We start from the raw sequence: 72,089 nt of genomic DNA, 5'->3' as shown, positions 1-72,089 counted from the left end.
ACGCCCCCGGTGGGCGGCCCACCCAACCTTGTGCAAAGGGAGTCATCGCTGCCATCTAGGGGCCAAAACGAGTCATTAAACTAACTAGATCTGCTTGATACTTGATACACAGCTGCCCAAGGCTTTCCTCCACCCGTTTCCAAAAAAACCCCCAAAAAAAACCATAGTGAACGTCTTTTAACGTCCTCGGCGCCCCTCCGTAGGTTTTTAGTAAACGTTTTATAACGTTTATGGCGGTCAAAGAGATAATTTCTAAGTGGGTAAACTTCCAAAATTGCAGGGTGTTTAAATACTTATTTTCCTCACTGTATTTGTGATTGGTGCTTCGGAGTAACAGCATTTTTATTGCACCAAATCTTTAAGCCACATTTGAAATGTAAACAAAGTGCAAATATAGAGCGACTGTTTAAGTTGAGACACTTGAAATGGGGGAAAAAAAACTGTCCAGGTAGTGTTTTCCCCGCAAGGTATAATTGTAACATAACTGCTTAAAGCTTTTAATAAATAAATGGACAGAAACCTTCAGAAGTCATTGGCCCCTATACCTATTTGTGCTGTTACAAATTGCATGAGTCAAGAAAGTTAATTATTTTCTCCTGTGATCGATCCTCTTGTTTTTAGGGATGTAACGATATCCAAACATCATAATATGATATCATGATATGAGGGTCATGATACGATACGTATTACAATATTGTGGGGAGGTTGGAAATATATATTTTTTAAAAAGGTCACAATATTGTAAAAAAAAGAAAAAAAGAGTTCATACAACAAAAAAGCACAAAATTGTGCTTTTGTACATAACAATGTATATAAACAACCTACAATCTCTAATAACACTTACTATTGAGGCACTTACTTGATAATGCATGCACACATTGAGTTCCTCCACGTTAACTCGGTTCACAAGCATATTACGTTCCCCTTCATCTGACCATTAGCGTGGATTTTAATATAGAAGGGCCAAAACATCCCTCATGAAAATTAAACTGCACTAAAAACCTAGCCACCAGAGGGTGCTAGAACTGCACAATTTTAAACCAACTTAGTTTTTTTAACAGATGTGCTAATATTGTGACATGACGATGACGATATTGTGGCTGTGTTAATATCGTGATATCACAATATTGCCGTTATCGTTACATCCTGTCCTCCTCGTGTCTTTAGCCTGCACATTTTTGGCCATGTGTTAAAGCTGTAGTTTGTTTCCTCTTAACTTTAATGATAACGGTTTTCCTGCATAATTTGCAAAGAATTGTATTTTACATCATGTCTGTCCTCTTGCAAACAAACACCATCCGCACAAGAAAGGTAGCTCCAACTTTAGGCACTAAATCCACATGTACGCCCAATTGGACACAATGACATTTGATGTTACGGATTACGTAATCACATCCCTAGTGTCAATTTCACGATATTTAAAATTTCATCACCCCAAAATACACCGGTGATATCGTGAAGGTATGATATGGCACACCCCAATAAACTGTTCATCATGGATCACATCAAGCAAGTTTTGTCCTTGTAGGTGATGGAGCCAATGATGTGAGCATGATCCAGGTGGCAGATGTGGGCATTGGGATATCTGGTCAGGAAGGCATGCAGGTAATTACATGATTACTAGATATAACCCAAGTGTATTGTTTGAGATTTAAAAAGACAATGTTAAAATGTCACTCACTTTGTCAATGGAAATACACTTATAATAACCTCTTAATACACTCAATGATTACTTATATAATCCGTCATTCCATCACTGATGGACACCTGGTTTGCTAACAAATTACGAGAAACTTTAAAGGTCTCATATTATTCAACTTTTCCACATGCTAAAATAGTTCTCAAATGTGTAAAAGACATGTCGGTGACATGCATTCGTCAAAATTGACTTAGGATCAAAAAAAAATTGCTGTCCCTAATTCAACCCCCCAAATAGCGTTCAAAACATCCTGTTTTAGGGGTGTGTCACTTAAATGTAAATAGTGTAACCAGGCCACACCTAGGCCATATCCTTCTCTCTCAAAGGGGCTCCGTGAGTGGAAACAACTTTGCCGTGGCGTCCAGAAGCAGTGTGGTACAACCGTACCAATGTGAGCCAGACAGACATGTCTTTTAAACATTTGAGAACGATTTTAATATGTGGAAAAGTGGCATAACGTTTTACCGTAAGAAAATTAACAACGTTACTACAGAGACTATGTTGTAGCGTTAGTTTGCGATTGTTTAGGCAATAGTTATTTTGCCGTAATCTGCAACTCTCCTGCGAGCTGTGAATGCATGTAGACATTTACAAGCGGTTATGAATAACACAAATGTACACATTTAGGACACAGCGCGGTCGCAACGTGCAAGCCCTCTCGTCGAGACCACTTAGTGGCCGGTTACCATCACAAAGTCACGTCAACTAGGTGGCGAGTTGCCAGTCACGGCAAAATAACCACCGCGGATTGTATCTTTGCAAAACAATACGCAACCGCTTCATATTATCCAACCACCGTCTGCTTTATCATATCTGACCTCTTGTAACCAAACAACTTCCACACGACAAATGTAGCTCCCACTTTAGGCACTAAAAATACACCAGTAATATGGTAGAAGGTATGATATTTCATATCTAATTGAATGGATAGGAAGGATCTCTAAATCAAAATAAAATGTTAAACTTACATCTTTCACCTTTGCAGTTGTTTCACGCCGTTGGGATTGATTCATTATGTTTACACAAGTTGCAAATCCAGCTCTGAACAAGCAACCACTTTTTCCTGATCGTTGTTTCCCCTCTCCACGGAGTGTTTGCGAGCAAGGGGAAAATAAAAGGAGCAGCCAGCTTCTCGAATTTCTGTGGGTGTGACAAACCTTTACCAGAGGCGGTGCCACTAACCCGAGGGGGCGGCGTCGAGTGCACTTCCGTGTCTTATTGTCGTCACCAAGTTACGGAAGTTTAGTCTGCCCGTTTGAAACACACAATCTCGAAAGGAGGAGAAAGGTAAAGAAGTCGCAGACGGACTTTTTTCATACTCTGTTGGATTGTAGACAGGCCGGGGATGCATATTATTAATAGAAAACCCCACTAAAGTGCATTTTCATAGTATGAGACCATTAAAAAAATTATGGAGTAAGTACTGACGGAAGTGGGGTTTAGTCCGTCAGTGGAATCGTTACTAACCGGGTCAAGTACCAACAGACCTCTTAGTGAGTCACTGACTGACGGCCCATTTTGTTGATGATTGACGGACTGATGGAATGACCACCTCTGTCTGGCGGTCCTTAAGTTGTGGTGACGAAGTGATGACGGTCTGACGATGATGGAAGGATGCCCAGGGTGCTGATAAATGACAGACCAGCAAATTTCTAAATTGCCAACTTTTGTGTTTGCACTGCAGGCTGTGATGTCCAGTGACTTTGCCATTTCCAGGTTTAAGCACCTCCGTAAGCTGTTGCTGGTCCATGGCCACTGGTGTTTCTCTCGTCTTGCAAATATGATGTTATATTTTATTTACAAGAATGTGGTGAGTTTTTTATGTTATTTTTTTATTTTTTTACAAACAGACAAACTGTAGTTTCAATGGTGAAAGTTCAACCAGTTAGATAAATGTGAATGGGTAGCTCTTTTTTTCAACAAAATTTGTGTACAGAATGTTGTTTAATGTAGTCTGTGAATTTGTCAGGTGCAAATTTTGGGCATATTCATAATTTCATCGAGCTTTAACAACACTGGATAATAAATAACCCATCAAGAGAGCAAACAAAAACGAGTAAGAAAAATCCTTAAAGCGGGGGTTTAACAAATAATTTGCCTTGTCTTGCAGATGTTTGTAAACCTGTTGTTTTGGTATCAGTTCTTCTGTGGTTTCTCTGGGAGCCTCATGACCAACTCCTGGGTTCTTATCTTCTTCAACCTGTTCTTCACCTCTGTTCCTCCGCTCATTTACGGCATCCTGGACAAAGACATCCCTGCTGATCAACTGATGCAAGTGCCTGAGCTTTACCAAGCGGGGCATGCCTCTGAGGTATTCATTTAAACTAGGTCCAGTTTAGCTTATCACCAGACGTGGGAAGAGTAGCCAAAAAAATTACTCAAGAACGAGTATTGATACTTTACAATAATACTCAAGTAAAAGTAAATAAGTAGTCCTCCAAATAATTAGTTAAGAGTAAAAAAGTACTCAGTGAAAAAACTAAAGTACTGAGTAACTGGTAGTAACTTTTTTTTTTATTCCAATAAGAGCATGAACATCAAATAACATGAAAATAACTAAATACAATATTAATGCAAATTAAGATATTGTTGAATATGACTGACCGGGTAATCTTAAACAATAATAAAATATTCATGAAATAAATGACATTATTTTTTAAATCACATAAATTAGGCAAAATTGACTGCAAAAACAGCGCAATTGGTGGGTATAAAAAGTCTACATACCCCTGTTCAAATGCTAGATTTTTTAAAATAAAAAAAACATGAAACGAAGATAAATCATTTCAAAACTTTAGTCCTCCAAATAATTAGTTAACAGTAAAAAAAAGTACTCCGTAAAAAAACAAATTAAGTACTGAGTAACTTGTGAGTAACTTTTTTTTTAAATAAGAGCATGAACATCAAATAGAGCATGCTCGTTTGACAGTCATGACCATAAAGTAAGGCTATTGTTGGCCTAAGTACAGTCAAAACAAAAACATTGCAACTTACCGCAAGGTGGGCAATTATTTGCCCAAGTCAGAATTGGGCTGAAATTTCTACATTTGGGCAGTCATAGACAAGCAATTCAGGTGATCAGGTTGCCGAGCAACAATTCTTGCGCATGGCGCGCTACATGCCATCAAATAATAACAAAATATGACATTATGGTAACTGAGCACGAGGAAATACTCCTCGCAGGTGTAAAGACATTATTTTTTAGACTACACAAAACAACAGCTTTCTCCACTCACTTTGCACCAGCTTTAAAACGCGTTCAGTCATGAGCAGAGTATTCTGATTTTATTGTATTTATTAAGTACAGAATGCAAAGCACTTGCTCCTTCAAAGTATCCCGCACACATGTCATTGGTGATGAGTAGTATCATTTCTGGATCCAAAACACTTATTTAAATTCACGTTTAAAAACACTGCCAAATGTTAAACATGGGGATGATGTAAAACAGATTAAGATGAATTGACAGTTGTTGCTCAGTTGATTACACTTCATCCCAACTTTAATTTTGGATCAGGAATTATAGAGAGGAGGAGAAGTGGCAGGTTCAGGCAGCCTAGAACATTCAATAAACAAAACAAAAAAAAAGGTTTAAATTATTTTTGCACGCGAGGAGAACGGAAAGAGATGTGCCCAGTTACAGTCTCTTATCGTGCTCTGGACACACTTTGCCGTTCCTTCTCTTTTTATTGGATATTCACTAGTTACATAGCGGTTGCTGTTCTAAAGGGGGGGTACACAACAGCAACCTCAAAGTCGTGACGGATAGAAATCATCGAGCAGATAATAATAATAATGCAGACATGTTTTTCTTCAGCACTGAACGTTTCAAAGTCAAAGCTTCAACAGTTCAATCGCAAAATGTCCCAGTGGTCATCTTCATCCACAGTTTTTGTTTTTGAAGATGAAGGAGCATGAGTCATATTCCCTTTGGTTTTCTTCACAGAATAAATGCTTAGAAGAATAAATATGGGATACATTTATGTGCATTATTCTAGCAAGAAGTCACTATTGACTCGGTGAGACCATCCAACAATGTCGGCGAAACATTCCTGATTAGATCTTGTTACTTTATTCATTATGAGATGTCATAGAATGGAACAAATCGCGCAAACAATGTCGATCAGATCAGTTTAGTTGCTCTATCAATAGATCAGAGATGCAGCCTTGTAGGAGAAACTGAATCATGGCATATCACATTTCCTAACATCATTTTTGTTTCTTCTCAGGCCTCTGCTCCATTTGTCTTCTGGTTCACAGTCCTGGATGCCCTTTACCAAAGCCTTGTTTGCTTTTTTGTGCCTTATTTTGTAAGTATGCTACACTAAAATCAATCTTCCTGTTATTGAATGTCTCCTTAAGTCATCAGACTTCTAGTTGTGTTGCAAATGTTCACATATCAATAAAGCAGCCTTGCACACTCACATCCACAAAAACATGGAATACATTGCTCATTAGCTTCATTACATATATCGTGCCATCTACTTTTGCAAAATGACTACTCAAACATGAACACAAATTTCCTGAGACATTGATTTTTGTTTTTATCAGAGTATTGTGCTATAATTCATAATGTGTCATCATGTGTCTGTCAGGCTTATGTTGGTTCGGACATTGGAGAGCTGTCTTTTGGCTCACCAATCAACGCTTCAGCTCTCCTCGTCATCCTGCTTCACCAAGTCATCGAGAGTCATACTCTGGTCAGACACTCATACATTTAAAACTTGAAGCCCTTCATTGTGTTCATGCACATGATTTTCATTCATTATTGACTTCCTAGAAAGCCACAATCTGTGGTCATTAGGCTTTACACCGGACGATCAGTGAGTTTAGAAAAAAAAATCTGATCATAATATGTCTGTTTCAATCACTTGTGCCAACTTCCTGGCTCCACATTCTGCTCCTTTTTGGCTAATAGTGGAAGCTGACTGCATTACTTGTTTGTCTAGTTTTTATCTGCACAGGACGCGGCATGAAGCCATTTGGCTCCAGCACAGATTCGCTCCTATCGACGCAAACTGTAGTGGCTTTCTATGTAATCGTGTCGTGAGCATTGTTAGAGTAGACAATATTAAGTATTGTACTCTTTGCGTGTTCAATTAACTGAATGGTGAGATCCTGGTGAAGAAGTCCCTTTGCAAAGGTAAATAATTATCAGAAGCTTCTGAGGACAAAAGGCTGATGACACTGAAGCCGTGTTCTATCAGGTTGTCTGTCTCGTCCAACGTGGGGCATCAATACTTATTCAGAAAAGTGGGAGACTAGAAGTCTCCTCCCATCAGCCCACAACACACCCGGCCACAACTCAGCGAATACAAGAGAATCTGTTCCCATGGGTATAAATCAGATTAGAAAAAATACAATAATAATAAGCCTGACTCCCTTCCGACCAGTAGAGACCGGCCCTCCCATTTAGAGATAGCGAATGAATGTATGAACTCGTTGCCCTTCCTCATGAAAGTAACACAGACAAGAATACAATTCATTGAGCCTACACTGAGTCAACTAAATCCAAAACGGCTAAAATATAAATTAAAACTAAAAAACAATGTTAATAACTCATCAGCATCAATCAACTCACGTTTGGTATGACCGCAGTTTATCTCATTTAGCAAAAGCTTAGTCTGTCTAGCCTGCCCACTGGTGTCCAGTGGTGTGATTAAGCAATTTGATGATAAAGCTACCTTACCGGTAATTTAAAAAAATATATATATATACAATATCGCCGATACTGGTCCTGTATTTACATGGTATCGGATCGATACCAAAATTTGCAGAATCACACACCACTACCACTGGTTGCATCTTTGATTGGCTGAATGTGCATTGCCAGAAGTTCACGGAACTTATGCTGATTCCTGAAAGTTAGTTCGGATTATAGAGATGTTAAAATTTAATAAATAACACAAATATCTAGCTATTTCGTTTATTTAATGAAAATAACATGGTTTCTGACTTTTTAACCTATCAACACACACACACACAAACGTTATTACTTTGTGTTTGGATGGTTGAGGTCATGGAAGCAGAACTGAGCTTTCGGGCTCACATATTTTATACACACTGGCAACACAGAACAACTCCGGAGTGAACAATGATCGATCGTGCAAATTACGCAAAATGCAAAATACCATCTGATCTCGATCCACTTCTTCAGATCGGTGTAAAGTCTTATGGTCATTGTGTACTTTCTCATGTTTGTGAGCACTAAATTGTCTAATCGTCTGTGTTGTTTCGCAGACGTGGATTCATGTTTTTGTGTTGGTGGTCAGCGCGGGGTCATACTTTGGCTTTGTGATGATCTTCAGCGTTTTCTGTCTGACGTGCAGTCCTCCTACCAACCCTGTGGGTGTGGAGACGTTACAAATGTCCCAGCCTCTCTTTTACATTGTGTGCGTTCTCACTACTGTGACAGCACTGATGCCCAGGTATACAAAACACATTTGGTTTTTCTTTCTCTCCATTAAAAAATCATTGCATGATAATAACTTTATTTCAGGAATAAATTGCATTCCAACAACTGACAACAATAACAAATGAAACCTTTTATGGTGCTAACATTGTTGTTTTGCTTCCTCTGCAGGTTCCTGTTCTGTGCACTTCACAACACCAAGCACTTACCTGCTCTGAAGCTAACATCTCACAGGGAAGTAGAATTAGAGGTGTACCAAGGAAGAAGGCCGCACTGGAACTCAAACCTCCCGGTGGTTAACAAGCAGCCGGAGTGTGCTGGTGGCTTGTCACGCTCTGGCATGGAGCCCAGCACAGAATCAATAATATTTTGAGTGTAAAATATTCAAATAAAGGTTGTTTTATGCACAACTATCCCTATTTTCTCATTTGCTTTGCTTGTTGCCCAAAAGACAGATTTTCATTTTTGAACAGTGCAGTGTTTGAGCTCATCCAAAGCATTTTTTAACTTGAGGCTTTACCCTCCACCCATGTGATGTGCCATTAACTCATTTGCTCCCATTTTAAATGTTTTAAGTGTCACAAAGACGTATTTGTATGTTGTTGTTTTTTTCATGGTTTTTTTTTATGCAAGAGCAGGGGTGCCCACACTTTTTTGCCCCAAGATCTCCTTTTCAAATAGCCAACCTCCTGCGATGTACCTCTGTGACCGTAAATTTAAATTAGCACCGTACCGCACGCTACCTCAACCCCACCGCACCGCACAGAAGTCGCACCAACATTGAACCATATTTACAATTTCACATCGACCACATATGGATGAAATCTTGTGATCCTGATTTCATGACCAGCTTGCAAAGCTATTTCTGAATGGAGAACTTAGCCTCATTCATTTAACTGCAGTGTGAGCATCCCAGTCGAGTGAATGGGAACACACGACTAGGCGAGTGGTGTGAACTCGCGGTTTCTTTAAAACCACAATCATTACAAATTCATCCACAAGTACCTTTTAAATTGTAAATATTGTTCAGCCTTGCTGTAAAACATTATTATATTTATTGTATATACTGTATTTTTAGGACTTTGGCGCGAAGACCAGCAGGCGCCTCTTGCCTACTTGCGTAAAAATAAGGATTTGGCCGCGTGCCACGGCAATGCTTGATGCATTGCTGCCTGTGCGTGTCAGAAGAATTCAGATGCACAATAAAGTGACGGGATTGATGATGGGATGTCGCCTTTAAAAAAATAAAAATTAATTAAGGTCGCGTGTTGTCATGCTATCTACTAATACTACCTTAGTCGACCGCGATCGACGCATTGAGCACCCCTGTCCTAGAGCATACAGAAGGCTTTGATGCAGTTGAGGAAATGGTAGTTAATACAAAAAGGGTCAGCAGGTGACAACAGAGTATAAGAGATCAACCAGGGCCATGTTGAAAAAGGTTAATTTACCCACAGTTGTATACAGATTTGTGAATAATGATGAAACTTGGCTATATTCTAATGTTAATTGCTGCTAAACGGAAACAGATAGAAATTTACTTTTTTCCTGGTTGTCATAAAAGGGTGGGGAGTCAAATGTGGAAGGGGTTTGAATGGAAAGCTAAAATTAAATTAAAGGTTTGTTTAAGGGGGACAGGGGGGGGGGGGGGGTTAGTAATAAATGGAGGAATTGTGGTCTTGTGGGTGATCAAACCCACATCTTTTGGGACTGCCCCATCATACAAGGTTTCTGGACTGAAGTTAAAGTGGACCTAACGCAAGCTTTGCAGCAACAACCATCCTCTAGATGCCCTAATACTGTGTCAAAAGAATTGTTCGCGAAATTCTGCCTTATTGTAGAAATAGCCACAAGATGTCTACCGTGAGCCCAGCTTCAAACAGGTGGATTTTGGTGGGCGTGGCTAAGGCTCGCCTAATTCCAAGCGCTTCTGTTTACAAAATGAGTTTGGTGTGGCCCAGGCTCTCCTGTGCTACCTGCTTCGGTCTACACACTGTCTTTCATGTCTGCACCTGAAGAAATATTGATAGGCTACATTTTTTTTTGCTCTTCAGTTTCAATAGATGATCACCAAATGCCACCTTTATGTACAAAATGCCATTACAACAGGCATAATTAATTACATTATTCTCTGACTTGCCATCTCGGTAAACTCGGTTCAGCTTCCCAGACAGCCATCCTTCCACGGAGCCTGCCACCTTTTTCTTTTCAGGGCCCCTTAAAAGGAAAATTGGAAAATCTTAAAAGTGACCCTCCCCCTGGATCCTGTAATGTTTTTGTTATATTCTTAGATAATTTGTCCCATGACCAAAAGTATTTCCTTCATCTCCTAACGGCTGCAAGAAAAATGATAACGATTAACTGCCTAAAACCTGAACCACCCACAGTTGCACAATGGGTACAAAAAAATCAAACAGATGTACTGTCATGTTTTGGGTTTATTTTTTTAATTTTATTCTGGTTTTCTTTTGGTTCCATTGTGGTCTGTTTTGTTGTTTTCCTTGTCTCCCTTTGTCTCGTTATGTGTGATCTTGTCCACCTGTGCTTGTACTCGTGTCAGCCAATAAGTGCCCCAGCAATGTATGCCTTTTCCAGGTGTCTTTTGTTGTGTAATTATTTAGTGTGTATTTAGGCCCCGTCCACATGAAAGCCCGTTTCAATGTCTCCGCACAAGTTTCTTATCGTTTCGGCCTCTGGTCCACACGGTGGCGCCGTTTCGGAGCTTCAGAACACTTTTGGACCCGGGCCGCCAGAGTGGAAAGATTTCAAAACACTAAAAACGTATGTTCCAATGTGGACACCTTATGCGGGATACCCCTCCAGTTTGATGACATATGCTCCAATTCTCGAGTGACTGTGCACGAACCGCCAGTCTGTCAACAATGGCAGATAACCGCGTCGTAGTTGTTTTGCGCAACCTCCTTAGCTTTTACAGCTAAATATTTTGCGTGTTGTACTGGAATCACCCGCCATTGTCACTTCTCCTGTGTTCCTTTCACTGATCTGTATATACTTCTGGATAGCCGATAGCCCATACACACCCCATACAAGCCGTTGAAGCGACAGGGCGGCTATCTTACTCCTCCCATCTCGCAAACAGACTACTGTATAACCCAGGGGTCCCAACTGGCAGACCGGGGTCCAGCTCCGGACCCCGAGACCCTTTCATCCGGACCTCCAAGAATATGTACTGGTGGGAAATATTCAGTTTTACTAATAGATTCTTTTTTAATAGGCGCGCGCAAGGGCAGCTATGCTATCTGCGCAGCCAATAAAGTGTGTAGCAGCATGCCATTTCTGACTAAGCCCGGCACACACGAGGCGCCATCAGCGCTGCGCTATCGGTTCCCGGCATGGATGGCTCTTGATCGCCGATGGCGGTATTCTACGCACAGTACGTGCCATTAGCATAGCTGCTTAAAGTTGCGTTGATCACGTGTTTGGGATCATGTGACCAATCTGACCATTCACGATAGCTACCTTCAAGCCGAAGAGATACTGCTGTATGTTTTGCTACTACACCGGAAAAGAAGGCGACTGAGGGCTGCTTCTCATCAAATATGATGTAAGTCGTACATTAGAGCATCCAAAATGTGCGCACAGCGACTGTAAAAATGGCACAGGCTAAACATAAAAGCCACTGTATCTTACCGGGATGCTCTACCTGTGTTTTAAACTTTATTAAAGCAACCTTACCTTTCATTTCATTCATTTGCCTGTGACACAGAACTAGAACAGAAGTGGATTCAAGTGATTTGGCGAGAGGAAGGACCACATTTTATTATCAGAAAAGGGCAGCACACACATCTGCAGCAGGCATTTTACCTCAGAGGATTAGGTGTTGGGGCTAAAGTGTCAGCAGCCTGAAACCTGAGGCCGTTCCAAGACTTTTCCCTTGGAACAACTTTACCCCGTTTCCGACGAGGAAATCTGTGTTTGATCGATGCCGCAAACAAATTAGTCCTAATCGAAAACTTGGTCATCCAGTGCATTTGATACTGAGATTATGACACAGATACACAAACCCAAATCACATGTTACCATCATCATCATTCACCATCATTCAAAAAGTAAGGTATATCCTTACTATGAATTAGGCCAACAGAGTGAACAGTTAACATTGTACTTTTCGAATCACTGTGAAAAATGTTAAAAAATGTTTAAAAAGAAAAAAAAGTTCTCACGTCCTTTGCACTGGGAGGCAGACGTGCTAACCAGTCAGCCACCGTGCCACCTAAAACAACAAACCTAATCATGATATACACAAATCATAACAGGCCTTTTTATGTGTTATGGACAGAGAAGACTTGGAAAAGTCTTCTTGGTCATTACTAATGTAGCTTTGTCTTTTTAATGACCTTTTCCACAGCAAAATGGCTGACACCTTTATCACAAGATGACAATACTCTGAATTGAAACTTGAATTATAGTCCCTCAGAATTTTTCGATAACATCACAGACAAGAATAATTTAAAAAATGTTTAATGTCTTATCACATTAAAATTTGGACATAGTATGAACAATTTTGCTAAGTTCACTGATAATTTGGCATTACTTTACTGCTCAATGCACAAGAAGATACGTATCTTAACATTGTGAAATCTGAAGACTATCGACAGATTTTTCCAGAACTGGCAGAGGTCGCAAAGATCTTGCAGTAGGACACTTCCGCATACAGAAATGACTAAAATGTGTTTTTAAATGTGAAAAAGTTAAAACTGCGGCCATGAAAATTAATGAATGAATTTATTGATGTTTTTCATGTTAAGTTATTTGTTTGAAATCAATCAATCATGCTGTAAACAGATGGACACATTGAGCTGGTTTGTTTCAGGTCTGGTCTCAGACTATAAAAGTATTTCCTGTTAGGCGTGCCTCTCCGCTTTCACTTCTGCCTAGCTGACTGCCTCAAAATAAAAGTTAATGAGCAGAGAACGTTGCAGTGACTAAATCTTCTCAGCAAGATGAGTTTTTCTGGTCATACACCTCCTAAGGATAAGCGTGATGAGCTAGTAAATCTGGGGTAAGACTGCCTGAGATTGTTACCTCTCCAGCTATCACACTAAAGAATAATTAGCAACCAACTACTATAAACTGTTCATTGCACTGTTATTCAAAATTACTCATTGGAGTGTTTACATGAAATGATTGTTTGTGACTTTCACAATACTTGCACTAGATATTTTTATTGTCCAGCACAGCATAACAGCTGTGACCTGATGGTGCTTGTTTTGGTTATTGATTTGATTGCTACTATAGTTTTCAGTGGCATTTTGAGTGTCAGAATTACTTGCTGTGTATTTCAACTGAACGCAGCAGTTTACTAGAGCATTCTTTACAATTGTTAGAATATTTATTTACACTGAACTTAATTTCACCTCATCTATGGCACGTTTGGTCTGTGGAGAAAGAATTTACAGAAGTATCTCCTATAATTTGAATTGTGTCTGAGTTCCTGTTCTGTTCTGTATTCGAGGAAGGTGGGAAGTCGGACTTTTCCGAAATCATACCAGGAAGTATGGATGGTAACGCCCCTTTGAACCCGGTGTTGGTACCAGATGTAATCGGGCTGCCAGATCGTATCGGGGTCGCCTAACAAACACTTCACGCTACAGGATTGGCTGGAAATTATGCAGTTGACGTCAAACATTGGAAAGAAAATATTAAAGATGTAATTTAAATAAGAAAATGTACAGACCGAAATTGTAAAAACGTAAATAAACCTAAGAATATAAAAGCAAGATATATTGAATAAATAATCAAATAGATTGAATAAATTATATATACACAAATTAATTGCCTGAGATGTGACAAATATTGTCAGTTTAGATTGTTAACATGTTCCTATAATTATTAAGTTTTTGTGATGTACTGGTACAACATTCAAGTTTTCTCTGGTTTTATAGTCTTTTGTTATGGTCACACCTAAATATTTCACCTCATCTTTCACTGGAATTCAATATAAATCCGGTGGGTGATCATCATGTATTAACATCAACTCACTTTTTTTTTTTTTTATTTAAATATAACCCAGATGCTTTAGAAAATGCTTATTTTTAATTACCAAAGGAATGTGATCTGCTTTTTTCAAAAATATTGTTGTATCATCAGCTAATTGAGTTATTGTCAGATGACTACCCAATACATTTAAAGGTCTCATATTATTCAGCTTTTCAACATGTTAAAATAGTTCTCAAATGTGTAAAAGACATGTCTGTGACATGCATTCGTACATGCATTCGTCAAAATTGACTTTGGATCAAATATTTTATATCAAAAAACGCTCCATTCAAACCAGCCTGTTTTAGGGGTGTGTCACTTTTATGTAAATAGCTGCACCACGCCTGGGCCACACCCTTCTCTCTCTGACGTGCTAATTTTGTGAATGGAAACGACAGGTCATGGGAGCAGAAGAAAATAAAAATACAGACATGTCTTTTACACATTTGAGAACTATTTCAATATGTGGAAAAGTGGCATAACGTTTTACCATAAGAAAAAGTAGCATAACGTTACTACAGAGACTATGTTGTAGCATTAGTTTGTGATTGTTTAGGCAATGGTTATTTTGTTGTAATCGGCAAATATCCCGCAAGCGTTATTTTGCCGTAAATGCTTGTAGACATTAACAAGCGGTTATGAATAACACAAATGTGCACATTTAGGCCACTGCGCAGTCGCAATGTGCAAGCTGTCTCGTTGAGACCACTTAGGTGGCGGGTTGCCAGTCACGGCAAATTAACCACCGCGGATTGTATCTTGACAAACCAATACGCAACCGCTTCATATTATCCAACCACCGTCTGCTTTATCATATCTGACCTCTTGTAACCAAACAACCTCCACACGACAAATGTAGCTCCCACTTTAGGCACTAAAAATACACCAGTAATATGGTAGAAGGTGCACATCTCTTATTAGAAAGGATAGGAAGGAAGGCTAAATCAAAAATGTTAAACTTGCATCTTTTCCGTTTGCAGTCGCGTCACACTGTTGGGACCGATCGTGTTGCAAATCCAGCTCTGAACAGGCTTTCACTAACAAAACACTCCTTTGAGAAATGATGTCGGTACACGTCCTTCAAAAATATAATTAATCCACTGTCTTCTCAAAGACTTGGGATGAAAGAAGCAACCACTTTTTCCTGGTAATTGTTTCCCCTCTCCACGGAGCATTTGCGAGCAGGGAGAGAAAAAGAAAGAAGCAGCCAGCTTCTCGAATTTCAGTGGGCGTGATAAACCTTACAGAGGTGGTGCCACTAACCCGAGGGGGTTGGGTCGAGTGCACTTCCATGTCTTTTTGACGTCACTAAGTCACGGAAGTTTAATCTGCCCGTTTGAAGCAAACATTTTAGAAAGGAGGAGAAAGCTAAAGAAGTCGCGGACGGACTTTTTTCATACCTGGTTGGATTCTAGACAGGGGATGCATATTATTGATAGAAACCCCCCACTAAACGTCATTTTCATACTATGGGACCTTTAAAGGCTTGATATCAGGGCTGTTTAAAAAATGCTATTGCCCCGTTTAACCTCAAACCTCCCCGTTGTTACTGTAGGAAGAGAAATCGAACTATTAATACCCTTGTACATCATACTAATTGCCTTTAAAGTATTCCAGGGATTTTATTATCATTGAATGTTCAACTGAATCGAAAGCTTTATAAAAATCTAAAAATAACACAAAACCATTATCTTCATTATCTTTTGTAATCTATTAAATCAAGAACCAACCTAATATTATGTTGTATTGATCTGTCCCTAATAAATCCAGATTGTGTTTCACTTACAATCTATCCAATACAAGATTTTAACCGATTAGCAAAAATATGGGCCAACAATTTATAGTCAACATTCAGCAAAGTTATTGGTCTAAGATTATCAATATATCTTTTATCCCTACCAGGTTTAGGTAACAACGTAATAACTTCTTGTTTCATGGTTGGTATTAAATCATTCCTTTCAATGGTTTCTTTCAAGGCATTAAATAATAGTTCTTTTATCTCTTCCCAGAAAAACTTATAGAAATTTGAGGTCAAACCATCTTGGCAAGGTGATCTCCCTACTGACATCTGCTTTGTAGCTGCTTCTATTTCTCCCATTTGAATCTCAGAATCACATAATGTTTTGAATGTCAATTCAATTTTAGGAATATTATGTTTTATACTCTCCAAAAAGGATAATGAATCAACCCTTTTGTGCACTGATGAGTATAATTTCGAATAGATATTATTTTTGTATTTTGTATTAGAGCATTCTATATCATTAATCATTAAGACATCAATTGTATTTTTAACTTTTCTTCTCTTTTCAAGCCCGAAAAAATAATCTCTCCTTGTTCTATCCATTTCGCCCTAGATCTAACATAAGCCCCTTAAGCCTTTTGAATATACAAATGATTGATTTTGGTTTGTAACTCCAACCTTTTTGTCTACTTGCCACCTGATAACGCAACATTTCTACAACATTCGTTTATATCTTGAAATAATTTCACTTCAAGATCTCTTTGCTGTTGTCTGGATTTGCCACATTTGATCTGCTGACAAGTCTCTAACTTTTTATTTAAAATATTCCCATTTTCTACAATAAGTTTCTAGTTTTGCATCATTTGTAATTTCTGCCAATAAGACCTTACTTTGTGTACAAAATCCTCTTCATCCAATAATTCTGCATTACATTTCCAATAACCTTCCTTGAATGTTGAATTACTTCCTGCTTTCAAAGTAATATTAATAACACAATGGTCCGTAAGAGGGGCAGCAGATATTGACACACTTTTTACCATGTCCACCACTTCAGGAGACACTGGTCTATTCTGGATCTTGAACGCCCATTCGTTTTTATCCAAGAAATTTGTTTACTGTTTAGATTTAATTCTCTCCAAATGTCCATTAAATAATTCCCATCCATAAAATGCTTTAGAATTATATTATAATGATGATCATTATACATTATACATCTATCTACCCATTCATCTGGTGCCAAATGAAAATCCCCACCAATTAAAATAAATTATATTCCAAAGAGCAATATTTTCAGAAATAGATTCCAGTAACATTCTATTTTGACCAGCATTGTTATACCCATAGACATTTACTAAAATTGCGAATACTCCTAGGTCAATAACCACAACTTTTCAATGACCGTCTTTATCTATTTTGGATACAACAATTTTGCGAGGAAATCTATTAAAACAAATAGCCCCTCCACCGGATCTGTTACTTCCATAACAAAAAATAATATTTTCCTCCCACTGGTTTTTCCAAAATAATGTATCTTCCTCACGAATGGGTTTTCAAACCTTTGCAAAACAAAAAGATAGCCTTGCGTTTTACATTGTCCTTAAGACCTCTCACATTCAAAGCCAAAAAAGAAAGTTCTGATTTTAGAATAAACATAAAAAACAAATAAACACTTCCCATGGGCTCATCACCTTTGGGAGGGGCCAAAGGGATCGGGTGCGCAGTGAGCTGGGTGGCAGCCAAAGACGGGGGCCTTGGCGGTCCGACCCCCGGCTACTAAAGCTAGCTCTGGGGACATGGAATGTCACCTCTTTGGCAGGGAAGGAGCCCGAGCTGGAGCCCGAGAAGTACCGACTAGATAGTCGGACTTGCCTCCACACACAGCTTGGATTCTGGTACCAATCCTCTCGTGAGGGGCTGGACTCTCTTCCACTCTGAAGTTGCCCACTGTGAGAGGCGCAGAGCAGGTGTGGGCATTCTTATTGCCCCACGGCTAGGCGCCTGTACGTTGGAGTTTACCCCGGTGAACGAGAGGGTAGCCTCCTTCGGGTGGGGGGACGGGTCCTGACTGTAGTTTGTGCTTATGCACCAAACAGCAGCTCAGAGTACCCACCCTTTCTGGAGTCCTCGGAGAGTGTGCTGGAAAGCGCTCCCTCTGGGGACTCCCTCGTTCTGCTGGGGGACTTCAACGCTCACGTGGGCAATGACGGAGAGACCTGGAGGGGCATGATTGGGAAGAACAGTCCCCTGATCAGAACCTGAACGGTGTTTTGTTATTGGACTTCTGTGCTCGCCACGGCCTGTCCATAACGAACACCATGTTTAAACACAATGGTGTCCATATGTGCACTTGGCACCAGGACACCCTAGACCGTAGTTCGATGATCGACTTTGTAGTCGTGTCATCTTATTAGCGTCCGCATGTGTTGTTGAAGAGAGGGGCGGAGCTGTCAACTGATTACCACCTGGTGGTGTGTTGGCTCCGATGGCGGGGTAAGATGCTGGTCCAACCTGGCAGACCCCAAACTTATTGTGAGGGTCTGCTGGGAACGTTTGGCAGAATCCCCTGTCAGAAAGAGTTTCAACACCCACCTCCGGCAGAACTTCTCCCTTGTCCCGAGGGAGGCAGGGGACATGTTCCGCGGCTCCATTGTCGAGGCGGCTGATCGGAGCTGTGGCCGTCATGGCGGCAATCCTCGAACCCACTGGTGGACACCAGAGGTAAGGGATGCCGTCAAGCTGAAGAAGGAGTCCTATTGGGCCTTTTTGGTCTGTGAAACTCCGGAGGCAGCTGACAGGTACCGGCTGGACAAGCGGAATGCAGCTTCGGCGGTCGCTGAGGCAATGGGACATGGGAGCAGTTCGGTGAGGCCATGGAAAACGACTTCCAGACGGCTTTGAAGAAATTCTGGTCCACCATCCGGCGTCTCAGGAGAGGAAACCAGTGCGCCATTAACTCTGTGTATAATGGAGATGGCGTGCTGCTGACCTTGACTCAGGACATGGTGAATCGGTGGGGAGAATACTTCGAAGACCTCCTCAATTCCACCGACACGTCTTCCTTCGAGGAAGCAGGGTCTGAGGACTCTGAGGTGATGCTCCCTTATCTCTGGGGTCGAAGACACTGAGGTGGTTGGAAAGCTCCTCGGTGGCAAGATGAGACCTAAAAAGGACTCCCTCGTTCTGATGTTGTGGGGCTGTTGTGGTTGACACGCCTCTACAACATCGCGTGGACATCGGGGACAGTGCCTATGGATTGGCAGACCGGGGTGGTGGGCCCCCTTTTTTAAGAAAGGGGACTGGAGGGTGTGTTCCAACTATAGAGGGATCACACTCCTCAGCCTCCCTGGTAAGGTCTATTCAGGGGTGCTGGAGAGAAGGTTCCATCGGGAAGTCGAATCTCGGATTCAGGTGGAGCAGTGTGGTTTTCGTCCCGGCCATGGAACAGTGGACTAGCTCTACACCCTCGGCAGGGTCCTCAAGGGTGCATGAGAGTTCGCCCAACCAGTCCACATGTGCTTTGTGGACTTGGAGAAGACGTTTGACCGTGTACCTCGGGGAGTCCTGTGGGGGGTGCTTCAGGAGTACGGGGTACAGAGCCTCCTGATACGGGCTATTCAGCCCCTATACGACCGATGTCAGAGTTTGGTCCGCATTGCCGGCAGTAAGTCAAATTAATTCCCAGTGAGGGTTGGACTCCGCCAACGTTGCCCTTTGTCAGCACCTCGAAATCTGAGACCATTGTCCTCAGTTGGAAAAGGGTGGAGTGCCCGCTCCGGGTCGGGGATGAGATCCTGCCCCAAGTGGAGGAGTTCAAGTAACTTGGGTTCACAAGTGAGGGTAGGTTGGAGCGGGAGATCGACAGGCGGATCGGTGCAGCGTCTGCAGTGATGCAGACTGTATCGGTCCTTTGTGATAAAGAAGGAGCTGAGCCGAAAGACAAAGCTCTCGATTTCTCGAGTTCCTACCCTCACCTTTGGTCACGAGCTGTGGGTCGTGACCGAAAGAACAAAATCCCGGATACAAGCGGACGAAATGAGTTTCCTCTGCAGGATATCTGGGCTCTCCCTTAGAGATAGGGTGAGAAGCTCGGTCATCCGGGAGGGACTCGAGCCGCTACTCCTCCGCCTTAAGAGGAACCAGTTGAGGTGGCTCGGGCATCTGGTTCGGATGCCTTCTGGACTCCTCCCTGGAGAGGTGTTCCGGGCATGTCCCACCGACGGGAGGCCCCAGGGACAACCCAGGACACGCTGGAGAGACTATGTCTCTCGGCTGGCTTGGGAACGCCATGGGATCCTGTCGGAGGAGCTGGTTGAAGTGGCCGGGGAGAGGGATGTCTGGGCTTCCCTGCTAAAGCTGCTGCCCCCGCGACCTGACCCCGGATATGCGGTAGATAATGAATGGATGGATACAAAACAAACAAACTCAAACTTCTGTATAAAGAACTCTTACTAACAAAATACCACCTACCGGAACAACAATCGACATTCCTCTGAAAAATCCAACAAACAAAAAAAACCTCTCCTTGAACTTTCTATAAATTACTAACATGGGTTACATTCGTCTTGTTCAGTTTTTCTGTTCTATCCGTTTCCCTTTGATGAAACCGGATGGTCCTCGGAAGTATGCCTTCATTCCAGCTTTCCTTGCATCTTGAATCTGCGGCCATAACGCCTTCCTTCCCAGCTTGTCTGCCACGGGTATATCTTCACAGAAACAAACTCCAGCCTCCTTGCATACAGTGGATTCCTTCGTCATCTTCCATATCCCATCTCTGTGTTGTCGCTTGACAAATTGGATGATCACCTGGCGTGTTCTCCTCTCCTCTCTCCTTTCTAGCCTGTCCACCACATCGTCCATCTGCTTCTCCCACGTGGGTGCAATCCACTTTAGTAGATCTATTACCTTCTCTCTTGTATTCTCATTTTCCATTTCTTACATACCTCTTGTTTTCAAATTCCATTGCCTGCTGTTGCTGTCATGTTCACCAACTCTTTTAACTTTAAATGTTGTGTTCTCTTTTTCCAAATCCACCACTTTCGCTTCCAGTTTAGTCACTTTACTTTTACAGTCATTACGTTCCGCAGCATTAAACTCCAGTACTTTGGCTAGACTACCAATCATCGTGCTGTTAGCTTTGATCTGCGACATAATGTTTTCCATTCGGTCTTCTTGCTTGTCAAACCTTGAGTTTAACATGTTAACAGCTTTTAGTATAGTCTCCAACAAATAATCTTAATTCGGCTTCCCCCATTTACGACTGACAGAGGACTTAGTCAGCGTGCTTACCTGAGAATCTTCAACTTCGTCGAAACTCCGTTTATCCATTCCACCTCCGGCAACTTCCATTGAATAGCTGTGGTCCACCGCTATCCTGTCATTAGCCATGATGCTGGCTGGAACAGTGGCATTTTTTTTACAGTACAATTTTCTTCCTTGTTCTTCGGGTCTGTTCTCTGCTTAGGAACATTTCTTGCCGTAACCCCGTCTATTGTGAGGGGAAATAGTCATCAATTACTAAATTTGAGGAACTTGACCGAGAGCGCTACGTCTGCTCTGACCGCCATCTTGCCGGAACTCCCCGCCCGATCACATCTGATGCCAATACCGGAAATCGGATTTACAAAGTCAAGAAAAAAAAAAACTATCTTGACTTCACCCACTGGTTTAAATGATGTAACTCGACAATGGCGAACCCGGTAGAGCAGTCTTCTCAAACCAAGCTACCGGCCGCTGGGTATAGCTCGCGGACAGATTTATTCACTATATTGTTGTATTTTTATTGTTTCATAAAACCTTTGCTTCAGGTCTCTGTGATTAACCTGCAAAAACTGTGTCTCATAACTAGGAAATTGCTCTTCAAATGAAGTCATTGATTAGTAAAACAATTACGCAAAGACAAAGAGTTATTTTGAGCCTTGTGTACTACCTGTAATATCTCTTCATGGACCACTAACTTAGATGTATTTTATTGTAGATGGTACCACTATGATCTGTCCCGTCATGCTGCTGAGGCCCTTCTCTTGTCCAATGGAAGTGATGGATGTTACCTCCTGAGAAACAGTAATGAGGGGCCAAGCTGTTTTGCCTTGTCTGTAAGGTCAGTTTAAACGAACAGACACTAGTCAGGTTTCCATCCAATTGTTTCAAATTTTTTAAGCAAATTTACTGAAAATGCGCAAAACGGACATGCGTTTCCATCTGTTCTTCTTTTGCAAACATTGAGTGGACTCTGCCACTGTAAGTAATTTAAAAGAAGACCAGGAAGTGACTGCGCTGTGCGAAGACGTCGTATGAGTTTTCTTTTGTAATTTTTGATAAACTGTAGCGTTCCGTTGCTGTTTTCCATCAAAAATAGCATTATTATTCGCTTCTTTAACTAATTCCAAAAAGATTTATGTTTCGTTCCACCCCCTCCCAAACATACCTTAGTTTATCGTCCGACATTTCTTTGGGACTACAAACATACGTGTGATGTAATATCCGATCAAAACGTGCGACGTGTATGTCTTGCCAGGGGTTATTCGCAAAACCTGTTTCCATAGCCAAAATCTGCATTTAAATTTTTTCCATACGCTTCAAAATCCACTCCTTCTAAGCGTAAAAACTTTTTTGAGAATTTTGGGTATTTTTTCGAAATTTATAGCGCTTCCATTCAATTTTATTTTCGCATTTCTTGACAATTCAAATAAAAATGGATGGATGGAAACACAACTACTGTACTGACATCCCTGACTTCCACACAATCTGGAGGATGCAGGAGACAAACAGAAAGATATAAAAAGATGACCTCTTTTCTAACTCTTAGAAAGACCTTTGTGTCAGATTAGTGAATTAGATGAGTGAAAATTCCCAAATTAATATTATGTTTCCAATCCAACCTGCAGGGCGAAGGATTCAGTCAAGCATTTTCATGTGACACGCAAAGAGAATGGCTATGTGTTTGGGTTTAACACATTTGCAACCCTTCAGGACTTCATTAACCACTTCGCCAATCAGCCTCTGGTGGGCAGCGAAACAGGTACAGCAAGCACAGTTTTAGCTCAGCACAGTCACTATATGATTGTACGGTGTGAAGATTTAACTCAAAGTAAAACGTGTAAGGTCAAACGATTATCTGCATCATCTGCACAACTATCATTTTATTGTAATTACTGCACTACTAATCACTTTATCTTTGCTTGATGACTGTGCGCATCATTTGCACAGCTGTCATTGGTCAGTAATGGTACCCTTACATTATGTAAAGACTCTGTACTTATGTGTCACGTCTTTGTATGTCATAGTTACTGCAATACTAGTGTAGCTCATACTCAGAGGTGGGTAGTAATGAGTTACATTTACTCCGTTACATTTACTTGAGTAACTTTTTGAAAAAAAAATTATGCTATATTGGGCTACACTAGAGTCGTTACCCGCCGCCCCATTCATACATTAGATTTCACTTAAGCGCTCGCTTGACTTACTATGTGGGAGTAGTTCTGCGGACACATTGCTTATATACAGGAAATGCGGTTGAAGGCTGGCAGGCATGATGAGAACCCAAAAAAGTCAACTGAAAGATGACGTCTTGGTGCTTTTGCTTTAAAAAAAATGCCACCTATGGTCGTTAGACTGGGTGGCAGCGCCGAGCGAGTTACGCTAGTTAGTTGTGAATGGATTGTGCATGCTTGAGCTAACATGTCTACTTGCACTGTTGTTCGAGCTCAAAAAGTTATTATTTTTATTTTATGATTTGAAGATGCCAGCATTTGCACATAATTTTATGTTTTTGTCTGTCTGATGACATTGTTTCTAAAAATAAATCAGACTTCATGTTCAAGCACTTACTCAGTACTTGAGTATTTTTTTCAGTGAATACTTTTTTACTTGTACTGTACTTGAATGATTTTTTTGATGACTACATTTTACTTTGACTTGAGTAATATTATTTTGAAGTAACGCTACTCTTACTTAAGTACAATTTTTGGCTACTCTACCCACCTCGACATACTTCTGGAGACAGTGTGTTTTTTACATACTGTAGGCCTACTTGGCCAAAAAATATGATTGTGATTCTGAAGAGAACTGACAATGAGACTTTCTAGTGTTAATTTTATCTGCCATTTTTTTATTTTGTCTTCGTTTTATCTCAGTTTCAATTGCTCTTGTTAGTTAGTTAGTTTGTTTTTTTAAATTTAGTCAACCTGTTTTTATTTAGTCAAGTTTCTATGAGTGGAGGATTTGAGTTATTTTGTCCAAGAAAAACTTTATTTGTCTTGTTTTATTCAACAAAAACTCGAGCAACAACGCTGCGTTCAGACTGCAGGCATATCTGACTCCAATCGGATTCTTCCTCAAATTCGATTTTTAGGGCTGACTGTCCAGACTGTTTTTAGCAAGTGTCTAAATCCGATCTGGCCTTGTTCAGACTGAGCTACATTATTGACCCATCTGACAGGTTGCTGTAGCAACGACGTCGACGGCGGCGCCCAGGGCGTGTAGTGTTTGACGTCATTGTGTTTACGCTGTTTACTGCTCCATACTTCCTGTTCCTCGCAAGCGCGTTAAGCGGTTTTCTTTTCTTTTATTGATATTTATATAAACACAAATCTTCAGAAGTCAGTGGCAAATTGCATGAGTCAAGAAAGTCCATTATTTTCTCCTGTGTGATTGTTCCGTGTGTTGTAGAGGCAAAAAAACTGTTTAGGCATCGTAGGCAAGTGTGTTGTTCAAAAAAAATTTTTTTGCCTGCGATTGCTTAGGCAATGGTTATTTTGACGTAACCGGCTAGTCTCCTCTCTCAAACAGAGGAGCGAGAAATTCTTGGGCTGTCGTTGAATACCGTGATTGTTTGTAGACATTTACAAGCGGTTATGAATAACACAAGTGTGCGTGTTTAGGCCGCTGCAAGGCCGCAACGTGCATGCCATCTCGTAGAGAGCATGTAGCTTAACGGCCGGCATCACAAAGTCACATCAACTAGGTGGGGAGTTGTCGGTCACGGTAAAATAACCAACGCGGATTGTTTATTTAGGCCAAACAATATGCAACCACTTCGGTATTATTCAACCACCGTCTGCTTTTTTGGGGGGGGTCATAAGGAGTGCGTCTAATTAAGGGTGCTCCAACTATGCTTGGTTAAAACTTTTATTTCCTTTTACGCCGAACAACTCAAGCTGTTTCCATGTCCTCCTCACGTGTCTTTAGCCTGCGCATCCTCTTTCCTCCACAATTTGCAAACAATTGTATTTTTTCATTATATCTGACCTCTTGTAACCAAACAACCTCCACACGACAAAGGTAGTTCCCACTTGGCCGCTGCTCACACTCTCTGACATTGTTGTTATGCAGCAGCGAATGACACGTGTACGTCCAGATGAACACGATGACCCATGATGTTACGGATTTTGTCATCACATCCCTCCAGTGTAAATTTTGCGATTTTGCAAGTTTTTATAACCCAAAAAAATACACTGGTAATATCATAGAAGGTATTATATGGAACACCCCCAAAGGCTACTATCATTTAGGAGAAGGTAGTTCATCAAAATCACTCCAACCACCCACACAGCCCTAAATAATTCAGTTGGGACTCAATTTACAAAGAATGCCTGATTTTCATCAATTAATTATCCGTATCCACTTTTGTCCATTATCAGGTTTACCTGTTAGACATTTATTAAACACTACACAAAAAGGAGAGAAGACACTCAGTTTTTGTTAGACAGCTCGCGAGGAGAAAAGAGGAAATGCCTCATACAATTCACTACTGTACCTCTCCTCATCTTCTCTTTTTATAGTTTTCCATGCCCCTAGTTACATGGGTGTTCCAACTCTCAGGGGTATGGGCACAAGCATAGTTGGAACACAGTGTAATTGTTTGTCAATGTGTGTGTGCATGTGAGTGGTGAGCACATGTGTGGTCAAGTTTGCAATCATTTCTTAACAGACAACAGGCCCGTCATAGCTGACTGTCTCAATACAATTTGCTGGGTTAGACGTTCTTGTTCTTGTAGTTATCATGAGTCATCTCTTGTTAATCAGCTGCCCTAATCCAGCCAAGCTATGTCAATGTGAGTGTGGTAGCAGAGCAAAACATTCTTCATTGCAGCAAATAGTAAAGTGCTTATTCATGTGATAACTTATTGTACAATTTTCCCAGCATCCATTTTCAGTTATTTCAGTCACTATAGACATGTTTTCCTTTCTTTAATATAAAAGTACCAACAATTTTGTTGATATGTATAATATACAAACCCCTTTTTCATTTGCATCATAGGTTTTGGGAACAGACAGAATTAGTAACAACTACAACTGCCTCAGACCACTGTACAACGTGCTCACCATTATTGAGAAAGAGCATGCAAGTACTTGTACTTGTGCAAACGTGACCTCACACAATGTTTGCCGATGTGATAAGTACATGACAATTCAAAAAGGTTCTTCTGGTTTTGGGCAAATTATGATACATTTCTCATTATTAACATTCACATTTCATCACATTAATTGGAATTGCCATATGAAATAAGTTTCTATTGCTCATCACAATTAGAACAAAGTGAAGATATAGTTGAATTATTCTTTTTGACATGGATGCTCTTCTTTCTCATCATCTCTCCATTTCTTAGGGACTCTCATTGTTCTCAAATATCCATACCCATGGAGAGTGGAAGAGCCATCCATCTATGAATCTGTGCGGGTTCACACAGCTCTGCAGACTGGCCGCACAGAAAATGATCTTGTGGCAAATGCTCCCTCGGTATGACACACAAAACCTTTAATATGATAAGTAATGAAAGTAATGATTAAACTTTATGACAACCGAGGTGTTCCGATCATTAAAAGAAAGATCGGCTGCTTACTGTTGCCTACGTACCTAACCTAATAGTAGTTAATTTGCGAGCTAGCCGGTTAGCTTGAGGGCTAATAGCCGCTAATTCGCGAGCTAACAGTTAGCTTGCGGTTTAACCATTCACCTGTACGCTAACTCCCAAATAGCTGCTATTTCGCGAGCTGTTAGCTCGTGACCGTTCACCCACACTCTAACCCCGGGATAACTCCCAATATCCGCAAAAAAATGGCTATTGGGTTAGCCCGCTAGCTAACCTAATAGCCCACTAATTGCTCCTTATTGGCTGTTAGCACTGCACTAGCAACCAATCAGATGGTGCTGTGGGTTCGGGCCAATGCTGCAATGAGTCAACAGCCGCTGACTCAAAGCAGACAGAGGAGAATAGCGCCCGCCAGAGCAAAAATAAACGTTTTTAATATCAAAACAAAAAAAAGAGGCCGATGCCGATATTCATTAAAATGCTAGATATCGGCGCCGATTATCGGCCGAGCCGATTATCGGTCTATTCCCAAAAATTGCAGAAAAATATATATAAAAAAGAGAGGCAACAAAAATTAGGCAGTCTCTCGCATTGTCAGCCCATGGTTGATGAGAAGATCAAGTAAGGTTGCTTTGATTTAATTTAAAAGTTGCTGTCTTTGGCCATGAACTCCTCTACCAGCTCTACCCCTACCTTTCACTCTTCCTCCCCCTTCTCTTTCTCCCCCCTCATTGTCACCCTCTCTTCCTCTCTCTGCCACATCTTCCAATGTTGATGTAAAAAAAAAAAAGGTGCTCACCTGTGGTCTTTTCATAGTGCTTACTTCCTGATTGTAGTGGTAAGAATTAAACATTGATGTGTTTGGCCAGGCGGCTCATATATTGGCCAATTGGCTAATGTATTGTCATTTTGAATGGCAGTGTTTTGAAATGGTAAACATGTGACCTTATGTCAGATTGCTGTGTTTTATACAGTGAACCGTGTTCAGTGCATTTAAAAAGTGCCCATTTGAATTGCAAAATGTGTGTAAAGCAGAAAATGTGTTTAGAGTTTTGGAGACTTGAGAAGAGGTTTTGCTCTTCTCAAGTCTCCAAAACTAAATAATTGTGCTTTGCATGTCATTTGAGTGTTTTAGCAATCGGGAAAAAAACTGTAATAGTTCAAATTGGAGAACATTCTTCAGATTGTTCACATGCACAGAAATATTTGAAGATACACACATGCTGTTGAAACTTTTCAACAATTTAAATGTACTTTTTTTCCCCACCAACAAATCAGTGCAACATATGCACAGCCGATATGTCTACATTGGAGTGAACAAATATATTCATGCCAAACAGTAAACTGGAGAAGAAAATTGCAGGAAAAATATGTATAAAAAAAGAGGTAACAAAAATTAGGCTACCTCTCGCATTGTCAGCCCATGGTTGATGACATTATCATGCTCTGATTTCATTTGAAAGTTGTTGTCTTCTTTGGCCATGAACTCCTCTACCACTACCTCTCACTCTTCACCCCCCTCTCATTCTCACCCTCGCTCTTTCTCTTCATCTCTCTGCCACGTCGTGCATTGTTGTAATAAAAAAAAAGTGTTGACCTATAGTTCTTACTTCCTGAATGAGGTGGTAACAATTAACCATTGAGGCCAGATATATTGGCTAATTAGCTAATGTAGTGTCATTTTGATTGACAGTGTTTTGAAATGGCAAACATGTGACCTTATGTCAGATTGTTGTGTGTTGTTTGCCCATACCTCCTTACAAAACAGCTTCTGCTCAGCCAATCCTTGCCCACCTCTGCTCTAAATGGCCTGCAAAGACCCTGAGCACAGGTTGTGGAATCTTTCCATAGAACAACAATCAGCCGAATACTGCACAAGTCTGGCCTGTATTGAAGGGTGGCAAGAAGAAAGCCATTCCTAAAAGTGAGCCACAAGAAGTCAAGTCTGCAGTTTGCCAGGAGCCATGTAGGAGACACCGCTGACAAGTGGAAGAAGTTGCTCTGGTCAGATGAGACCAAAATGTAACTTTTTGGCCTACATTTCACCATCCCCAATGTCAAACATGGTGGTGGGAACATTATGCTCTGGGGGCGCTTCGCTTCTGCAGGGACAGGGAGCGCGAGTTGAAGGGAAGATGGTGCCAAATACAGGGCAATCTTGTAAGAGAACCTGTTGGTGTCTGCAATAGACCTGAGATTGGGACGAAGGCTCAATCCGAAGCATACAGCTAAAGCGACAATGGAATGGTAAAAAAAAAGAAGAAAAAAAAGAGGCATCAATATGCTAGTGGTTCAGTCAAAGTCCTGATCCAAATCCAATAGAAAATCTATCCTAAAATCGTAAGATTGCGGTTCACTCTCCATCTAATCTAGGTGAGCTGGTGGTGTTTTGCAAGGAAGAATGGGCAAATATTTCAGTTTCCTGATGTGCAAAACTGATAGAGACATACACCAAAAGACTTGCAGCTGTAATTGCAGCAAAAGAGGGTTCGACAAACTACTAATTCAGGGGGGACGAATACTTTTGCACAACCTACTTTTCAGTTTTTTGTTGATGTTGTTAACTCTTTGACCGCAAAAAACGTTTAATAACGTTTAGTAAAATCCAAATGAGTGCCGCCAAAAACGTTAAAAGACGTTAACTATGTTTTTTTTGGGAAACGGGTGGAGGAAAGCCTTGGCCAGCTGTGCTGAAAGTATCAAGCAGATCGAGTTAGTATAATGATTTTTATGGGCACTAGATGGCAGCGATGACTCTCTTTCGACAAGATCGGGTAGGAGTCAGTAGAAGACGTGAGGCGGAGCTAGAGTGTTGAGGGGAGAATGGCTGAGGAAGCGAAAATGGCGACCGGTTGCAAGCAGCTCACGCTTGAGCATTTTTTTCAAAGACGAAAAGCATCATCCAATGCTAAAGAGCACATTGATGATGATGATGGTGACTCCGAGGTTGACGCCGAAGTTGGAAGCGTTGACGCGGCGGCTTCGATCACGTCGTAAAGCCTTACCGGCTAGCAATGCTAACGCCGGAAAACGTGGTGCACAACCGAGCACTTCTGCAAAGGCGGACGTTCAATCGGACGATGAAGAGTACCCTGAGTCCAATGCATATTCATTGGAGGAGTGGGTACAGTTTGATCACGGAGAAGACACTGGTTCTGGACTACGATGCCATCATGAATGGAGTGGATAAGATGGATCAGAACATCTCTTACTACCCGGTATAGGAACTGAAGGACATGAGGAAGCCAGACGTAACACCAGGTCACCGTATCATGATCCTGAGAGTAGACTTGATGACAACATGGCCAAACACACACTGCAGTATATATCTGCTACTCCCCGGAAAAAAAGGCCGGCAAGAAAGTGTAGGGTCTGCACGCGAAGGGGCAATCGCAGTGAAACTAATCTGTGGTGCAAATCCTGCTGCGTCCCCTTGCACGCAGGGGAGTTTTACACAATATACCACACAAAAAGAAAAACTGTGTAGTTGAAACATCCACACAATTGTAAATAGTACCACAGTTGCACACATTTGTAAATAGTTTGCCCAATTGTTTTGTCAAAGTGTTACACTGTTGAATGTAAATAAACGTATTTTGCTATCTAAAAACACTTTTTCATTGTTGGTGGTAGTGTTTTACAGAAGTAAAGCACTGTTTAGGTGTTTGTGGCATCATTCATGGAAAAAAAAAAGGTGTCAAATTCACTAGAGTGCATGAAATAATATCGTTTCACAAAAAGCTTGAGTTCTCCGTATTTTGGTCCAAAACAGAGCATTTTGGTGAAACTAACCTATTTTCTATTGTTGATTACTGAAAAACTGAATAAGGTAGAAACAAACTTTTTTTTCCAATGAAAGATGAGAGTTCAATCTTTCATTTGGTAGTATCTGTGTTTCCATAGTCCGAACACAAAATCTTCTGTGGACCTTGAAAGATCAGTCAAAATTCTTAAATCAGCTGGCACCCACATGTTCTCTTTTCTGAAAATGCTTGGCAGTCAAAGAGTTAAACAAGTTTGAAATTAGATATACATTTTGTTTCACTTCACGATTGTGTGCTACTTTGTGTTTAACTTTCACATGAAATTCCAGTGAAATGATGATTTAGCAGCTGATGAAATCCATACAAGTATGGATGATGATCAGGAAGAGGAAGAAGAGGAGGATTAAAATCCAGTTATATTTTGTCATAGTTCAATTTTATGGTTAAATGCACTTTACTATTACTCAATTTGGCTACACAGCATGTTAATCTATTGTTAAGAAATGTTCACAAGTCATTTTTATTCCTTGTCAGGATGTTATTTTTTTTTAATCTTCTATTTGGTTCCCGGATTTTGTGTGATCGTGTTTAATGTTGCGCCTTGATACCTTGGTCCACCTGGGGGCATGACATTATTCACTTTTTATGTAATTCACTTCAGATAGTATAGGACTACATAACCCATGTTTAAAATATTGTTTACGATTTTTTTTAGATGCAGAAAAATAGCTTAATCCCATTTGGAATGGTAATTCTGGAATTTTCCGCTTTTTTCCGATTTAGGGTACAGTGGAATACTTTGGTCATAGCTCCTCTAATACTCCAGATAGAAAGCTCATCTTGAACTTAAATTGAAGGTTATAAATGTTGAAAGTGTTTAATATACATTTGAAGAAATTAGATGTACAATAAAAGGTTTGAAATGGATCCCTTTTAATAGTAATTTGTCAGGCGGGGAGACATTTTTTGGTATTTTAGAGTATGTTGAAGGTGATATTTGAGAATTAAATACAGGAAGCCCATGATTATTTTCCTGCTAGTTCCCCCATACCACTGAGGGGGTCTGTATCATTTTTACTGGCACTGAGCAACTTTGGATGATGGAAGGAACACTGCCACACAAAAAACTACAAATGTGCTGACTGCTTTATCACATATGACACTTCCCCCTTTCCCCATTTGTTACAAAGACGGAAGTCAATTTGAATGTCGATGCAAGAGTACTGCTTTCCTGGCAGAAGTTGCAAAACAACTGAAACGTTTTGTCTGAGGAGACAAAAAAAAAGAAGGTAAGCTACCCATATAAAAGGACAGTCAAAGATCAATATTGGCCCGAATTTCACTCGCATCAATATTGGCCCGAATTTTACTCGCGTGAGCTAAAAAAATTACACAATGTGCTTGTCTTCATGGGAAATGTGGTCTTCCTTCAGGCATAACATTACCGCTTTTGTCCATATAGTGCCGCCATAATCAACATAAAATAAAAGTTTCTTAGTGTTGCTGTAATTCATTATGTGATGGGGATTTCATTGAAATGTGGGTGCAATTAATTCACCACTCAAACTCAGTTTTTTGGAGCTTGTTTCATTTTTGCTTACTGGTGGTTTGTATCTCATTGTGTGAAGGCTGTAACCTTCACACATATGTTATTTCAATCCTTTAATAATATTATTCATCCCACTTTTTTGATATACATCTACTTTCACATTATTCATCTGATTTACGTCATTCCAATTTCATTCACGCCATGCTAGGGTGTTTTTTTTTTAATTCCAAATAATCACAGTTTACCCACAATTCCCCATTTTGCACCCCAAAATTCCCCATTGATTGTCAATGGCAGACACATGGATCTTTGAAAGTACAAATTGATCAATCTCGTACTTTATGTGGGAATGTTTGTATGTATTCTTTACCCACACTTTTGTTTGAGATAAATGAGCCCCCTGAAAAAGTCATGGAATAAAATTTTTTTGAGTGGTAACCCAGTCAGAGCTTCCTCCAATGGATCCCACTAGTTTTCAATGGTAGCCATCTACTAACCATTTTTTCTTACCAGTAATGCATGTCTTTCATTATAGAGCCAAGTTATACTTGATGTTTGCAGAAACACCGATGTTAGGTTAGAATAGCAAAGGCTACGGTTAGGTGGGACCTGTCTCTGCAGCTGGCATTGGTAGATGGTGGTTTTGGCGTCCGTGGTCCCCAATGGTTAATGCTGTGATGGCCTCGGCGCCCAATGAAATTGCCCCGTCCAACAGCGGTGATCTTGGTCTTGGTTGTGAGTGAGATGCTGGTGGTATGCTCCCACTTGGTCGCCTCCATGTTACACTGTTCGAATGTGTAGTCGAACTCGATGTCCTGGCAGAGTCGGTTTGTGATGAAGCTTTTCAACATAATCTCTGGGGGATACTCCACCGTGTTGGTGTAATTGGTGTAGTAGCGCACGTACATCAGTTCGTCCTCCTGAATGTCTGTGTTGATGGTCAAGAACATGTAGTTCTTGTCGTAGATGTACTCATAGTTTCCATATGGCAAGTGAAAAACATTGTTCTGAATCGTGCCCAGGCTGTACATGTTCTTGCCAACATATTTGTCGCTGTACATGCAGGTCTTGATTGTATTCCTCACCACTGAATGACTGGTGGTTGCCTGCCACTCTAGTCGCTCAAAATTGAACTTGTTAACCAGTAAGGAAAAGTCGTATGCTGAGATTCGCCCAACAGGCAGTGTGTTTACTCAATGCTAAAAATTACAAACATTATGTGAACACATCAGCGAAAAACATTAGTCTTGAGCCAACGTGTGATCCTGAAAATGAGAAAGCTTGAATAATTTCTGAGAAGTTGGCGTTAGCAACTTACCTTCAAAACCAATGATGTAAGAACAAACGCAACATTTAAATCGTTTCTCCATCAGGCTCTGTGGAGTTGAAGTCGCTAAACGAACAGTTCAGCTCACATCATTTACTGAGACTTTGGGAAGCTCCAGTAGGCAGCGACTAAACTCAGATGACACAGTCATCTTCACATTAACAGTGCGCTCCGGTAGTCTCCCCCCCAACCGGAAGCTCCGGTGCCTTATGACATCGAATGCGGAAAAATCCTTTATACCAAAAAATGGCCTGACTGTAACTCCAAGTAATGGGAAATTGGGAATGACCACATTAACAGACTCAAAACATCAAACACAATTAAGCTATTTAAGTTTAAAGAAAAAAACATCTATAGAGATCCGGACGTTGACATTCACATGTCCCAAAATGGGCATTTGTGAAGCCATTTTGGATTTTGGCAGCATAGAAAACGCGTCTGCCGCTTTGAGTAAAAGGCAAAAGCCGCACTTTAACAATGATTGACAGCTGTTGTGGACCAGCTGCCACAACGAGAAGAAAAACAAATCCGTAGCCAATGTTGCACTCTGTACATGGTGGCTGAATCAGCAGATGCTAACTGTTACCACACTTAAAAGTGGGGGAAATCATCTGTTTTGTTCCTTTGTGCTGCTACGGTTTAATAGATATTACACTTTTGAATTTAATAACTGACCAACACCATAAAGAAGACTTCTTACGGCATAAATGACAGCAGCCGCGGCCGAATTAGCAGCTGCTTAGTTGCTAACGTACCTCAATAACAAGACTTGCATGAAACTGCTAACTTCTATGGCATTTTGACCGCTCATAAAGGGGAAATAAATCCGGATTGTCCAAACTTGTAAAGTCTTTGTATGATCAGATTTGAAAGCACTCACCGGCAAGAGAGAAAAGAATTACACGTAGCAGCGTTACAGAGTTGAGGGAAAAAAAAGCCCTCCTGGCACTTCATCGGCAATCCAACATGTCCACTTCGTGCATGTATATCATGTCCTTTTCATCAAAGTGACTGTCAATGCTCTTGAGCGGAAAGTTTACGGATAAACGCTAGCTATAGCCTTCCTCGCCGTTCTAGTCCATTAACGCTACACCGCTACTTTCCTACCGCAGGAGGGCGTGTTCAGAGAAATAGTCACGTAACGTCCGGATCTCTATTGAATAGCAAGTGTTAGAGTAGACAATATTAAGTATTGTACTCTTTGCGTGTTCAATTAACTGAATGGTGAGATTCTGTTGAAGGAGTTCCTTTGCAAAGATTTTAATTACCAGAAGCTTCTGGTCCACATTGACAAATTCATCCAAGCGATGTCTCTGTTCTGATGTGGCTCCCTCTCTCCAGCTCACATCGTTATTTATTCACAAAAAGGGTTCAGATAAAGGTCAGCCCACAACACACCTGGTTACAACTAAATTAATACAAGAAAATCCCTCTCTCCTCCCTTCTGCAAGTTCAGCAAATTCCCATAGCTACAAATCAGATTAAAAAGAAACAATCACACATCGGCCCGTCTCCTTCGGAAGAGACAGATACCAGACCCATACACTCCCTTATTTTCTCAGGAGTGTGAGACACATAAAAATGCTATTCATTTAGCCATACTGAGTTAACTAATTATAAACGGCTAAAATATAATTTAAAACTAAAAAACAATGTTAATAACTTAACACAAGTTTGACCTGAGTTTTCTTTTTAAAAGTCAATTGTTGTGTTTCCAGCTTGGTACGAAGGAAGGCTATCTACTGAAACAAGGGGCAATTGTGAAGGTATGGGCAGCAGACAGATTCTAGACATGTCTTATTTACACATGTAGTAATTTAATGTTGTTTCATATAACGAATATTTTGTTTCCAGAGCTGGAAGCAAAGATGGTTCACACTAAGCAGAAATGAACTGAAGTACTTTAAAGATCAAATGGTTAGCTTACGTTCTACTTCATTAAATGGTTTGCAATTGTACACCTACAGCACGGTGTAAGCTTGATTGTTTCTTGATTGTTGCAGTATGAGGCGCCCATTCGAACACTTGACCTGAAGGCATGCTCTGCTGTCCAGTTTGACTACTCTCAAGAAAGAATCAACTGTTTTTGGTAAGGGATAACTTAATTGTTGATTGTTGAATCGGTAATCGTTGAGTGGCTAAGTCCATGGATAGTTTCTGCCTGTATTTAATTTGTAACCTGGCAATAGCCAGATTGATAATTATGATTCACTCAAGGGAGTTCTTCACATTATCAATCTGGGACTGCACCACGGTGATCTGCTCAGAAAGGCAGGGCATTTTGTGCTCTAGGTCTAAACCAGCGCCATGGCTCAATGATGTCACAGGTGCAGCGAGGCAGGAGTGTCGAAAAGCAGAGCGCAAGTGGAAGAAAGATAGGGTTGAAGTGTTGTATCAAATTTTGTCCGATACCTGGCAAGTTATCAAAAAATTCTTCAAGCTGAAAAATCGAAATATCTTTCAAATGTAGTGTCTCGAAATCTGAACAAGCTTAGGGTCCATTTTAAAACCATAGGGTCGGTACTGAACCCTCCCCAATCCACTTTTTTGGAGTCTTTGTGTAAGACCTGTGAGCCATTTTTGATTTTCCTTAGTGAAAAAGTGACGGCTATCAGGGCCAACATTTTTGTCCCTCTTCTTAATTCTGTAACAGACACTCGATGCTCCACAGTAATGCATCAGTTCAAATCTGTGTCTTTGTCATTTCTCACAAATATTGTAAATAGGGATTGACCGATAATCTGCGCCGATATTCAGCATTTTATGAATAGTGGCATCGGCCTCTTTTTTTGTTTTGATGGCCGATATATATTAAAAACTGTTATTTTTGCTCCTATGGACTCTTTTCTCCTCCGTCTGCTCTGAGTCAGCGGCTGTTGACTCCCTGCAGCATTGGCCCGCCCACAGCACCATCTGATTGGTTGCTCGTGTAGTGCTAGCAGTCAATAAACAGCAATTAGCGGCTATTAGCCCGCGAGCTAACGGCTAGCTTGCGGATTAACGGCTATTAGGTTAGCCGCAGGCTTTTTAGCGGCTATTTCGGAGTTATCCTAGGGTTAGCGTGTGAGTGAACAGTTAGCCCACGAGCTATCAGCTTGCAATTAGCATCTATTTGGAAGTTAGCGTGCGGGTGAATGGTTAGCCCGTGAGCTAACAGTTAGCTCGCGAATTAGCGCTATTAGCCCGCGAGCTAAACGGCTAGCTCGCAAAAATAAATGGCTATTAGGTTAGCCCGTGAGCTAACTGTTAGCTCGCGAATTAGTGGCTTTTTGGGAGTTGGCATTATAGTTGGTGCAAAAGCATTTAGCATTTTGCAAATCACAAAAGCTGTTTAATAAGCATTTGCTTGAAAGCATTTAAGCAGTCAAGTGCTGGAGTTTTTATCATCATTTTATTATTAAAAATTTTGACACCAACTTTTTTTTTTCCTGCAAATGTATATCGGCTTCAAATATCGGTTATCGGCCTCCTTGATTACTGTTAATCGGTATCGACCCTGATAAAAGCATATCAGTCTATCTCTAATTGCAAATAAGGTTAAACCTTCATCCTGTGCGAAGGATCCTCTTTCCCCCTGCCTTTTTAACGAGGTTTGGACAACAATTGGCCCTAATGTTCAGATAATTATCAATATCAGCCTCATGTCAGGGATTATGCCTAGTTGTTGTAAGGAAGCTGTGGTTGAGCCTTTGCTTTAAAAAAATAAAATAAAATCCAGCCTTGACTCCTCTCTTCTGTCTAATTATCGGCCAATCTCGAAGCTACCATTTTTATCCAAGGTCTTAGAGAAAACTGCTTTTGTTCAATTGCAAGCATTTTTAGATGCACATAACATTTGGGATGTTTTCCAATCAGGCTATAAAGCACTGCACAGCACAGAATCTGCACTTTTAAATGGTTTTAATTATCTATTTTTAATGACTGATTCTGGGGACTCTGACATTTTAGTGCTTTTAGACCTGACTGCTGTTTTTGGCACTGCCAACCACACAATTCGTTTGGGTCGCTTAGAACACTGTGCGGGTGTCAGGGGGACTGCTCTGGAGTGGTTTAGGACTTACCTGTCGGGGAGGTCTTTTTCATTCAGGCAAGGAGACTCCTTTTCGTCTACAGCCTCCCTTCATTGTCCCCAGGGTTCTGTTTTTGCGCCTGTGTTGTTTGCACTTTATATTCTATCCCTCAGCCAAATCTTTCAAAAAGCATGTCCCCTACCATTTTTATGCGATGACTGACAACTTTACATGCCACTCCGGAAAAGTGTAAATAGCCCCCTGACGTACCAAGTGGCACACACGCCATTGATATTACCAGATTTATGTCTAATCAACTACACACTGTTGGGCATAATGAAAAGCACTCTCATCTTTAGTTGCTTTGCCAGACTAAAATAGTTCAAATTGTATTGTAGTCATTGCAGCGTATGCACAGCCAATTTGTTTACAATAGGAGTGAACAAATCTATGCTCACGAAACAGTAAACTGAAGAAGAAATTTGCTGAAAAAATATATATAAAAAAGAGAGGCAACAAAAATTAGGCAGTCTCTCGCATTGTCAGCCCATGGTTGATGAAAGATGATCAATTAAGGTTGCTTTGATTTCATTTGAAAGTTGTTGTCTTTTTTGGCCATGAACTCTTCTACCAGCTCTACCCCTACCTTTCACGCTTCCTCCTCCTCTCATTCTCACCCTCGCTCTTCGTCTTCCTCTCTCTGCCACGTCTTCCATTGTTGTTAGAAAAAAGTGCTCATCTGTGGTCTTTTTATAGTGCTTACTTCCTGATTGAGATGTTTGGCCAGGCGGCACATATATTGGCCAGTTATCTCATGTAGTGTCATTTTGAATGGCAGTGTTTAAATGGCAAACATGTGACCTTATGTCAGATTGTTGTGTCTTATGCAGAGAACCGTGTTTAGTGCATTTTAAAAGTTCCATTTTGAATTGCAAAATGTGTGTAAAGCAGAAAATGTGTTTAGAGATTTGGAGACTTGAGAAGAGGTTTTGCTCTTTGTGTGTCAGTTTAAATAATTGTGCTATGCATGTCATTTTAGTGTTTTAGCAAATGGAAAAAAAACTGTAATATGAAAAGAAAAATGCACTGTGCTGTCACCCATGTCTTTTGCGTTAAACAATTCTGCCATCTACTGGCAGAAAAACAGTAAATATTTTTCATTTTAACTTTAAATAACTATGAGTTACTATGAAATGACTGTATCAATGAACTAAAATAAGCAACCATATTTGTATTAGGTAAACATTTTTCTACTTTTATGGTAAGAATATGAAAAACTAGGAGAATTTTTTTTACATTTTATTTTATTGTACATTTAGAACAGATATAAAATGTCTGATTAATATTAATTAATTAATTATTATTAATTAAGTTGATTAATAAAGTCATGCGACTAACACATCTTATATATATACATTCAATGTGTATGTATCAGGGCTGTCAAAGTTAAAGTGTTAACTAATTAATTAATCACAAAAAAATATTGCATTAATCATTTATTAACGCAGATTAATCACACTATTAATTTCGACCGCATATGATCCTTTAGCTGACAGCGGATGGTTACGTTAAAGGTGGCACAGGTTGTGTTTGAGCAATAAACATAACTACATGCAGTGGATCAAAACATGTTGAAGACATCTTCATAACATTAAATGTCAAAATAATTACCACACAACAGGTGCTCTTTAAATTTGGCGATCAAAAATTTTTGACAAAAAAAGCCTTTTTGATTAAGTGATTAATCGTGATTAATCAAAATTGTACGATGTCATTAACCTGATTAAAAATGTAATCGTTTAACAGCTCTATATTATATTATATATATATATATATATATATATATATATATATATATATATATATATATATATATATATATATATATATATATGCAGCTCCACAGCAAGGACATGTGATCGCAAGAATCCCTTGCTGCTGATTGGGGCCTGCTCATTGGCTCTGTTGTCGCCGGCCGCCAGGCCTGTTCGCTCACTTGCTAGCTTTGCCGCCGCTCGCTGGTCCTGCTCGCGGGCTTCACCGCTGTCACTCGCCGGACCTGCTTGTTGGCTTTCACCGGCGCCGCTCGCCGGGCTCACTGGCTTCACCGCCGATGCTGCTCGCCGGGCTTACAAACAAGTAGTTTCCTTATAAACAAGTAAAACAACAACAAGACATCTGATTAAAATTATAGCGCTGGTGGAGTGAAGGACAAAAGGTCATAACTGGGGAACATACAGAGGGGCGTATCCTGTCCCTGGGGTTTGGCATGAAGATAAATGAGGAGCTGCTGAAGGTCCATCCAGATCCATCACAATCCACGAATGATGACAAAAAAAGTTTCATTTTAATGGTATCAGAGAAACATAATCTTAAATACGAATTTATTTTCAGCATCTGAATGAAAGATTCATTTAAGTAATAGCTCTTGAGCTAGCTAGCCAGAGATGGCAAATCCAGGTCCAGAAAGTAAAAACCTGCCACAGTTTGGCTTTAGCCCCTTGTGCTACCTAGTTAGCTCCCTAGCAGGTAAAGAAGCACCCGGGAGCTAGCTAGGAAGCTAGCAAGCTAGCACATGGGGCTAAAGCCAAACTGTGGCAGGGTTTCTACTTTCTGGAGCTGGATTTGCCACCTCTGTAGCTAGCTCTCGAGTTTCTTGCCAGGCAGAAAAGCACAACTATGTGCCATGGGCGTCTTGCCAAATTACAACATTGCAAATTATGACCTTCCTGTTCTTATTACATTACCACAGTCTTGTGTTTCCAGAGAGAACATTTTATCTCTGTGCAAAGACTGGTGTGGAGGCAGATGAATGGATCAAGATTCTCAGATGGAAATTGGTGAGCTTTCTATGCTTCTTGTTACTAACTGTGCTGTTGTGAGGCATCACATTTAAACTAAAAGTCACAGTACTCCAAGGCCACCCCTAGTGCAGTACACTGACTAATACATGCAGACTAAATAATAATAATAATAAAAAATCCAACTGCACTTTATGAGCATTTAGTTGTATTGTAGGGGAAGTTGCAAACAGTAGTTCATGAATAAGTTTACAGAAGTTCCGGTGTCTGATGGAGCATTTGTGCTACAAATCAGCACAAAAATTTGAAAAGTAATGTCATGCAATATTGCCTCTTGACTTACATAATTTGAAACATGTTGCTTTATGAAACACTTAAAGGGATACTTGATTCATTGAGCAATATTCAGCAGCAAAAATTTAATATTTTATCCAGAATGAATTTGGTAACTTCATTATTTTATATGTACAATTAATATTGTAAAATACTATTTTTTCCACTTTCTGTCCACTGAAGATGACATAACCTGTGCTGAGGAAGTGGGCAATGACCAATCATGGGTCAATTTGCTGACCAAACCCAGAAAACAGGTGAGCCATGTTTGGTCATTACCTACTTCCTCAGCACAGATTATGTCATCTTCAGTCGAGAGCACGTGGAAAAATTTGTTTTTAAAGTTATGTATTTGTACAAGAATAATAAAAAGTTATTAAATTCATTCTGGACAAAAATTGCTGAAAATGTCTCAATGACTCAAGTATCACTTTAACCTCAAATGGTAAAATTAATGTAATTTTTCCCCCCAGTCACAGGCACAAAAAGGTCAATGAGAGTGAACAGACTGGAACATCACTGGAGAACACGCCAAATTGAAGGAGGGACACTGTGCCTTCATTCTGATGCCAATGTGTCGTATTTTGTAAGATGGTGGGCGGATTGATCCAAATATATAGATTTTACCGATACCAAATCATTATCTATCAGGTAGATACTGGCACTATAATATCGATCTAGTAGTTTAGTTTCAGTTTGGCTCTTTTTTGCAGTGCTGCAGTTTGGTCAAACAGATAACAGGTATGTCACCGCACACTCCACTTCTGTCCGTCAGAGCAGGCACAGGCAGCCTTACTCCCGTTCTCCCTCCTCCCCTCCTCCTCTCCTGTGTTTCGATCGTGTGCCGTCACGTGACTTAGTATCTTGTCTTTGTAGTAGATACACACATACAGTATTGTACTTGAAAAGTAATTGGTTTTGTATGTTGTTTTATATTTGTTGCATGATAATATTTAACATCTTGTTTGTTTAGGTTGAAAAAATCCACAAAAGAAGTGCAATGAAGGCAGAATTTTTTGTTTGATAAATAATTTGTTTAAATTTGTTTTCAAAACCACAAAAGAAGTGCAATGAATGCATAATTTTTTGTTTGATAAATAATTTGTTTAAATTTGTTTTCCTAGATCACCACTGTGTACACTTTGTTTAAGAAAGTAAATAAATAAATACACGAAATTGTTACATTTGTAATGTTTCTGTGGGGAGAAAACATTGATAAAGTATTTTCTATTTATCAACAAACTTTGTCTCAATTTTGTCCTTTGTTTAAAAAGGAAACACAAAAACACAAAATTTATTGTGATTAAGCAATTAGATGATACAGCTACATTAATTCAATTTAATTATATATATATATATATATATATATATATATATATATATATATATATATATATATATATATATATATATATATATATATATATATATATATATATATATATATATGTATATATATATAACTGGGGCATACAGTTATATATATATATGTATATATATATATATATGTATATATATATATATATATATATATATATGTATGTATATATATATTATATATATATATATATATGTATGTATATATATATATATATATATATATATATGTATGTATATATATATATATATATATATATATATATATGTATGTATATATATATATGTATGTATATATATATATATATATATATATATATATATGTATGTATATATATATATATATATGTATATATATATATATATATATATATATATATGTATGTATATATATATATATATGTATATATATATGTATATATATATATATATATATATATATGTATATATGTATATATATATATATATATGTATATATGTATATATATATATATATATATATATATATATATATATATATATATATATATATATATATATATATATATAGGCAAATCAACCCCCGAAACCAGTTAGTAGTACTTCCTGTGTTACACTGAAATCAGTCTGGATGTTCTTTACCCATTTTACTCAAGTAGCCCTGGATGCAGAGTGCAGTTCGAGGTGTGTCTCCACGTCGGGTGGACTTAAACGTTTGACTCCGCCCACACGGATTAAAAAAAAAAGGTTTAAACAATTTTTGCTACCAACAAAATTTGCAGATTTAATGATGCGCCGTCTCATGACTCTCCGGGGCGGAGCAAGCTAAATGGTTTGAGGAAGAGGCCGAAGTGCAGTACTACATGTCGCCAGCAGATAGCGCATCCCTGGACGGCTGAGGTTAGTATTTGGGTTTTGGTCAGTTCTCCGCTCAGCTTGCTAGATGGCCTTCTTCTGATTATGATTGGCTAACAGTAATGTCAATCTTTTCTCGGTCTCTCCTTTGGTCTCTTGAGGCCTCCCTGATTTTATGTTTTTTGGATTTGTTGGGGTCTGGATGTTTCTTGGGCTGGGGAGGAGTTCTGGGGGGGGGTGTCTGGTCGGTGCTGGATTTCACCTTCCTTGGTTTTCTTCGGTCCCCTCGGGTCTCCTGGTGTTCGGTTTAGGTGAACGGTATGAGATTTTTTTCTAATAGGTTTTCTGGTGAGCTAACAAATACACGCACGCACGCACGCACGCACGCACGCACGCACATACACATACTCACCCACACACACAAAAAAAAAAAAAATATATATATATATATATATATATATATATATATATATATATATATATATATATGTATATATGTATATATATATATATATGTATTAAAAAAAAAAAAAAAAAAAAAAAAGAGCAATGATGATGACATTTCCGAATGAACAATACTGAGCTCTTTAAAAAAAAAAAGTAATGTCAATCTCATTTTGGTGGCTGTCGCTATATTCTACTTGCTCTAACGATTCGAAGGAGGTCTCAACCATGGAAATCGACCAATCCATCGCAGAGCTATGAGTTAGCCCTGGATGCAGTGCCCAGTTCGAGGCGTGCCGCCACGTCGGGTGGACCTAAACGTTTGACTCCGCCCACACGGATTTTCGCCCTCGAAACGCCTTCTTTCTTTCTTTGTTGTTAAACGTAACCCTAACCATAGCCCTACCACATCACGATTACAGTATTGTTTGAACACTTTATTGAACAACGAAAATTAAAAACTGACTAAAACCCAAATACTACCCTCAACCAAGTGCCGCTATATATTATATACTAATGTAACGAATATTGCCTGTCACCCTAAATGTTTTCCTTTTATTTGCCTTTTTAAACATTTACCCCTGGGGAATGTGTGTGCGTGTTTGAATCCTGTGTTTTCAGTTCAAAAAGGACTCTTTGAAGTTCGCTCCAGGAGGGACTGGATTTCGGTTTACAACCCACAGGAAACACATAGCTCAGCGCCTACAGACCATCTTTTCTCAGTGGACCAAGTCTGCTTCACGCGCACGGAAGGGGAGGGACTACTGCCACCCCTTTGGACATAGTTTAAAAGCCAGCGCGCGAAGGAACTTCACTCTTCTTCTCTTCCCCTCTTCCCCTCTCCTCTGGCCCCATGAACTTCTCCTGGCCATCACTCGAAACATGGTCACCGAACACGCTGAGAGCGACCGCGCGGCTTCTTTCTTTGAGCCCCGGACTTGAGCCACAACGCGCGCTCCAAAGCACGCATCAAGCACGGACTCGCAACCAAACTGCGCGTTCCAAAATGCGCGTGTCTGCTCCTGCCGAGAGCCGACCCACCTACCCTCCACTCTCTGAATCACGCAGCGCCCCGCCGACCTGGTCCCACGACGGCTGTTAGGCACCGTGCCGCTGCGTGCCAGCGACCCCTTTCTGCTGCAGCCGTGCGCCCGAGACGCCCCGCAGCGCCCAAACCAACTGACTACGGCCTCACAACCGCGCGTGCACCTCGCCACCAACCGGAGACCTGCAGCGGCCTCTCAGTCGTGTGCCCATCAGCGAGAGACTCCAGTGCAGCACGTGCGCGTGCGCCGACCGCCCAGATCGCCTCCAACGGAGTTTTCTTCAACTGAGGCTCAACGCTCGTCGAGTCCCTCTCTCTCCCGTGCATCTGAAGCAGTCCGTGAGTGCACCTTCATTGCAATCTGACCATATACTACTGGTGCAAAGTTCTATTCAAATATAAAAGGATTGACAGATCAAGACGCTTCCATCTATATTCCCTATCTACGTTTTTTTTCATTCCCTTTTTATCTTAGTTCGTTAGGTTGCATGTATTCTTTTTATCTTTGATTCACTTTTTTTTAAAATTCCGTTCCATTAATAGGTTAGGCTGTGACTGATATATGTGTGTGTTTACTCAATGCATTTGTTGTCTAGAAATTCAATTTCTGCCGAATCCTTTGTGTTTACTGAGTGGATTAGTAATTCTCTTATTAAAGCAAAGAACTCCATGATTAACTAAAGTAGCAACTTCAGATTATGAATACTTGATAATAGGATTTTTATCGTTTATTTTGCTCCTACAAAGAGCAAAGTCAACGTGGTACCCCAGAGGTTGCTGAAGAAATTACAACTCCCCGCAGTACCGTCTAAATTTCTCATAAGCCATTACGGCAACCCAAATAATCGCTACACTAATTATTTTGTGTTAATCAAATGTTCTTTATTAAACGTGAAAAAAATGCCGGAAAAAACAAGCAAAATTAGTAAACTGGTGAACAGTAGGTAAGCTGACCGTCATAAAAATTATTTTTGACAACTGTTAGCCGTTAAGATGATTTAATAGCCATTAACGAACAAAAAAACAGGCCGACCGGAGTATGCCCCGCGTCAAAGTTGCTTCCAGATGTTTTTACGACTGGCACCTGCGATTCAATAAAGCTGCTATTGTTCCAAGGCTCATCTCATGTTCAAGTTCAGCTCATACTGTAAGGTTTTAAGCACACTCTAGTGACATCAATATGTCAATAAGAAGGTGTTAATACCAATAGAAACCAACAATGTCGAGATGTGATACCCCTGGGCCAATGAAGTACAGGGGATGGACCTTGAATTTGGGTTATATAAACAAATGCACTTCATCGTTCTGTAGCTCTACTACATGTATAAATGGAGTGCTCTCATGTCTGCGTCTTTGTCAATAAAACCGTAGAGTTCAGCTTGAATCTCGGCCAGGACTTTGTCATTTTAATTTGATCCTGAGTACTTAGTTTTTTGCAACATGATTTCGCAGAATCTTGCCCTGGACATGGACTAATGGACTAAGTGGGACCATCTTTTTTATACGATCACGGCTGGAGAGGACAAAGAATCCTCTATCTTCACAAAAGCGGGTGATGATGTTCCCATCCCTGGGACATTTACTTGCGCTGCGTGCTGGGGACATGTAGTACTGCACTTTGGCCTCTTCCTCAAGCCCCGGCTGACTGACGGTTGAGTGTTTGTAATTTTTGGTGCTTCATAATGTGTTTAAAAAATCAACAACCTTTATGTCATAAGACGCCGCATCATTAAATCTTCAAATTTTGTTGGATTTTATTTTTTTTCACCATTTTGAAAAATCCATGTGGGCGGAGTCAATCGTTTAAGTCCACCCAAAGTGTAGGCACACATCAAACTGCACTCTGCATCCAGGGCTACTTGGAAATATCGGCATCCTAAAAATAAGATAAGATACAGACATGTGTAACAGCATGCTGCTTCACAGCGAGGTCTGACGCATGACGCACGACTGCAGTTCGTTCTAGTGTGTTTTCAATATATTCTTGCTTGTTTATTAACGAATAATAGCAAGTAAACAACCACAAAGGCGTTATTCTGCAGCAGAAGCCCTCCAAATAATTACGGAGGACGACGGGGGCCTTATTTGTCCACAGGACTCATCATGGGGTGAGGAGATTTTAGTCCTCGCACAAAACAGCAGCGATGACTCTGATTACGCCATTCCACCATCGGAAAGGTATGGATTGTCTTAAAAATAATATTTTTATCGATTTATTGGTGTCAAATTTTCAATCTATCCCGTGCAGCTTTGTCAGGCCAAAATGTTGGCATAGTTACATTTGTCTAATTGTATACTGAACTGTTTTCTGTATTATTCAAAATGTTTATGCAGTCAAACTGCAGTGACACTATTCTGAGCACATAGTTGGACATTTGAGTGCTGAATTTTTTTTTTGCACACTGTGAAAAAGTGTGTGCGTGTGTGTGTGTGCGTGTGTGTGTGTGTGCGTGCGCACGTGCGTATGTGCGTGCAATAATGAACAATGCACATTTGAGTTTACAGTCATGAGGATTACAAGCCATCCGCCAGCCTTCCAGGACCTTCCAAGTAGGGCTGGCAATATAAATGCTATATTCAATATAAGGTAGAGATTTTGACTTTGATTTTGTCTTACCGCGGTAGCACATGTTGATGACGTCACCGCATAGCGCATGTTGCGTAGTAGAGCTGTGCGATCGATACTTGAGACTTTGGTATCGATCAATACCAAGTAAATACTGGTGCCATTATCACCGATACCAAGTACTTTTAGAGTCATAAAATATTATGGTATTTTAATTTGTCCTATTATATAACTTTCTTGGGGTAAATTAGACTTCCTTGTTAGGTTCCTAACTATGCCATAATGTAATATCCTCAACGGGAACATACCAGGGCTGTTATTTAAATTTGCAATGTAGTAATAATCTTCATATTCTTAGTCCCTGTCACTCTTCTGCACTCAAAGAAATATCAGCCACCAAAGTTCCTTTCGTCTAGCCACATTACACAAACAATACTTACATGTTGTGCTACACTAATACCTTGCTCAACTAGTAGTTGGAAAAGATCAAACGTAGCAGAATATGACTTATTGACATGTCATTGACTGTAAAAATAATGATTTGTTACCGCCAGTGCGCCCACCGCTGTCATTGGCAGGCCGGCATGTGCTACAAAAGGATTGCGCGAGGGACCCATGAGAAACCAAATAAATAAATAAATGTAAAATATGTTTACTACTGTTCTGGTATCGATCCGATACTGATACTCACGTTAGTATTGATTCTAGGGGTGTTAAAAAAATAATAATTCGGCAATATTACAGCGCGCAATTCTCGAATGGATTCGATATGCAGCCGAATCGATGTTTAAACTAGTTTTGTTCCGATACAGTTTTTGGCTCCCGATACCGATACCCAGTTTTGCAGTATTGGCCGATGCCGATACCGTACCGATAACTAGGTTGTTTTGTTTTGTTCAACATGAAAAAACTGCCCTGCCATTGGTTCAGAGCATTCACGGGCCAATAGGCTATCTTGTTTTGTTTGTTTTATTCATTTTTTCCTTTTGGACACATTATTACAGGTTACATCGATCACATAATATCATTTGCAACATTGAGATCCGAAAGAAGGGCTGATGGGTAGAAGCCATGGCTTCTTAGTAAATCGTCAGCATCGATTCTTGCTATACGCATCAGTCATATACATTGATTATGTCATTGATTCATATCGTTATCAATCCCAGACTTCAGTCTGCACACTCCTCGCTCAGTTCATCTTGAGTAATGTCTGTGTGTAAGTTGCAGCTAGTACCGAACATTTGGAATTGGTAAATCGGTTCCCGGCCGCCACCAACAGGCCCACCCAACCAGGCAAGCAGCCAAGGCGAGCGCATGCTCGTTCACCAGTAGCGTCTTCGCTGACCTTGAATCAGCGTTCACACGTTGTGGCTTCCAGAAGAGTAGATCGGCTTGCATTCTGCCCATTGTGTCCACAGCAATGTTCACTCCATGCTGGTCAGTTCAGCCACCACTGTTGCCAGCATCCGATGATGCTTAGATCTTGATACTCCTGAGCGCTCACCAAGGCCAGCCCACCCGGCGGAGTAGCCCCAGCTAGACGCATCCCGGAACCATGTTTACCAACCCCATTGTAACTATTTACAGCAGATACATTGCAGCCACAATACAACCTTATTACGACAGCCTTGCATGTCCAAATGTCCAAACAGAAATAGAGCCAGACAATGTTTACATTCTTACAGGAACAGCAATACATGTTATCAATGCAGGTGTATAAAGGCAGTGTCATCAAGTAATCATATACTAGATTTACATTATTCAGCTTAATGTTCTTTTACATTTCAAGTATTTCGGTGACCATTTCTTTAAGTTTTGCAAGAGAAGATTTTATCTCCTCAATTTTGTCAGCTCTTTTTCCGCCAGGCATATTGCCACAATGTAGTTAAAAATCCCAATGTCAACAAAATAGTTAGAAGTTACGAGCGAGTGCAGGTACAGATGCATCCTTCCTCGACAGATGCGTCCTTGGTTGACGTATTTGTAATTGAGTAATATAAAAATAAGATTTGTTTTGTGTATTATTACTTTGGCTCTTTTTTTATTAGTTTTTTGCTGAAGTTGCTGAACTGTACGTTGGTTAAAAAAAGAGTATTTGACTGCGTATTACACTCACACAGTTAATCAGGTCATTAATATAATGTAGGTAATGTCATGTTATGAAAATTAGTAATCTTGTTGGAAATATAATAGCAAATAATGAGGCATTGATAGCATGAAAACTGAGGTAATGGGAACTGTGCTTATGGATGCTAAGGCGATGGGGATTAATTCAATTGTGCTTATGAGTACTGATAGTTGTTGAATGGTTAACAAATCTGATTGTTGGTGTACGCCATTAGCGCACAACAAACACTTCACTTTGCAATGCAAATGGCATGAATTTTCTAAGTAACGCGTCATTCCATTAGTGTTGCCAAACGGGGATAACCTTCTTCTTCTTTTTTTTAGCAGCCTCCATGATAAAAATAAGTGAATGAATAAAAAATATAATTATTAATATTAATATTATTAATTTTAAAAAAGTGTGTTATGGGCAAATTTGCGACGCTCAAAACACCCACCTCCACTTCCTGAACCCATGAAGTGACAAACATCATCGTTGACGTCATTTGCCCGGAATAAATCACGCGTCGAAACATGCTTTAGAAATTTCTTGCTGGATTACCCGACACACGCTCTGAAGCTCATTACTAGTTTGTTCAGTCGGTGTTTGGTGCATTGCCAATGTTACGTGCGGTAGGTTGCAGGGGCGCAACGACCTACTTTCCGAGGGCTATGCAGACACATTTTGTTTTTTTTACATTTTGCCAATCATTTACCTTATGAGGTTTTGGCCCGATACCAGTAATATTACAGCAGGTGATCAGCTTAAAGGGAAATAGCATTTTTTTTCTCATGTAATCGCTAATTATATTACATAGGTTGCATTTAACCTTACAGGAAGCTGACATGTTTTGCCACCATCTTTTCCGAAAAGAGAAGAATTTTGCAAAAATAGTCAATAGAAGTGTGGTTCTTTGAGGCACTATAGTGTGTGTGTGTGTGTGTGTGCTTCAAAATGCATACCCTGCCAATTTAGATTGTTGCATTCTAGTTGTTGCATTCACCACTAGATGGCACTAAATTCTACACATTGTCTCTTAAATAAAAAAAAGAAAAAGAAAAAGATACATACAGTAATAACAAGTAACAGCAGCAGCACCCAGTACTCAACACATTCTCTGTAGTGGAAATATGAAATTCTGAGATTTGAAGAACAGTTTGTACTACAGTCAGTAACAGTGGTTTTTAACCCTGGTCCTTTGGGACCCCTATCCAGCCTGTTTTCATGTCTCCCTCAGCCAACACTGGTGAGGATCGTTATCAGACTTCTCCAGAGCTTGCTGATTAGCTGATCATTAAAATAACCTGTGTTGGCTGAGGGAGACATGGAAATAGGCTGGCTAGTGGTCCTGAGGACCTGGGTTGAGAACCAAGACTATATGTTACCACTTTAATATTACTTGTTGTGTCTTTGCACCAAGGTTATTTTAGTTAACAAAAACTAAAACAAACAGGCCCAGCGAAACATACTCTGTCTCTGCCAAGCTTGAAGAATCGTAGGGTGGTGCCGACAGGCGCTCTGAGGCCAAAACAAAAAGGGCCCTTCGCCAGCCAGCAGAGCGACTGCAGAAAGATTGAACACCTCAATCCTGGAGCCGTGAAGGCTGTTCCCATCTTGATGAACTCTCTCCTCAACTGAACTTTTTTTAAATCCCTTCTTCAACGAACTGGCTTGCCGAACCTCCAACCCAGGGATACGTCTCTGTGTTCTGTTAAGTGCAACTTTGCAGACATTAACCATATTGTACAAATTGCTGCTTCCAATTGGGTCAAGCAATTAGGTTAACTTTTTGTCCCATGTTTTGCTTGATTAGGATATTGTATCACCTCGTTTAGGAGCGTTTCTCTTGATTGTTCTTATCTTTGATTATTTTGTATCATTTTTCGTTCTTGTTTCTATTCCCTCTCACAGTAGTTAGAGTTTTGCTGCTTTTAAGTTCCCCAGTAGATTTTCCCAAGTAGATTAGAAAATAAACGTGCAAAAAATAAATAAATAAATAAATAAACGTGCACAAAATCAAAACCTGATTGCATATTGTGTGTGTGTTTTATCAGTTTATATTAACCTCTAAGCTAGAAAAAGAACTCACAAATTGTTAAAGGGTTCAACTTACATTTTAATTACTGATTTAACGAGGTTATTATCTGTTATCCTAATAAAATGATCAAAAACTGATGTGGTGCTCTGAAGGCTAGCTCAAAATTAATTTAAATATTAAATGTAAGTCTCCTACAATCAATGAAGCAATTAAGTAGTAATTTGATAATTAATAGTTATTAGTTTAATAATTAATTGACACAATTTCCCCTACACTCCCATTATCATTCCTTTCCTTCTGCTGTAATATAGTGTTGATGTGCAATGTATTAAAATCATAGACATATCCTGTCATTGCAAAAATTGCACATTCCATTAGTTTTTTTTCTTTTCATAATTCTTGTGTAAAACAACATTTGTCATTTAAAAAAAAATCTCTAGGTACTGTTTTATTTACTTCCTTTGCTGTGAAGGGATACGTTTCAAAATAATAAAAACTTGTGTGTGTAATGTGAAAAATCTGAATGAAGGTGAATATATAAATGTTTTTCTTATGCACAAAATTATTTATTTACAAACACACACAAGTGAAAAAGAGAGAGACTAATTCTGAAAAGAATACAATTTAATCAAAACTATATACAGTGCATTTAAACAACAACATGTTACATTAGTCTGCGGACCTGGAAACTGTCCCCTTGGGTTCGGAAATGTGTCCCTTCTTTTCCAGACACAACAACATGGTATTACTACGCTATTTCCTTCGCCCAGGCAGCCATGCTGCCAGAGCACAAACTGGCGATAGGCTGTATGCCGGTTTTGTCTTTGCTCCACTCCAGGCTCTTGCGCATCTTCTATTGCAGAGATGTCATTCCAGGCAGCCCTTGCCATTCGCAATAACCCTTCGTCCAGTATGTAAAGCTCCATGTTGCTGACACAGTTCTCAGGGGTTTGCCCACAGCACTCTTTCCTGGTCTGTGTTCATTCCCTGACAGTTTGTGCATGAGCACCAATGTAGGTCCCCTCCACCTGGCACTCTGAGACGATCAGGCTCCCAGCAGGTATAAAATGTTAAACATTAGGCCAGGTAGTCTAGTAAGGACCATTTATAGGAGCTCATCCCTCTGATTATGATCCAGTGCTTGTATTTTGGCCTGCATTTCCATGTTTCTGCGTTCGTGCAGATCTTGAACTCTCTGGTAGGTGTCCACCGGTGTCCTACTTCTTCCTCTTCCTCTGCGTCTACCAACCTCCTGCCTCTGCCAATACTTTTGTGTGGGGGCTCAAACTCAGAAGAGGTGGAGGTAGTGTCCGGTGTCCGGGACAGTACATTCCTGATAAAACAACACACAGAATTGTTATGTTAAAAATGTAATAATTTAGTCTTTGGCTTTCACTAAAAGCCAACATGAAATCATGTATGTCCTGCATCATGTAATGTCACTGTCATTTTTGAATTAGTGAAAGAGTTTACTTAATTACAAAATTACATTGACAATAATAGACTAGCATAGAGTAATTTTAGTAATAAATGTAAGCTACTAAGGAATTTAATTCTCCATAAAGAATCTAATAATAGAAGTATAACAGTAGAGGAAACAATACAATGTGAATATGAAGAATACTAGTAGTAGTAGTACTGAGAGACTGAACTGTATATTCCTGCAAATTTTGTAGGATTGGTATTCAAGCAATGAGGATCTGTATGTGTCTCTACTATGAATTTATTGAACATAACGTTTTATTTATCTGATTCAAGGCTCTAAACCTGTGAGTGCGTCAGTCGATGATGAGTCAGGTGTGGGGCAGGGACACGATGGGAGAATAGATTTCATCACCTCATAGCTATTTATCCTTCACACAGCCACTGTAAACAGAAATGTAATTCAGTCCGACTGTGGGCGACTGGGACATCCAGATTTCATGACATTATGCGCTGGTCCTCATAGGAAATGTGCTCTTCATTCAAGGAAAAACAATACTGTTTTTGTCCATTTGGTGCCGCCATAATCAATGAAAACAAAATCTTGCTTAGTACTGCTTTAATATTGAGGTTGTGGAACTATGTAAGTAAAATGCTTCTGTTGCGTTGTAGAAAAAACCTTATAGCATGATAAAAACACATATATGTTAAACAATTATAATACAACGGATAGCGTGTTATCTTGTCCACAAAGCTCTCACAAAAAAGTAGCAGCAGCTGATTTCCCTCCATCCTGTCGAAATGTGTCACAAGAAATGACGACATGGCTTTTCAGTCGCCATCTTACAACATCATCGTGCTTATTTAACTTTCAGCTTCTTACCGCTTCTTGCTGGACAGGAGGGGTACAGCAGTTTGTTGTTGTATACTACAGTATACGTCATCAAACTCATATTATATCTAATATGATGTGGAGATAAAAACTATACATTTCCTGTGGAACTTTTACAACAAATAACTCCCATTATCCAGAACTCAAAGATCCTGTCACCTTCGGAGCGTGCAGGCTGTGCTCTCACAGGTTTTGTTTTGCTGCTGCAGCCTGACCGTTGGGTGGCGGAATGGCTATTCACACACCTGTTCCTCATTGAGATTAATCAGCATGCCTATTAAGAGGCAGCTGAGGAAAGAGCCCGTGTTGGACTATTCACTTGCTCTCCTTCATAACCCAAGCATAGTTTTGACTATTGTTTATTATTTTTCTCCTGCCTGTGTGCAAGAGTCTTCTGTTCATCTTTGTATTGTTGTGAGCTTTGTTAAATACATTTTTGTGAAACTTGATTTGCTGTCCGCTTTTCTGGTATCCACGGCAAAACCTGCCAGATCCTGGGCTTGTTGGTGGAGAACAGGCTATACTGTGCAGAAGAACAGAAACTTTTGTGCTGGTGGGAAATGAAAATACTAACCTTAGATGGGAAGTTGAATCCTAAATGTTCTTTATAATATAATTTCTTGTATGCGCTCCTACTAGCCAAAACACGGCGTTCTGATTAATATTGTTTGCTCATATGATTTATGAGCAAAATCCACCTGTTTTTATCCATTGCAGGGGGCAGCCATTTTGCTACTTGCTGTTGACTGAAAATGACACCACAGTTGTTTAGGGCTCAGGTAACACTCAATCACGGCTCAGCTGTTTTCTGAAGCTCTGAAGTCTCTAAATTGACATTTATGTCTACTAAAATATGTATTTTTGTCAGTAACTTGAGAAACTCAGTGACATACACCTGATTATGTGAAAACACATCATGTATATAAATAAATAAATAAATACTCTTCACAATGAACACACATAAAATATATCATCAGTTCATATAGAAATATATTTTCATAGCATAAGGGGAACTGGGGCTGTAGGGGACTGGGAGTAATGCATTATATGATTGGTGGAGCAACTGGAGCCTGGATCCAGCTGTTATAGCATTTTCTTCCACGGCTAATCTATATCTATACATATCTCTCTCTATATATACCGAAACAAAAATATTTTGCACTCTGTTTCTTCCCATACTGTGACAGTGCAGCTGTGGCTTGCTCGACTTGTTTTCAATGATTTTTCTACCGGGCAACAGCCTTGGCCACCCTAGGGTTAACAAGAATTGCAAAATCGGCCTCACAACCAATCATCAACCTAATAGCCTGTGTGTGTGTGTGTGAGATGGGGGTGTGTGTGTGAGATGCGAGATGTGAAGCCAATTCATAGCTATTAGCCAGATGGTTCCTGCATCTGCCTTCAAAGAGACTGCATTATGTGACCGTGACCACTAGATAGCATCCTATCACCATGAAAACTGTTCTACACGTTGTGAAGCTCTGAAATTGTGAAATTTTCTACATGAGCTACATTGAAACTAATGTTCCAATCAGTGACCATAATAAGCACCCAATTACTCCAGATGGACCTTGCTTAAGTTATAGTGAAAATCATTTTAGACTGAGCTGAGTCAGTGTATTGAAATGAAATGTGGATACAGGTGTAAGAGATTTAAATGTGTTCCTTAATCTACAACCATAAACTTACTTTTCAGTAAAAAACAACTACAAACTCTTATCTTACCTTACTATATTTGTACACAATAGTTATTTCTTAAACATAAATGAAAATCCATACAAAGAGCATTAAACTTTCATATGAGCACTGATGTTAATTGGGTAAAGTTTAATGATCACATAGAAACTGTTGCACTAAGATGCGCAGTCCGCACCATGTTCTGCCTGTATCATTAAATTGTCTCTATTATGAAAAATCATAGGAAGAGTCGAGGCTCTCTGCTGCTGAAATTTTATTGCCAACGCTTTTCGACTCACATCAGGGCTAATGAGGCATACACAGTACATTACAAGTGGAAAGAAGTCAAGTCACTGCTCCACATAATCAATGCCCTTCCGAGAAAGAAAAAATATATATTTACATCTGCAAATAACATGTATGGCAATGTAGTAAAATTAACTGAAGAAAAGATCCAAGTCATCAATGACTCGGATAAAAATGTCGATGGCAGAAAATATGATCCAAAAAGCAGAAAGCTCTGAAAAGTGTAAATATAGCAATATTCAAACATTTGTAAGCTGTTAAGTGTTAGGATAAGAGGACAGGACAAGAAAAAAATAATGTCTTGATGGATAATTTATTTTATGTAATGAATCCCTGAAATTCCTGAATGCTGTCTGTATATTGACCATATCAAAATGTGAAATGTTCTGCTCTTTATTTTCAGAGCAACGGAGATGGAAGCAGTGTGTGTATGGAGCAGGACGGATTTTGCCAACCCCAGATATGCTTGAGGAGAATGACGGAAAATGACATACAAGAACACACATTTATAAATTTAATTATTTATTCATTCATTAAATAACTCTTTATATGTTTTAACAAGATGCTCTCTGTCAACTTATTTTATACCATACATAATCTGCCATTAAAAAAAACTAAAAACATGTGCACCACAAAATAATGTTTGTTTGTGTGTGTGTGTGTGGGGGGGGGTGTGTGTGTGTGTGTGTGTGTGTGTGTGTGTGTGTGTGTGTGTGTTTTTTCCAATGGTGACTAATCAAATTCCAGCAGCGGTCAAGAAGCGTCTATATGGCCCATCCTCAGGAAACTCCTGCCTGATATGGGTGGCAGCACATGAGTATGTGCTGTCCCAGGTAACCCCAACATCATCTTACAAAGTTGCGGTACGCCAGGTATCTGTAACCACTGAAAGAAAGCATGTGCAGTACACAAAATATTATCTTGTAGATAATGTTCCTGAAACTAACCTGTTAAACATTGTTTCCTGCATCTCTCCAAAGAGATGCACATATGAGTTAAGTGCCACAGGCTCAAACCCTGGGTGCTCAGTGATGCAGGTGGTCATGTCAACCTGATGACATCTGCACATAACCTATAACAAGGGAACAGCCTGATATCAGCCTAACTTTGACTTAATTCATATAGGGCTAATACTTTTTTTTTTAAGTGTCGAAGTCATCTTTGAAATGGGTGTTTGATGCATATTGCAGGATTAATAAACACTCAATTTTTGTTTCCATGTTGATATCAAGAAACAAAGACGCATCTGTCGAGGAAGGATGCATCTGTACTTGTTCCTGCACTCTTTCGTGACTTCTAACTATTTTGTTGACATTGGGATTTTTAACTACATTGTTGCAATATGCCTGGCGGAAAAAGAGCTGACGAAATTGAGGAGATAAAATCTTCTCTTGCAAAACTCAAAGAAATGGTCACCGAAATGAAAAAGAGCATTGAGCCACTTCTGCAGGAAATTCAGCAGTTGAAGAAAGAGACACAAGAAAAAGATCGACGCATTGTCACCTTGGAACAAAAAGTGGATGATTTGGAAACAATGTGATAGTTACAGGTATCCAGATTAAACCGTGCAACAGCCCTCAGGCGAGAGCTGGGGCCAGCACAAGTGCAGTTGATTCTGACCAAGCTTCAGCGAACGAGACTGTCAGACAGCAACTCAACTCAGAGATTTGGGATTAATTGTGGATCCAGCTCACATTCATATGTGCTTTTCGTTTCCAACTGGGGGGACACAACCACCGGCAGTTCTGATTAGGTTTGTTGACAGGAATATTGCTCTTTTGAGAGATAGCTACAAACTTAAAGGTAAAAGTGTCTACGTCAAAATCTCACAAAACGAACAGCTGACATTGCCAAAAGGGCGCGACAATTGAGAAAGAATGGAATTATTGAGAACACATGGACAAAAGACTGTTGGATCTTCATCCAAACAAAAGAAGACTCATCTCAGAAAAAAATACGGATCGTGAAAAGAGTGGAAGAATTGGCGGAGTTTGAGAGACAATAACTGCTATCAGTAACTCACATCATTAAATTGTGGATTATGTCTTACCCAAATAAAATTATTGTAACATATTACTAATTAACCCAAAACTGGAGCTGTCATGATTTGATGTAAATATAGCATATGATTACGTGCTGACACTGCCAAGGTTAACTCTTGTTTATACACCTGCATTGATAACATGTTGTTCCTGTAAGAATGTAAACATTGTCTGGCTCTACTTCTATTTGAACATTTGTTGTAACATGAAAGGCTGTCGTGATAAGGTTGCATTGTGGCTGCAATGTATTCGCTGTAAATAGTTACAATGGGGTTGGTGAACATGGTTCCGGGATGCAGCGAGCGGGGGCTACTTGGTGAGCGCTCAGGAGTATCAAGATCTAAGCATCATCGGATGCTGGCAACAGTGGTGGCTGGACTGACCAGAACGGAGTGAACATTGCTGTGGACGCAATGGGCAGAATGCAAGCCGATCTACTCTTCTGGAAGCCACAACGTGTGAAAGCTGATCCAAGGTTAGCGAAGACGCTACTGGTGAACAAGCATGCGCTCGCCTTGGCTGCTTGCCTGGTTGGGTGGGCCTGTTGGTGGCGGCCGGGAACCGATTTACCAATTCCAAATGTTCGGTACTAGCTGCAACTTACACACAGACATTACTCAAGATGAACTGAGCGAGGAGTGTGCAGACTGAAGTCTGGGATTGATAACGATATGAATCAATGACATAATAATTGTATATGGCTGATGCGTATAGCAAGAATCGATGGGGACGATTTACTAATAAGCCATGGCTTCTACCCGTCAGCCCTTCTTTCGGATGTCAATGTTGCAAATGATATTATGTGATCGATGTAACCTGTAATAATGTGTCCAAAAGGAAAAAATTAATAAAACAAACAAAACAAGATAGCCTATTGGCCCGTGAATGCTCTGAACCAATGGCAGGGCAGTTTTTTCATGTTGAACAAAACAAAACAACCTAGTTCCTTCCAGACCATGGGCAGAAATATCCCTGGATTTTGTCACAGGACTCCCCATCTCCCGATGTAAAACCACAGTTCTCACTGTAGTCGACAGATTTTCTAAAATGGTCAGATTCATTGCCTTGCCTAAGCTTCCCTCAGCCAAGGAAACGGCTGAGGTCATGATTAACCACGTCTTTCGAGTTCATGGGTTCCCTAGAGACATTGTGTCGGACCGAGGGCCCCAGTTTGTGTCTCGTTTCTGGAGGGAGTTTTGCCGCTTAATCGGAGCCAAAGCCAGCCTAACCTCAGGGTACCACCCTGAGGCTAATGGCCAGTCTGAACGCCTCAACCAACAGTTAGAAACCGGTCTACGGTGCCTTGTCTCCCAGAATCCTGCAACGTGGAGCAAACACCTGGTCTGGGTTGAGCTTGCCCATAACTCCCTGCCTACCTCTGCCACAGGACTCACCCCATTCAAATGCGTTTTTGGCTACGATCCCCCCTTTTTTGCTTACCTGGAGTCTGTGGCCTCTGTTCCTTCTGCCCATGCCTTGGTCCGTCGCTGCCATCGCATCTGGGCAGCCGCTCGGCTGGTACTGGAGCGCCAGAGGGACAGAGGCAAGCGAGCAGCTGATCGGAAGAGGAGACCTGCTCCAGCATACCAGCCGGGGGATAAAGTGTGGCTGTCCTCCAAAAACCTTCACTTGAAGGTGCCATGCCAAAAGTTGGCACCACGGTTTGTGGGTCCGTACCCCATCTCCAAGGTGATCAACCCGGCCGCTGTCCGTCTTCGCCTGCCTCCGTCCCTTCGTGTTCACCCAACGTTCCACGTTAGCCAAGTCAAGCCAGTCAGGGAGAGTTCCCTGGTTCCGGCTCCTTCGCCCCCGCCGCCTCCTGTGATTGTGGATGGGGGTCCCGTCTACAAAGTGAAGCGACTGCTGGCCGTCCGCAAACGGGGCCGGGGCAAGCAGTTCTTGGTGGACTGGGAGGGGTATGGGCCCGAGGAGAGACAGTGGGTTCCTTCCCGCTTCATTATGGATGACTCTCTAATTGAGGACTTCTATAGGGATCATCCTGACCAGCCTGGGCCGTCAGGAGTCGGCCCTAGAGGGAGGGGTACTGTCACACCGCGGTGAGGTTGTCCTGTCATTTCCTGTTTTATTTTGAAAATTCTGACTCCTCTCGTTTCAGGTCACTTGCCCTTCCTCGTGTGGTGTCAGTGTCAACCCTGATTTCCGATTGTGTCCACCTGTTTCCCATTACCCTCATGTGTTAAATGGTCTGCGTCTCCCCTGTCTTGTGCCTAAGTGTTTTCGTCAGAGCCACTAAAGCCAGTTACCGTCCACAGCCTTGTTGCCCTGTCCCTTGAGAGAACTTTGGTTTGTAACTTTGAATAGCCACAGTATTGTTTTAGTTAAGGAGTGATTTTGTTTTGATTGTAGTTTAGACTTCCTCCCTTTTGGAGCGCCTTTAGTTTAACCTTGAATAGCTTTTGTTTTTTCCCTCTCAATGAGGAGCTTTTGTTTTGTTTAATAAAAGCTGCTTCAGCCTCAACCTCTATCTCTGCGTCTGGGTTCTAAAACTACCACGTTGTGTCAACCTGTATGTGTCCGAAAAGGGAAAAAATGAATAAAATAAAACAAAACTATTTTGTATTTATACCTTTGGTGTAACTCTGCAACAAATGTTTTCCATTGGTGACAATGAGATGCAAGGGCCACAGGTGCACCTATTGAGGCAGAGTTGTAGAAAACTAAACCATAATGCGGGAAATCAAGGTCAGGGGCTATGATTGTAATAATAGATCCAAATCAGAATAAAATAAAAAAAATTCTAGCCTTTATTACAGTCCACTACTAATTGATGAACTTTGGCAATAATGCAAGTCTTTGTACCAGTTATTGTTTTCTTTTTCTTTTTTCTTCTTTGTTTTAAATGTTTTTTTTCTATGTAAAGTACTGTAAACGTTAATGTTTGTTCCCCCCACAAAGCCTCATAAATCCGAATTCACACATGCCAATGTAGCCTGGTAATTTGATAAATGTCACGTCAAAAGTTCTGGTCAAAGATGTGTTCCGGACCGGTTTGCATTAGGCTCAGCCTGCTTACCAGTTTGTATGAATTTATGACCACTGGTCTACAGATAAATTGTAGTTTTCACTGTTTGCAATAATGCTTTACCGCATAAACTGAGATTTGTATCAATAGGCTTCTTGATGCAGCCCAGACACACTTAGACTTTATCTCCCAGCAGTCCCCACATAAATATACCCTGATCTAAACCTGACTCCCTGATCTAAATCCTAGCTCCTGGAAGCAGCTGAACGATGCCGTGTGGAGAAAGTACCCTTCAAGTACCCTGAGGGAACTGGAGTAGTTTACTCAGGAAGAATAGGCCAAAACACCTGCTGGGAGGTGCAGAAGTTTCATTGACAGTTACTCCAATCGTTTGATTGCAGGTTTGCCCACCACTGGGTTAGGGGAAGGGGCTAGTGTGTGTGTGTGTGTGCGTGTGTGTGAGGCCAGCCTTTGAAAAATATTTTTCTTAGTGAATAAGATTTGTTCTCCCCATTTGACGCTAATTTTGTCTCCCCATGCCACTAGAAACAATAATGACAGCTACACCCTGCCCTCATTGTAAAATAAATCAGCAAATATACAAACTTGTGAATGCTGAATCACGACTAACCCTAACCCTATGGGGGGAGGTTCACTGTTCTGAGTGCAAGGCACTGTTGTCAGTGCAGCTTCTCAGTCACAACAATTACATAACAACATTAACTAATACAAATACAATAGCTCTTTTTCACTTATTTTGCAATGTCATGCTATGAAAATACAAATATGCCTTCATGTTTTAAAATCCATCAGAATGTATATGTATAGTTTTAAACATGTAACCATTTAGTGTTATAAATGCAGCAGAGTTTATTGCATCCCCAGTAGCCCCGCCCACAAAGCCCAGGGGAATAACATTGGGTTAACAGGTGCACATTCACATTAAAACCCAAGACGAAGACCTTATGCAATAAATACCTTTATGGTTGCATCTGTTTTCTCACGCTGCGGAGGTAATATCAGTGGACAATGGAATGCTTTATGGGATAGTGAAATACGGGATGGCGTTGAGTGTGTGTAGAGTGGGATTTGAGGTGGTGCGTGTGGGGTGCGTCGGGGGAGGCTGGGGAGTTGTGAAGGGGCTGCAGGTGCAGGTGGAAGAGTACCGACGTATTGCATTAATTGAGGCTATACAAATGGAATAACATGAGGCAATAATGTTCTTCAGAAAAACTATGTGGATTAGATACATTTGCACTCTATGTGGCAGAATGTTCTTAAACAAGCCGAGCATTTGAGTGAGGATGGACTTTTATCTGATGTGAAGCACAAAGTGTGAATGTTGTTCAGAGTAATTTTTTGGACTAATGTCTAAGGTATAATAAGTCACACTGCAGGTCTTAATGCTCAATTTCGTTTTTTGGGTGAAATCCTATTCACATTACCTATTAATTGCGACCTCAGTCTGTCTGCTGTGTGGACGTAATGCGTCCCCAAAGTGACCCGCATGCGCAGAAGAAGATACGTAACATCACTCACAACGCTGTGTTTGCTGACGTAAATGCGTATGGTTCAGCATGTCAGGGCCACGGACTTTTATAAGTCCGTCGTTGGGGCTCATATTTTTACCATCTCATATCTACAGAGGAGTGATGCAGGAGTAGGTGGAAATAATATTTTGTGAAAATGAGGCGAGCCTGTTCGAGCGCCTTATCTCACGGAGACCCCCCCCCCCCTAACGATGACGTCACGTCATTGCCGTGCGTGATAAATGAGCCGTCTGCGTGGCTAAATTACTAATATCACTATCACAAATGTCATCTTTGTACTTCATGTTTCAAGTGGGAATAAATTAAAGTCAAATATAAAGTCACAACTGTTACTCGAAACAACTTTGCCGATTCATGTACATCTTCCGAGCCGTGCGTACCTCACGGATGCCTCAAGCATTAATTCAGCTTAATGCCCCCGCCTGCGCGGAGCGCATATTGGACTTTTGATTATAACATTTGGATATGTATACGACCTAGGACCACATATGAAAGTGACCCAGGTCGCATATGAAAAAATCGGAATTGAGCCGTTCAGACTGATATAAAAAAAAGTCGTACAGTACAGGTCGCATTTGGGCAAAAAAATCTGATCTGGATCGCTGGCAAATAGACTACGTTCCCACTGCAGGAAAATTCGACCCAGATCGGATTTTTTTGCCCAAATGTGACCTGTATCTGACTTTTTTATGTCAGTCTGAACGGCGCAATTCAGATTTTTTTCACATGCGACCTGGGTCACCTTAACAGTTAATTAGTATTTATAATTCCTGATGATAAATGTTCATCTTTCAATGCTAGCCTTCTTCTTCTTTTTGTATTTTTTTTTTTTTTAAACAAAAGTAATATTAGCTCATTACCGTTTATGTAGGCCAAGCTAAAGATTTGAAATGACTGTGAGGTGGATTGATATGTGAAGTTAAATATAGTATATATTTTATTTTCTCAAAGACTCTTATGCAATCCATTTACTAGCTTATCAGATCATTTTCCCCTTTATTTTTTTTATTTTTTTTTTACTGCAGGAGTAAAATAAATATTTCTACCAAATATCAGGACATGTTCCATAAAAGAGAATCAGGCCTTGTTCTTCATAATGCGGTGATACAAATCACACGCGGTAACAATACTTCAAACATACAATTGTCAGCCTAGGGGATATGCCAGCTGTGCAGTTTTTCATTAAAAACTAATGGTTTAAACATGTTTCCACCATAATTACTACATATAACCATGACAAAATCTGTCTCGTAGATAATGAAATAGCGTAAGTGTTTATTCCTGCTTTTAAAAATGTGACATCATGAACACTTGTCTTGCTGCTTTTGTAGCTTGTCCACGAAAAGCTTTTGTGTTTTACAACAGCAACATTGCAGTTAAATGACTCATTAAGTGAAACATCACTGTCTGAGATCAACACATAGCCTGCCTGCAAGGCTCAAGTTGCTGTCCGGCTGCCGTTTGTATTTAAGTACATTTTACCGAATCACACCTGTGAGTTTTTTTTTTAAAGCATGACTCATTTGCCTCTGTGCTCTATTGTTGTTGGTCATCTGGTTCTAATTAAAATAACAATTTAACGATACCCCCTACAATAACAACAGTCATCTGGGTACCTTGAAGGAATTATTACCTTTCACCATCAGAATTTCAAAATGCTCATCTCTCTCTCTCTCTCTCTCTCTCTCTCTCTCTCTCTCTCTCTCTCTCTCTCTCTCTCTCTCTCTCTCTCTCTCTCTCTCTCTCTCTCTCTCTCTCTCTCTCTCTCTCTCTCTCACTCAGATACATATATATATATACACTATATATATATATTAGGGCTGTGAATTGCCTAGTACCTGGTGATTCAATTCGTATCACGATTCATAGGTCACGATTCAATTCAAAACCGATTAATCCCGATACGAATCTATAAATTGATTATTATTTAGAAAATACTAATCAGTAAACTTGTACATGTACACTGTAAGATTTGTATGAAAATTTATTCATTTATCTGAAAATTCAGGTTGCAGTGTGTTTCATGTTTGAACAGCACTGCAATAAAATATTAAGGCTTAATGTTCCATTATATAACATTCTTCCATGCTTAATGTGTAAATCCTAACCCTAAGTAAGACGTTTTGTTGAATATTCCCATAAAAAAATCCATGTTTAAAAATCGATTCGTCCGCATATTGAATCGATTCGAGAATTGCGCACTGTAATATCGCGATAAGTTTTGAATCTAATCGAATGGCCATGGCATATGGGGTCCCGATCCGTGTACTTATCGGCCATTCGTTTTTCCTTCTGAAGCAGGGGAACGGGAAACTGATTACCATTTTTTGTCTTGATGTTTATAAACAAATAACGGGAAACGAGTCGTCTCTCGTTTTTGTTTGAAAAAAAAATGAAAATGAAAAACGGGAAACGAGCACTTATCTGATATTCTATTATGTGTTTAGTTAACACAAATCGGGAAATGAAACATGTTCGCAAGCCATTTCCCGCGAGCTCGTTTCTCCTTGACCCAGAAGCCGTTCATCTTTTGCTGCAACGTCTACTAGTGCTACAGCGGTGGCTTGCTGCCCCCTAGTGTCTATTTCGAGGCCTCTGTTGGCGCCCATTCTTCAGGACTTCGAAACATGGCTTTAGATGGCTATCACAACTTGATAATGGAAATGAAAAATAACGGCATGACGTTTAGTAAAATCACTGCACACCTTTGCAGCCAATTTGGCCCTATAAGTGGACTTTCGGAGAGAACTGTCCAAAGGTGGGCCCAACTATGTGACTGACGATCAGCTCAAAGCCAAAGTTGCTTCTGCTTCTGCTGAAGTAACTAGTGTTGTACGAGACTGGTTCATATTTGTGACAACTAACTTTTAAATTGCTGATTTTCTTCAATTTAAAATCTGATTACATACAGATTTTGTAGGATACAAATATACTGTACTCACTTTTAGATCTACACTGTATTAAATAAATACAATTGTTTATGGTTTGTTCAAAATAAATTTTCAACATTATAACAATGCAATATTAGGCTATAATGATTTGATGTGATTGTTTATTATTATTATTATTATTATTATTATTATTATTATTATTATTATTATTATTATTATTATTATTATCATCATCAATGATGAAGTATGATTATCATCATACTTATTTGTATTACTTGAATTGATAGGTCGGCCCAACATATGGGAGAAAAATGATGACAGGGTTCCTGTCTTCCAAAGGCATACGTGCCAGTGAAAAGAGAGTGGGCAGCTTTAAAAGCAGTTTTCCCTCAGTCCCGTACAGAGCTGACTACTTTGGACAGAAACTCCACATGGATCAAAATGAGAAGCTTGTGATGTTTGGGGTCACCCATGTCGTAGCCATTGATGGATTCAGTGGGAAATTAGTTTCTCATTCCACCATGGCAATTAAAAACAATCTCAAAATATATGAAGAAGTGTAAAGGTGTGGTGTTAAATGTTGAAATACTAAGTGAGCATGAGTTTCGACTGTCCTCAAATTGTTTTTCCCCCTCCCCATTCTTCAAGGGAAACAACACTGAAGTATGGTTTGTGGGATCAGCATCGAGTAGACTGTGGGACAGATTTTCCCCTGAGTGTGTTTATGCAGGACAAACTCTCTGGTTAAAGATATAAGACAGACATGCTGTCATTTCTGCAGACGCCATCAACATCAGTAGGTTTTCTTTGTTTTTGTGTTTCTTCTGCACAGATGCAACAGTTTTTTCCCCTTTCAGAACCATCGCATTGAGAGGATTTGGGTAGAGATTCGTATGTTGAAAACAACCTGAATACATTTTTATTTACCATGAACTGTTTAATTTAACTGAATTTGAATTTTAATCAAACTGAGTGCCAGCAAAATGTACTTGTCATGTATAAATAACCTTTTAGGTAAATAACAGAGTAAACTACAAAATAAAGGCCTGTCTGACACATCTGCAAGATCAAGAGGGCCTCAATTTCCAGGATGGGGTTGTCAAGTTCTGTGTCTCAGTGTCTCTTCTTCTTCTTTTTCTTCTTATTATTAATTATTAATATTTTTATTATTATTGTCACTAAGCAACGTTTAGCTTTTGTACATGTACAGTTGTGCTCATAAGTTTACATACGTCTATGGCAGGGGTCAACTGCGCTTTTTTTTATTTTTATTCTTTAGTCACACAATAAACAATATACAAAATAGGGGAGAAGATTGAATACAAACACTGTATACAATAAAAACAACAAAAAAGCTAAACAAAATAAAATCCACAATATAGGAAAAAATAAAATAATAAGATTATACAAAAAAGGAACATAAAAAAAGAAAAAGCAGAAGAAGAAAACACAGGGAGGCGACTTGGCACCCCTTCCTAGTAATGTTGTGTATTCTCGCTGACATCATCATTGTAAAATTAGGAACCAGGTTTTGTCTTTCTTGCAGATGTGGAAGCTTGAAAAGGCATTCCATGGAACATTGCCACATTTCATTAGGAACATTTTCCCCTCATAAGTGTAAAAAGTGGGGCTTGGTTTTGTAGTGTGCTCACACTCCCTCAGTGTCAGTTCTTTACTATAAGAATGTCTTATACCCGTGGCTCAGGAGTTAGAGCAAGTCATCCAGTAATCGGACGGTCCACTGTTGGATTCCCGCTCTCTCCAAGTCATGTGTCGTGTCCTTGGACAAGACACTTGACATACATTGCCTCCAGTGCCACTCACACTGGTGTACAGATGGTGCAAATGTTTGGTGGTAGTCGGCGCATGCCGCACACTGGCAGCCATGCTTCCGTCAGTCTGCCCCAGGGCAGCTGTGGCTACATGCATAGTTTACCACCACCAGAGTGTGAATATGTGAGTGCATGAATAACGTATCTATTGTGAAGCATCTTTGAGTGTCCAGAAAAGCACTCTATAAATCTGATTTATTATTATTAAAAAAACATATTTATTATTTATTATTACACAGTTTATACACTTTTCTTTGAGGCATTTACAGTTTCTCACTTTCTCTCGTTTAAACATTCTCAATGTTCAAACCTTCATAAAGTTGATAGAATAGGTACATTACTGTAAAAAAAAAAGCATGCAAAATTGCACACAAAAGAATCCGCAATATAGCGAAGCCGCAAAAAGTGAACCGCGTTATAGCGACGGAACACTGTAATAGTACTGGACGCTATAGGAGAGAGAAATAACATATAACCCTAAAGAACACCAGAAAAAGTCGCTAGATTTGTTGCTAGTTGCTTTTGACAAAAAAGTCGCCAGGAGGCTTTGGATTTAGCGAGAAAGTCGCAAAGTTGGCAACACTGCTCTGATCTCAAATATTTGGTCAGCAGTCAAAGCCAAAATAAAAATCATATGAAAATTAAATGTTAACATATGACAAGATAGCAACCTGAGTTGAGAAAGCGTCTAGCCAGCAGTCTTGCCACAGTCACTAGGTAGTAAGTTACCAGGTAGGATTTACATTACATGATACTCTGTTAAGAGCCTGAGGGTTTGCTTCGTGTGGGAGTTCGTGTGTGAAAAAGATAGCGGTATGAATTGTTTACGTTTTTCATATCACACCCCTGTAGAGGTTTCCTAACAATGAGGAATAGTGACTACTGTCGCTGATGGTATGCAGGGCTATTATTTCTCACACATGCACGCAGGTACTTAATAGTCGGCGTCACTGTCTGTTTGTCATGGTGTGTATTTCTGTCATTTATTCGGTGTAACGTGCCGATGGTCAGGTCGATGCCACAGGCTGATGTCAGATTGGTGTTACGCGTTACCGACATCTCTGCTAGATGGTTAGATGGATAGAAAGATAGATGTTTCTCAGTACAGGTTAAGGAGTTGAAATTACCTCATTGTATTTTAGGACACCCACTATTTCCCATGGGTCTCTTTTGGCAAGCAATTGAGTGATGTGGAAGAAGAGACCGCCCACTGGTAATGGAAGCCGGACTTACTATTGGCCTACCAGTAGGCGGGATAAGGGCTGGCAATGTACAATATCTTTTAGGTCAGAAGCGGGGTTACATAATTGGACATGCACACACAAAAAATATACAGTATCGTCTTACTCTCTTGTGTTTTTAGCTATTTCTTTGTGACCTGGGTAGTAGTGTTTGAACTGTGCATGTGTTAGTAAGTCTTAAAACTGTACTGGCTCTCTTACCTAAACTTTTCTCACAAACTTCCTTCCCTCCTGTGTTCGGCAGCAGTGCGCCAAAACTCTCTAGCAGTTATGCGCTGTCTAATCCCCAAGCAGAGCCCACACCTGCTGCTGATAGGATCCTTCTGGAGTACAAAGGTTCAAATTTACTGCCTGCAGAGCTGCGGGTTCGGCTACAGCTGCAGAACGTCAGAAAAGGGAAGTTGTTCATCATGCAATGTACTCAGAGAGATGGCCAAAACTATGAACTTGACCTATAAGACAGAGGGCAAAAGCACGGACTACCCACTGTTGTAACATATTGACAGACTAATATTTTTTATTTCTGACATTTTTAGTTTACTGATTGAGCTAGATTTTTGTTTTTTACATTCCTTTGAAGCACAATTCCTCTGCACTTTGGAGTCTTGTAAAGAAGTAGTGACCTGCTCAAAGAAAAAAAGTACGGGAATACTTAGTCGTTCTAGGGTTGGAAAAATTTGAGGGGACTATATTTAAACTGTGACCCACCACCACCACTGTAACCAACACTCATGTCGAAGCCTCACCCACAAACACCCATACATGAGGAACATGTGAGCAGACTGGGAAAAAACATTGTTATCTCGTCATTGGCGGATGGCCACCTTTTGACAGTTGTTTCTGCATTTTTGGCGAGTGCTTTACGACGCAAAGCCTAAAAAAAATTACACGAACTGAGCACTGATTGAAGCAGGTTTATGTTCATCGATCCCGGTCAGGACAGACGGTCCTTCCTAGTCCGTGTATTTTTACGAGGCTTTGCGTCATAAAGCAGTCTGTGAAAAAGTGAAAACCCTCGCCAAAAAGTCGGTTTCCGTCAATGACGAGTCATTGTAAATATAATGTTTTGCTCACCTCTGCATGTGTGGTTGATCTGGGACGATTTATATTTCTTTGCTCTCTCACTACACATAATCTCTTGATGTGTAGTCTTCTTTACATGAGAGTTTTGGGCATCACGATGAAAATGGAACAAAAGTATTTGGTCATGCCTTCTCAAATAATCGCCCGTCAGCAATGAAACTGCCATAATCTGTGTTTTGTTGACTGATTTAGTTTTGCTTCATGTCTCATCTACTCGTGACACCCGTATCCCAATGAGGGATAAACAATTGCGACGCTAGCAAATGTTGATTTCATGTCAGAGTTTGTTCAAGATTGTAGCATTTCCTAAAGGTTATTTTCTTTTCTTTTGAACATGTTCAAAATTTCCTTGCAACAAGACCATTAAGACTGTTTAGAGAATGTTTAGAAAACACTGCGACATTGAACAAACCCTGACGAGAAATCAACATTTGTTAGCGTCGCAAATGTTTGCCTCTACAGGCTTTAGGTTTACCGTTCCACCTGTTCTCGACTGCCCTGTTCTTTGTGTCTTACTATGAGCTTCCTGCAGCCACTCTTGTTTTGTCCAGGTGTGCCTCGTCTCGTCAATTTGTTTGTGCTGTATTTAATTCACTGGTTTCTTTTAGGCCTGTCCACACGTCTACACGTTCAATGTATGTATTCACAAGTTTCTTAACGTTTAGGCCGTTCGCCCATGGCATGGTTTCGGAGCTTCAAACTGATCACTTTTGAAACCGGGTTCCGTACTGATGACGACCCCATCCACCTGCCAGCTATGCAGGATGTCAGAGTGGTCAGAGACACCATATGCTATCATAAATTTTCATGACTCATCAAACAACACTTCCCAGCAATAAAAAAAAAGACACAATACACACTTCATTTGGTCTTCTTTCTTTCCTACAAATACAAGAGCTAGTTTAGCGAATGGGCCAATAGTCAATATAGTTTATCATGTGACCATGCACCCACCTCTAATTTGTGCTCCAGTATTTGTATCTCCAGATCAGCCTTCCGAATCTGCCTGCCCAAGTATTCAATTTTACGTAAAATATCAACTTTATAGACATCTTTTACTGGTAAAAGACACAGTTGTTATACAGTTGCACATGAATTCAGAATACAGAACGAACTTGTGGTGTTTACTGAACATCCACCTCACTGCCAATCTGTGCAGTGTGAGTTGAGGGACCCTCCTGCTGCTGCCCAGACATGCCCTTAGAATGGAAGAGAAAGTGTTCACACTTCAGTGTAGATTAAATGTCACACTCAATATTCCAGATGCATGTAAATAAATGGAAATGCAAAGAGAATTATTAGTAACATATCAATACGTTACGTCTGTTGGTCTTTCTGGGTCCCCCTCTGTGAAGGCAGCAGACATCGTTTGCTCGTCATCTTCATCCTAGATAAGTGATATGTTTCAATATACATAAAGTATTACAAGTATTTGTCTAAAATGTTTGGAGTATTGCCTACTTACAAGGTCTGTGTTAGTTTGACGAGGGTCCATCAGGCAGATGGCACCATCAGGATCTGTTAAGAAAAATGAAAAAAAAAAAAAATTAATACATGAAAGGAAAATAGATCTTCTTATAAATAGGCTTAAAAAAGATGGATGGGCCTAGGCAGATTAAATTTTATGAAGGAACTTGTGCCTTGGGGCGTCGGCTGCGATGATGAGCTCCCTCCAGGGATTCCTTCTGCCACTGGGCTTCCTATATTTTGACTCAGAGCCAGTTCCTCTGTCTCTGTTAGAGGTGGTGGTGCTGGGCTACCGCCGCCGGTCTTGCGAGCCTCTGCCTTCTTTCTGTTGGCTGGAAGAAGTCTGTGTTAGTTTCAATGGTCTAAATAATTAAACATTACATTATATAGATGAGAAGACATTTGTGTTTCAACAGCATTATGTAGCGGATAAAATAACTGCACAGTCAAACAGCCATTTAATCATCACTTAATGTGAAGCATGGTGAAAATGAGGTAAACCTGTGAGATCATGCGGAAGTGTTACCTGTTTGAACAAGGTTTTTATATTTCATCTTCAGTTGCTGCCATGAGCGCTTCTCCCCCACAGGATTGCACCTAAGTGAAATGAATAAATGAGCTACCATTCAAGCATTTTTTCCCCCAAGTTGTTTATTTACACACAATCTTAAAAAAATCTGTAATATTATTGTGATTGCAAAGTACTACATTTAAACTTACGCATTGACCCGAGAGCATCAATATCCTTCCATGCCGCCTCTCTCTTTTTTGCAGCTGCTGCAGTGTTGCATTTTTTTCTAAATATGGGTTCAAAATCGTACGATTGAATTAGTATTTCTAGTTTGAGTGGGGTGAAGTACGCCACCCTCTGCTTCCCCGTTGCCATGGTGGATCAGCTAATCAGTGCTACACTGAGGCGGTCTTTTTAGTCTGGTGGTAACTCCAGGTGAAACTATTCTGCGTTTTCGGTTCCAGGACAGCTGATTCCAGTTAGTTAAATCAACGCTGAGTTTTCTATCTGAGGGTATGTCAACTCGATGTTCAGCGTTAGTCTCGGTGTTTGATGAACATGCTTTGTGAAATCGACCCCAGGAATATATTGTGTATGTGTGAGTGTGGAGTAGGATACGTGCACATGTGTATATCTGTAAGTTATGTGAATATGTATGTTTCTAACAAGTACCGTATGTTTTGAGTTTTTTCGTCATGTTTGTTTGTGTGTGTGTGTGTTGTGACAGAATTATATTTGTTTTGTTTACATAGACCTTGGTTTAGGTTGTCTGTCAGATTGTTGTTGTTTATTTTGTGTTGTGATGAATTGTATTTGTCTTGGCTAGATAGTCTTTGGTAAAGACTGTTGGTCAGATTCTTTGTCTATTTTTTGCTTTTTTTGGTTTTTAAATGAAAAAAAAATGAGAACATTTGTTCAGATAGGAATGTACGAATGTTTATACAAATTAGGCGTCTTCTTTATGTTTCTGATTTTCATTTGAGCTGGGAAGTATTTGATAGATGGCGTTGGAAAGTTAGGTTAATATTTTGTTCATTATTTTGTACTTTCTTTTCTTCTTCTGTCCTTTTTTAAAATTATATATATATATATGCTAAAATGTCCACTGATGCTCAAAATGGATGTAGACTGATGATGTAACATTTAGCTCTTCTTATTTCATATTTACCCCGTCCAATGTACAGGTAAAAAAAAAAAAAAAAGAGACTACTACATTAAAATCCCTGATAACTATACTGATAGTTTGACAGACTTCTGTACACACTGAATCAGTAACAGACAGTAAGATGTTGTTACCTCAGGCCTTGAACTTGGCATAGCAATCCCAAACACAGCT

At 40.1% G+C, this 72,089-nt stretch overlaps 3 protein-coding genes across 7 annotated transcripts in view; 2 read left to right on the top strand and 1 right to left on the bottom strand.

Moving 5' to 3' along the window:
• The window catches only part of atp10d (ATPase phospholipid transporting 10D), a 45,621-nt gene extending 37,099 nt beyond the window's left edge, over positions 1–8,522 (top strand). The window contains exons 16-22 of the mRNA XM_086095200.1: positions 1,529–1,605; positions 3,384–3,509; positions 3,810–4,010; positions 5,927–6,007; positions 6,293–6,397; positions 7,938–8,125; positions 8,281–8,522. Of these exons, the coding sequence (XP_085951326.1) occupies positions 1,529–1,605; positions 3,384–3,509; positions 3,810–4,010; positions 5,927–6,007; positions 6,293–6,397; positions 7,938–8,125; positions 8,281–8,482 (980 nt within the window). The 3' untranslated portion in view covers positions 8,483–8,522. The remainder of the gene's footprint in view (positions 1–1,528; positions 1,606–3,383; positions 3,510–3,809; positions 4,011–5,926; positions 6,008–6,292; positions 6,398–7,937; positions 8,126–8,280) is intronic.
• A 4,485-nt stretch (positions 8,523–13,007) lies between these two features.
• dapp1 (dual adaptor of phosphotyrosine and 3-phosphoinositides) lies at positions 13,008–41,621 on the top strand. 5 transcript variants are annotated; one of them, XR_015097095.1, is made up of 10 exons: positions 13,008–13,132; positions 21,825–21,947; positions 22,735–22,868; positions 26,458–26,588; positions 35,020–35,067; positions 35,156–35,218; positions 35,305–35,390; positions 40,064–40,151; positions 40,919–41,031; positions 41,159–41,621. XR_015097095.1 is itself a non-coding variant. In XM_086094979.1 (9 exons), the coding sequence occupies exons 1-9, from the start codon at positions 13,074–13,076 to the stop codon at positions 40,940–40,942; spliced, it is 756 nt and encodes a 251-aa protein (XP_085951105.1). In that variant the 5' UTR covers positions 13,008–13,073; the 3' UTR covers positions 40,943–41,621. The 5 variants fall into 5 exon arrangements, 1 of the variants encoding a protein (XP_085951105.1); XR_015097096.1 differs by having other exon boundaries at positions 41,135–41,621; XR_015097097.1 differs by adding an exon at positions 40,629–40,702 and having other exon boundaries at positions 40,919–41,621.
• A 27,815-nt stretch (positions 41,622–69,436) lies between these two features.
• Positions 69,437–71,128, bottom strand: LOC147163273 (uncharacterized). The gene is made up of 8 exons (XM_086095199.1): positions 70,965–71,128; positions 70,769–70,839; positions 70,395–70,574; positions 70,241–70,293; positions 70,097–70,162; positions 69,919–69,974; positions 69,719–69,841; positions 69,437–69,530 (listed from the first exon to the last, which is right to left on the bottom strand). The coding sequence occupies exons 1-8, from the start codon at positions 71,126–71,128 to the stop codon at positions 69,437–69,439; spliced, it is 807 nt and encodes a 268-aa protein (XP_085951325.1).
• Positions 71,129–72,089: the final 961 nt, after the last annotated feature.

Source organism: Leptonotus elevatus, chromosome 14, assembly GCF_054856555.1.
Source record: "Leptonotus elevatus isolate MCC_2025b chromosome 14, RoL_Lele_1.0, whole genome shotgun sequence".
In the NCBI taxonomy this organism is placed as follows: domain Eukaryota; kingdom Metazoa; phylum Chordata; class Actinopteri; order Syngnathiformes; family Syngnathidae; genus Leptonotus; species Leptonotus elevatus.
The sequence above is the reverse complement of the archived record's forward strand: the minus strand, read 5'-3'. Positions and strand labels throughout refer to the sequence as shown.

Excerpts from the sequence above, each read along its gene's own strand:
- dapp1 (XM_086094979.1), top strand. The coding sequence starts at position 13,074 with ATGAGTTTTTCTGGTCATACACCTCCTAAGGATAAGCGTGATGAGCTA. Across the intron at positions 26,589-35,019 it reads TTGTGGCAAATGCTCCCTCG|CTTGGTACGAAGGAAGGCTA; the intron begins GTATGACACACA and ends TTGTGTTTCCAG. Across the intron at positions 35,219-35,304 it reads AGTACTTTAAAGATCAAATG|TATGAGGCGCCCATTCGAAC; the intron begins GTTAGCTTACGT and ends TGATTGTTGCAG.
- LOC147163273 (XM_086095199.1), bottom strand. The coding sequence starts at position 71,128 with ATGGCAACGGGGAAGCAGAGGGTGGCGTACTTCACCCCACTCAAACTA. Across the intron at positions 70,163-70,240 it reads GTCAAACTAACACAGACCTT|GATGAAGATGACGAGCAAAC; the intron begins GTAAGTAGGCAA and ends TCACTTATCTAG. Across the intron at positions 69,531-69,718 it reads AAATTAGAGGTGGGTGCATG|CTGGCAGGTGGATGGGGTCG; the intron begins GTCACATGATAA and ends CATCCTGCATAG.